Here is a 72089-nt window from a genome sequence, read left to right as displayed (position 1 = left end):
AAAATAAACAGAAGAATAGTATGGTGAATTGTACTGATTGTAGGATTAATGCTCTGCCTTATTACTGGATTCATGCTGGGTGCAGGTAGCATTAAAAGAGGCTTGCAAAACCACAAGGGACTCTGTAGGGATTTTTCCCTCTTTAAGAGAAAACAGCCTGCCTCTCCTGTCAGTCATATGCAACTGCCAGAGCCAGATGAGAAGCAATGACATGACAAATAAATGCCTGGGGCACATGACAGGACCAGCCTGTGGCTAAAAGATGGTGTCCAGGCTGTTTCTACAGGGAGAGCAACCAAGCCACCCTTTTTACTATGGATTCTTCCAGAACACTCCATTTAATCCACTAGGCAAAGTGAGCATCACTTCCCTGGCAATACAGCCTAGAAAATAAAGAAGGAAAAGCTGCTGCACCATTTTTCAGAAAGCATGGAGCCTCTGAGGCCTGTGGCAGCTGCTGATGAAGAGGAGAGTATTTTCTTGACTGAGCAGAGCGTGAGAAGCAGAGTGTGTACACAAAGTCACTTGCTGGAAACCTACCAGCGAGCTTTTTGTGCAATAAACCCAGCATTGATTGCCAATTTTGCAGATGTATATACAGACAAAGAATAGAAACTTTCAGCCCTTGCACCATGAGGGAGCACAGTGCCCATCTGCTGCTGTCTGCCCCATTCATTCACACTCCCTTTGAAGAGCAAGGGATGAGGGTTAGAGCAGTCCTGGTGGAACACAGGGCACTGGCAGGATCCTGCATTTTGTGGGGCAGGGGTCAAGGTGCCCCAGCTGCTCCATTCCATGTGACTGACCACAGCCTACCCTGCTCTCCTGCTCCTCTGCTTGGCCAGGGAGCCCTCAGGCAAGCAGGCACTGAGCCACTGATTGTAAATAACTCAAACCAAAACAAGCAGAAATAAGCCAGGAGCATGAGCTGGAGGAGGAAATGGGCAGGGCTCAGTGTGAGACCCAGAGTGAGAAATGGCAGGCAGAAAGATGCTCCTGTGGTCAGTGTGAGGCAGGTGTCCTCCAACAACCCATGTGCAGGGAATCCTGGAGGACAACCATGATGTCCAGTCCAAGTAAAAAATCACCAAATGCTTACAATGCAAGCAAAGGATTCCCAGCAGCCACAGGTTACTGCTGGACCATGGCTCTTGCTAACAGGGAGAATTCCACTACAAAACTATAATAGAGGAAACAAGGTTTTTTCTCATTTTCCCTTCCCATTCCTGAATACTCTCTCCTTTCCTTTACTTGTAGGGTGAAAACAAAATGCTGCTCTTCCTTCTCAGGGCCAGACACATGGATATGTACTGGCACTTCCTAGCTGCAGCATAGCATTAATCTGATGTTTCTCTATAGGTCTCCCTTGCTCTCAGCTCCCTGACTTTTGGTGTCAGTGCAGCAGGTCCCAGTGCCCTCACCAAAGCTGCTGTGGCATGACCCACACAGGATGCCTGTGAAGTGAGGCACTTCAGTCTGAGTGCTGGTAGGAGAGCACCCATCACAAACTGATATTCCTGATGAATTAATCCCTCCCGGCTCTGCTCTTGCTGCTGGGGTAGCCAAACAAAGGCACGGCACAAATCCTTTCCCTCTGTGTGGTTTAAATAAACTGCTCACTTGCTGATGTTATCTGGACATTACTGGAGGGCAATTTTGCTAGCCTAATTCTCCAGAGAGAGATATTTGTTCTCTAAGTAGGTGATAAATATGGGAGTGTTCATTCTGATTTTTCTGAACTGAGACCACAATAGCCAATCTACAGTGTTAAGTGCTTCAATCATTGATATGGGTGTGGCTTTTCTACAGACAGTTCTCAAGTACATTTAAAAAATTACTTTCCATTATTTCCTCTGAAAAACAGGATTAACCTGTAGCAAATTTCTATAGGTAGGCTTCTCTCCAAGAATGGGGTGTCTGCTCACATTGGCAACGTGACACTCTGATATGTATAATGATGCAATCTCATGAATTGCTCTCCATAAAGCTTGTCTAACCTTGTACTCTTCAAATTGATCCTGGAAGTGACAAATTCCATCTGAGGAAGGCAGCACTTTGAAATATTAAAGTGTGATTTATGGATTCATTTACTGGGGTTCCAGAATTGGTTTCCTTAAATGTTATGGAGCATACCTGATGCAAGTCCCTGTGATTTGGAACAATATAGTAAAATATCAATTCATAGTTCCCTTTGTAATCATTTAATGAAGGCAGAATGTCCTTTGTTAAATGGGCCCTTTCATTCTCTAGGTGAATTAGGTGCAACTATAATTAAACTTTCATTTAGGACTGGAACTAAATTAAAATCATATAAATAACAGAATCTCCAGGATTGCTATTTCTAATTAATAAGGTATCCACTCTTGCTGGAATAGATTTTTGATGATGCATTAATAACTTCCAATTAATATCACATATTTATCTAAGACAATAGTTATATTTCAAATGTTTAACAGAAGACTCCCTTAAGGAATGCTCTAATAAAGTACTCTAATAGATATTGAGTGGTTTTAACTGTACTGCAGATTCAGCTCCTGAAAGCTGCTGCAGTAAAAATCCACATTGCAATGTGGTGCAACATTTTATCTGCAATGGTGTTCTTGGAGTGCCTTGAAGGAAGTGGGTTCTTGAAGTGCCATGCAGAGTGCTAGCACAGTGCCTTGTGTGGCATGCATGCACACACCCCCCAGTAGCACCATTTCATTTTTCCTTCCCTTCAAGGCTGGTTTGATATGTACTTGAGAGGCTTTGCATGTCATTCTGCAAAGCAGCCGATGCCTTGGGCTTAGGGTTTGGACTGTGCTTCAGAGCAATAAAAGGATTACTCTTGTGTCTTATATTGAACTGTTTGTGAGCATTTATCTGTTGAATCAGACTCCTCTACAGATATCATGCTCAGCATGTGCTTGTTTTCAATGTGAAAAGAAAGTGCTTCATGTGAAGCTTTAAATGAGTAACATCCAATTAGTTATTCCTCATCTCTGCAGTTCTGCCACCAGCACTGAAGCCATGGTGCTCACTGCCCCAGGGTGGCATACAGCAAGGGAGCTTGGACAGGCTCCACTTGCACCCCTCCAAGCCCATCATTTCCCTTCAGCTTCCATGAGTCCTTCCAGACACAGCTGGGTCACCTGGTTGCACTCCAAGTGACTTTGGCTTCTCTAATGCAAATGTAAGATGTAAACCAGCAGAAGTCATGATCATCAGGACATAGCAGTAGGCAGTTGAATATAATCCTCACTTAGGAGAGCATAAGAAAAGGGAAAACAAGGAAGATGTTAACCACTTTTTAAAGATACTGTGATGGTAAGGCTAGTACAAAAAAATCATATGGAATATAATTCTCTAATAGCAAAAAGCAATTTGGGAGACCTCTCTATCATTGTGATATCTAGTTGCTCACTCATTGCTATCAAATGCAAAATGCAGCACAATTATTTCCATGACTTGTACAGTCTATGTAACTATACTTTTGCAACCTGCCTTTACATTTTTGCATAAGAAGTGCTTTAAAATATTAGACAGCCAGCACCAATGAAACAATAGCCCTGATTTACTTAAATGCATAGAAATATAAAATTTTTATGCCAGAATATATCTGAAAAAGTTGTTTTTCACCAAACTGAGGCCTTTTTATAGGCAGATACACTGTAGACCAGTACAACACAAACCCAATGTCAGTAGCAATGAGACAATTGCACATAGCATTTTTTGTTTTTTATATTCCTTAATTGCAGAAAAAAAGAAAATTCTCTCACCCTTTGAGCACTGCAATCATTTAAGCAACTCAGCTGGATCTTTTGAGGGTGGTAGGAGCAATAAAACACTGTTGTGATTTGCTCTTAACAGCTCAGATCAAGGTCCCAGTCAGCCTTTTGGCACACATCTATGGGAATGGATTTTGTCATCTAGGGGCTGTTCATTCTGTGTTTTGTAATTAAGGCATTTAGTAACTGTAATTCCATGAGTCCTGTATATAATTTTATGCATTGTTATAATACTTGCCATGCTGCTTTGGCATTACTTGTGGTGCATCTTGCAGGCTCTGATTTGCCCTGCATTATACAGGGGAAAACCTGTCTGCGTAGATTCTGACAGCAGCCATGTCAGAATCCATGTAAAAGTGCCAAAATTCACTCTGACAGAGTTTTTCAGCTTTCCAGGTGAAAATAGCTTTCTAGGACCTTCTTGTCATGTAACTGCATTTGGGCTGGATAAGTGCTCTGTCATGCTGTGACTCTCAAGAGATGCTGTCCTGTAGGAAAGTCCTGATATCCCCAAGCTGTCTACTTTAGGCCAGGCAATTTTATCATGAGTCTTCAAGAAGTTCTAGAAGAATAACTATTGTCAGCCACTCCTCACATGGGGCACTAATTGATGGTGGACTCACAAACATCATTCCCTTATTATCTTAATGACTTTACCTCTGTAAACATCCCATGGGCTGCTCCATGCAACTCTGACTCTTTCTCTTTTCCTTCTGCAGGACTGGCCAACTCCTTGCTGTGCCTTGCACAACTGCCTGATCATCCTCCTCACAGCATGACCAGCAGACTCCAACTAACCTCAACCAGCTAACCCACTCCTTTATAACACCCATCCTCAATGGATATAGCTGTGACCTGCTAAGGGGCAAGGCTGTTCCCACTCTTTGGGAATTAGTACAGCTGCAATTTATCAGGGGAGCAACTGTCTTCAGCACTGTCTCTATTCTCTTACAATCCATCCTCCCACAAATAACAATAATTTATGTTGGATGGACCTTGGGAGATTGTCTGTGCCAATCCCTTGCTCAACTTAGATCACATTGCTCATTTGTTTTGTTGGGTTTTGAACATCTTCAAGGATTGAGGCACTACAGCCCCTCTGGATACCCAGTCTAGTGTTTGTTCATACTGTGGTGATTTTTTCCCCCCTAATGTCTAGTTAAAATTTCTTTTGTTGCAACTCATGTCCACTGTTTGGACAAATGTGCTGGATGTAAGACTTTCATGCAATGTGACACCAGGCTCCATCTGCTGTGTCTGTACTGGTGGAGTTGGAAGTTCTTTAACTGTAGGGCTACTAGGACTATTTGAAAATCAGCTGTTGGTCTCAGTCCAGTAATGTCACCTGTGTCACAGGGCTGCCAAGGTCATTTGAACTGCTTGTCAGCTTGTCTAGCAGACTGAATGAAGAAGATAAGGGCTGAAAGGACAGATAAAGCCATCCCCTTTGTGCCCAGTGAGCTCTTTCCAGAAAGGCTTAAAGGAGCTACTGGTGCTTTGTTGATGTCTGCCCCAAGTTTTGTGTCTCTCTGAGGAGAGGGGTGCCTTGTGCCAGGGCAGTCATTGCAGCACTTCCAGAGAGCACCAGAGGATATCTCTCTGCACTCCTCACCATGACTGCTGCCAACCTGGGGCTCTGTGCCATGGCTCACTCTCCCAGCCCATCTGTCTCCTGCAGCAGGGCCAGTGCTAGCCCAAAGCTGGCACAACACTGGCCATGCACTCCCTGTCCCACCACACACCTCTGTGCAGGAAGGGAACTCCACAGTGCAGTCCCAGGGTGAAACCCCTCTACCCACCAGCCCACCTTCTGCAAATAATGGGTATTCTCATCTGCTCTTGTGAGGAGTGTCAGGAAAAACATTCTGTCAGATCTTGGCCCATTTTAACTGCACACACTTCATCTTGCAGGTTGTTTTAGTGTGGATCTGCCTTCTTGGTGCAGACTTTATTTCAGTGTTTTCACCTCAATCAGCTGGATGCATAGGATCCCTATAGATTCCCCTGTAACAGCTACAAGTGCAGAGCCTGCAGTGCAGCTCTAGACTGTGTCCAGCTCTAGACACAATTTATTTTTATTTTGCTGTGACAGAGCTGGTTTGCATTTCTTTGGCCTTTAACTTCCTTGCTCTTTGTCTCGATGATAAGAGGTACAAAACAGGAAACATCCCCATTATGGTAGCATAGCATTATAAAGTAAATTAAAAAAAAGTGTATAAATATTCAAGGGATATGGGAAGGCAGTGTGCCAAGAGCCACTGCAGTGCACAGTGCACAGAGGGACATCATAGCTGAGTAAATGTTCAGTGCCTAAACAGAAACGAGTGTATCTATAATAACCTTCTTAACCTGGACAAACTGAGAGTCAGCAGAAGGGTTTTCATCTGCTCATCTCTACAGCTCTCACCCATAAGGCCTGATCCTGGACAGCTGCTTGGGCAAGCTCTGACACCACAGGATTTTGTGTACTGAAGGCACAGGATGTCTCTCTGCTGTTGGGCCTTCTGCTAACCAAAGCATGTCCCTTCTTTCCCAAAACTTCTCTGAAAGATGGTCTTTTCAGGTTGTCTGGAGATACTTTCCCACCTCTGAACCCTTTTAAAAACCTCTCTGGGCCAACACTGTTTGAGTCTAATCCCATTTGATTCGTGTTCATTGCTGAGGACTGAGACAGAGACAGAAGTTGTCCTTGATTTCAGACATTCCTGTCTCATAGACCTGTCTTTAAAGATCTGAGAAAGACTGCTGCTTCCTTGTAAACCTTCAATCCTCAAAAATGATCAGAGTAAGTTTTTTTTTAAAAAGTAAGAAATACCTTTTTAGGGGTAGGGAATTTTTTCCTCTTACTCCTTGTAATGTTTTCTGGCAAAAGAGAGAACATATAATTGGAGACAGGCTTTCTCAAGCCTGATTTTGTAGATTTTTTTTAAAATCCCTTCTCTGACAGAGAAATATATGGCAAATCCAGCTTGGTAGCTGCCAGAGTTTTCTTCTAATTTTTTACTTTAGCTAATACTTTCCTATCTCTCCCCTTTCCCACCCTCTGTGCCTAAAGTCCCAGGGCTGAGTCTGAAACATGACCAAGTCTGAAACAGAGACCAAGCCCTGCATGTGATTCACCAGCAGAGATGGACAGTTCTCAGGGCAACAAGGGCACAAGAAAGTCTGAGACTGTTTTCACTAAAATCTTCCATGTATTAGGGGAGGCAAGAAAAACACCATGGTTGCCCATGTTTTGGCTGGGATTTTTAGCTAAGGCTTCCTGCATACCTCTGAAACACTGAAGAGCATTCTGGACATCTTGGCCATGCTGCCAGACCTTGGCTCCTACATAACTCCCCTGACTTCCAGCATACTTGGAACACACACTAACTTCAAGGGTATTGGTGGGTTGAAAATCCAGCTGCACTTCTGAAGCTCAAACACAGGCTCAGGAATCCAACTTCAGCTTTGATTTTTTTGGAAAAGTATGCCTTCAGTCAACAGAGTGATACAGGGCTTGGCCTGGCTTTCTATCAGAAGCCAGGAGTGCATTATACAACACAAGCAGTCTCTGCTCTGGTGTGCCCCTGCCTGCAGAAGCCTGTGGCTTTCTCAGATAAATGCAGCCTTATCTAATTAGTTATTTGTATATCAACAGTCCCCACAGAGTGCTGAACACTGAAAAATCCTATCAGAGGTGCAAAGAGGAAATTAAGTCTCATGCTTTGAAATGGAAGAAGGCAATAACAATTCTGGCAATAACTTCTCACAATGTCCCTTCACATAGGCTGTCTTTGTGATCTTTCTTGGCCCCTAGGCTGAGCTGGAAACCAAGTGCAGTAGCCCCAGCTCTGCATTTTCCAGAGGCTGATACCTTCCAGCTTCTCCCTGAATCCGCTCAGCCCCTGCAGCAGAAGTGCAGCCCAGCTAAGCCAAACAGCCTCCTCTCAGCTTGGAGCAGTCCATCCCCAGGAAGGAGCAGGGACAGAGGGATTGCAACCCTCTCACAGCCCCCATAGCAGCCTGCCTGATGCAGGCCACACAGCTGTCTGCTGCAGATTTGATTGAGCTCACCAAAGACCTCCACAAGTTACTCATTTTCCATGGCAGTCCAAAGGGCAAAGGCTCTCTGTCCTTTTTGCAATCCAGTCTGCCACTTAAGCATTTCTCCCTTTATAGGTCAAAATTAAATGGACATTTTCTTACCACTTTACAGACAAATTTTGTAACTGCTCAGCAGCTACTGGGAGGAATACAGAATGTGGTGAATATCCTTATAGACAAATTAGCTTTTTAAAATAGAGGATTTAGTTTGTTATATGGAAGAGGAAGTGAAATTTTGATTGTTAGATTTAGCTGGGATGGGTCTCTTCAAGTTATTACCTTCTGTGCTGAGTACTGACATTAGACAGTCAAGCTGCATAACACATGGAGATGATTCATATTCAGTAAATAAATATGCTTGCAGTTCTCCAGCCCTGGAGTGAAACTGTTCCCTCTGGCTGAAGGAGGCTCCAGCTGCTGCACTGACAGAATGAGCCAGAGGTGAGGTCAAGGTATCACTTAGGGCCAGCCTGCTCCCCACAACAACAAAGACTTCTCCAGGGACAAAAGCCTTTTTTCCAGAAAATATTCCTTTAAAAGTATTCAGAAAAAAAAAAAAATCACAGTCTCTGCTCTCAAATGATGTTCCCCCTGTATTTCCATGGAGATCTGCACCTTACTGGATAGTAGCAAGGAAAGCATGAAGCTGCATTTATTTGTTAGAGCTACCCAGCAATGTTGCAGGAAAACTAAAAGGTTTTGCATACATGTGTCAGCAAACCTTTACCAAAACACAGCCAGAAAGCTGGCAGCCTTTCTGCCAGGCTGCCTCAGATCTCCTAGGATCTTGCATTTTGAAAGGAAGGGGAAACCAAATTGAATTTTTAAAAACCATGAATGAAACAGCTCATTGTGTACACTAACTGGGTAGTGCTGACACAAACCCACCTGGGACGTGCTGGTACCAGGTGTCCATAAAGCTTGCTCAAACTGATGGCATGGGCATCCTCTCATGCTGCTTCCACAGCAGATCCTCAGATGAAAGCTTTTGCCTTTCCTCTCCCTTCTTACCTTTTGGAAGGTGATAGAGACAAGTTCAACACTCAGAGCACACCTTCCCTGGTTTTATCACTTGCTGTGTATTGTGGGTCACTTCAGTCAGCCTCCACACTAAACCATATTTATTGCATTCTGCCATATTACTGTTGACTGTACCCTGCCATTCCTCATCTCTGTAACAACAATGGAGCCTTAAAATTAAAGCAATTTCCTTTTGGTTAGAAAAATGTAATAAGCTCTTATTGAGTGAGGTCTTGAGTGAGCCTCTGAAAGGTCACAGTTGTTCTAAATAAATATTAAAATTGATGTGCTATATTGGTGAATTCTGATGAGAAATCTTTATTAAAAACTGGTCTTAATTTTTAATAGAGCATCTGCAAGCCTAAACATTGAGGGTCTTTTTGTGTATGTACAGAAGCATACACACATAATGGGCATATGGCATGTGCTCATAATTGTTGTGATTCCAAATTCTGAAGATTTTCACAAACTCTAGTGAAAGAAAATATACATTCTTAATATAATTTATATCCAGGTAGTGAGGTGGTTGTAAAAGGCAAGGAGAGTTTTTTCATAAATCTCATTATTAGAAATGCACTGCTTCTAATGTTTTCATTCAATGGCACTTAGTTAAGCCAGTCATGGCAGAGGTCCCGTGCAGTGTTACGTGTAGAAAGTCATGGTCTTGATCTTCAAGGGCTTGTGATGTGCAAAACAAAAGGAAACAGGAAGAGGGGCAGTGTGAATCCTCTTTTCCTCTTGTGGGAGTGGAAGCACCATCTTGCTGCATGACCATCCTTCCTCAGATTGTTTATTCTGGATAGTTTGTGGGGAAAGCACACTTTGAGGCAGGGGAATGAAAGCAGCTTTCAATGATGAAAGAGATGGTAAGGGGAGAAGTAGAGAGGGCAAACATGGTTTCATGGGAGAAGTGGAGATTCAGGTGACTGAGGATGCTCCTAGTGATGGAGTGATATTAACCTTTAAATATGATGACAAGACAGGAATTGTATCCCAAGGGGGTTTGAGAGGTAGGACAAAAAGTTTGCTATGGTAGGAGATGAAATGAAGCTAAAGTTCAGTGTAATGGGCCCCAAACTATTGAAACACTGTATTGTTTAAGAATATAACAAGACCTCAAAACTTTTCTTTCTAAGTCGCATTTATTTATTTTTGCATACCTTTAAACTTCCACAGTGCAGCTACCATCCTTCTCTGCCAGGTTGCAGGCAATGAATTTCTGCTTCTTACAGCAGATCCCATGCACTTCATGCAGGTCCCTCTGCTAGGGGTGCTGGGCATGCTGGTGGCACTCCAGGAATGAGCTGGCTGTTCACTGTGGCTGGACAAGCTTCAAAAATGTTGTGCCTTCTTGCCCCTGTTTGATTCATTGTACCAGAAATGTCTTATGCTCAGGTTTTTGTTTATTATTTCATTGTCCGCTTCTATTCAGCAACCTCAGATATTTCCCATTAAAACTGCTTCTTGTCTTTCACATTTCTTCACTCAGAACAGTGTTTAAAGGACAGCTTTGGTTATCTTCCTTTTGTGATACCCTTTCTGCTCCTGCCATAGTTTAACTTGTGACACAGTTTACACAATGTAATGAGGGTTATCATTTGGGTGATTAAATCACCATGTTTAAATACCCTGTTTGAGCTTGTTGCCATTGGAACAGACTGTGTGGTTGCTGACATTTTCACAGTGGATCCTGCAAGTTTGACTACTCCTCTTGCTTTTCTCATCTTCTCAGCCTGTGGACTGTGGACTATATGTTCAGAACTTGGATCTTGTTGCAGGCAAAATAAGGACATTATTTTGTCTCTTACAGCCTTTTAGAAATGAGAAACGTTGTTGGAAAAGCTTTGCCTTGCAGGAGTTTATGGCATGGAATGATCAGCACGCAAGCTATGGCACATGTTGTGAAGTACATGCCATTACCTGTTCCATGTCTTAAACTAGAGAGTGGAAATCAGTCTTGTAATCAGCCCCTGATTATGCTATTTGCTGCTGTTATGTGCTGAAGGAGGAGAGCATCTGCTGCTTCTTTTTAAATACTTGTTAATCAAGCAAGTCTTCCTGCCAAGAATATAAGTGAAGGACTGCTTGTGTCACAGCAAAAGAAAAGTGGACTGGGAGATGTATCTAAGGTTTGTGAGAGGTGTGAAATCCTCCTGGAGAAGGGTGGGGGATTGTAGCTCTATGGCCAGCCAGGAAGGGACTGTCCTCCACCCTCTCCCCATTCAGAGGAGCCTTCATCTGCCTTGCAACCCTTCTTCTGCAGAGGGTTGTTGCTGAAGGGGTGCACAGTGAGCCCATCAGCACCTTTCTTCTGCAGCCTTTGTCTACCTTGCTGCCTGTCCTCACTAAGGAACCTTTGCATTTTCATTTTCCTGCTCTACTTCTGTCTCCCAGGAGAGCCCTTTGACTTATAGTAGTAATTTACTGGGACTCAGGGGCTTACTTGGTTAAAACAGCAAAGCTGAATGTTCCTTCTTTGTACTTTCAGTGGTAGCCCAGGAATCTGGCAAGGAGGAATGAGCCATCCAGCTTCAATCTACATGTTTTCTCTGGGTAAGAGCATTGTGAGCTATTCTCTTCAGAATGTGACAGTCTCACTGTTTGCAACCAAGCCTCTCCTTGGAGAGCATTAAAAATTTTTTGGGATTTCACTTTAAAAAATAATGGAATAATGGTAAGCTAGTACATCCAAATGACTTCCAAATTAGTGCAATTCGTGCCAAGTATATCAGCACTAAGCCAAAAATCAAAAATCTTGGACAACAGATCATTCAGTTAGTTGATGTATACTCATTAATTGTTGTGGGAGTAGGGAGGGAACAATGAACAAATGGATGGGAACTCTTATTTTCCGTTTATGTATACAAATATAAAAATGGGACTGGTTTTGTTTAATTGTTAAATTCCAGAGTTGTTTTGGTTTGCTTTTTTTCTCCAAAATCATACTCTTACTCAGGGCTAGCAGTTGGAGAAACAATAGCTAATTTAATTTATCATCTTCTGCATGCACAGCTGTGGATGGGAAGGAAGGCTCTGTTTAGGCATTTTCATGATTCAGCCTTGCTAGCTTTAAGCCATTTTAAGAATCATGCTTGGTTACTAATCTTTGTGTGAGAAAATCCAAAGCTCCTCGAAAGCTGGAAATGTTGAGTTCACAGCTCAAAGTCTGTTCCAACCTGGGGCTGGTTCCCTGTGTGTTGTCCTCTCTGTTGCTTAGCACTGCCTGTCTTTCACAACATTTAATCACAGGCTTGCAGGACCATACAGAGAGTGGGCTAAAATAGCAACTTGCAGGGGAGGAGTCTCAAGGGCTTTCCCCTCCTCTATGACAGCTGTCCCTGAACGGTGACACAAACTTTTGGTTTAGCAGCTGTTCATCTCCTGGGAGCTGTAAAATAAATCCACCCAATTAAATGCCTTTCTGAGTGTTTTACTACTAATCTTGAGTTAAGGGATAAAGGGACAAAAAATGAATACTGTGTGATTTGTTTTTATTAAAAGGGTGACTGGTGTCTCATCTTGCATTTATACTCTTAACTTGAAGTTTGCCATAAATCATTGAAGGCACATGAACTCGGTGAAGTGCAGATACCAGCACACAGGATAGCCAGAAAACAAGATATACAGTGCAGGCACAGAAGTGCTCGTGGCTTGTTCTCTATTGTTTCATGATGGTTCTGTGAGGAAAGTGTGAGAGGAGGAAATGGGAGTGATTCCTATTTCTGCAGCCCTTCTTTTTGGGATGTTGCAGGAGGATACCCCTCCATGGGTTTCCATGACTGGAAACTGGAACTAAGTCATCTTCAAGGAGACTTCCAATCCAAGCCATTCTATAAGTCAATGATTCTAGGAAAGGTCATGAGTTTAAACATCTCCCAGTCCTGTCCGTTGTGAGTACAACACCTTCAGAGAGGCATCAGAGAGAACAAAGGGAAAGGAAAAATGGGTTTGTGAAAGGGGCATCACCATTTCTGATACAGGATTGCCAGAGGCTGTGAGACAAGAGAAGGAAAGGAAGGACATATGTGGGCCATTATGAGAAATCCTCAAATGCACTAGCCTGCAACACAGTAGAAATAGTGGTAAAAAATAATTAGTTTGGTGCTGAGGATCGATGATGAGAGAAACACAAGCATGAATTTCCTGCTGATTTTTTTTGCTGCTTTGAATATTGCAGAAATGACTTACTTGCTGCCACAAAAAGAGATGTTCAGTTTCCAGGGAGCAAAAACTACCAATTGTACTCAGGCTTTTACAACTGCATGCTTTGGAAAGCAGGCACTACACAAGCTAAAAACTGCACCTTGCTAGAGCTGAGTGAAATAAATGCTGAAGTGAATACTTAAGCCTGAAAATCCATGTCAAGGTTGGGATTGCTGAAGACATGATTGTGATGTCTGCAGGAGCTTGGTCTGAGCTTGCTTCACTTCAGAGCCTACCTTTGCTAGCCAAAATTACTGAACATGAACAACAAAAATAGTGGTGTTGTATGTGAGAAAGCTGACAAGAATTGAAAGGTTGAGGGGGGGAATTGCAGATTTTCATTCAAACCATTTTCATTGTAAGGGGAGCCCTTTGGAAAAACAAAACAAAGCAAAATAAAAACTACCAAACACTTGCCATTTTGGGCTATTCTTTTTTTGGCATCCTAGAAAGTATTTCTGCTATAAAGATTCCCAGACCTGTGTCCAAATGTCCTTTCAGCTATATTAACCCAGGCTGTATAGAGGAACAGATCAGTTCTTTCTTGTTTTATAATTGTGATTTTGTTTTAAATTGTTTTAAATCTAGGGACTTAGCAATGCCTATCAGTATCTTAAATGCTGTTTATGAAATCTGGAAGAGCATTTTACTTACAGAAGAATCCTTTTTATACATGTGGGTCCATATCCTCCTTTCCCAAAGACTTGTGTGACCCCCTGGCTTGAGGAGCCTGGGGTCCACATGAAGTCTGGGACTGAGTGGTTGGTGGGGACCCATCAGATGTCCTGGCCCAAGTTCTGACACGTGTTCCAGCTGGTTGTGTGACATTCTCAAGGATATTTGAATGCTGTCATCCTTCACTGGCTATTCCTGGTTTTATGCTATCACATATCCACAGTTATCACAGTTAACCATCTGTTCAATCACTCATTGCATTCTCACCTTCACATCACCTTGGCCTGGCTAGGATATAGTTAAAACCTTCTAGACCAATACTCTCCTTTTTCTACTCCTGTTTGATCCTGGACTCTGGTTTATGTTTAACTAAGTTTTAATTTAAGTTTGACCTTTTGCCATCTAGAAGATACCTCCTGCAATGCAGTTTTTCTACTCTACCTGTCACCTCCTGACACAATCCTCATTGAATAACTAATTTATTATTTTGTTGTGTTGTTCTGGCAGCTAGTGGATATAGTAGCAGTATAAGTTGCTTTTGCCCATTTTTTTGTGTAAAAGGGACAGTCTGTGGAGAGTAATTTGAATTGATTTATATCTAACAAACTGTAGTCTGTGGATAGTTTTTATGGGTTTGTGAAAAGCACACAAGGATGTACATTTAAAAGGGAACCAAATAAAGTTAAAACTTCTGGTTTAAGAAACAATTTACCTTTGCTGCTTAAAGAAACAATTTACCCTGGCTGCCATGTACTTACACTAATTCATCTATTAAAACACATGTTAAAAATAATGTCCTTAGAGCCTTAGTTGTCTTGAGATTTTTACTTATGGTTAGAGGTAATTATTATTGCATCTGATAAATATGTCTGTATCTTGGTATTGAAGAGCTCTGTATTCATACAAGTTCTTTTTAGGGGGAAGAATAAAATAAGCAATAATCCCAAATTGCTTTATTTTTCATTCAGTTTCATCACTGGCGTTTATACCAATGCCTTAAGCTTATCTCAAAGCCACTTTTATTAAAGTCACTTTCAAGCTCACCCTAATAAATGTCAGCTGTATTATTTATTCTCCTGAAGCAAAAGTTAGTTTGTGATGGTCATGAAAATTGCATAGGTCTGGGAGCATAAGCCAAAAATTTATATATTTATCATTTTTATATATCAACAGCTATGATTTACTAATCATAACTGCTGATATATTAAAAAAACCTAAGGTTTACTCTTGAAGGGGACTTTAAAAAGTTTGAAAATTAAATTTCATATAGAAAAGCTTGTAATAGAAAGATCTTTAGAAAGATCTTTCCAGGCACTGCTTTTTTCCTCTTCCAACTCTGTTTTCTCTCTGGTGCACATTTCCCGCTGCAGTGCAGCAATCTGTGCACGGCTGGAGGGTTTGTGCAGTCGGAGTCCCCAGGGAGCACGTTTCCAGGATTTTCCTTTGCTCTCCCAGCAGGGAGTGGAGTCACCGGGTCACAGGCGCAGGTGGCAGCTGAGCCCGGCCCAGGCTGTCCCTGCCCTCTGTCCCAGCCAGCCCTCCCATGTGAGGGAGCTGCCCTCCAGGCTGTGCATGTGCTTGGTACACGGCCTGAGGAGCAGCCCTGAGCTCTTCAGAGGAAACCAGAGCTCCCAGTGCTGGGCTCCTTTCCAGCCTCCCAGCCAGGACGAGCATCCCCTGCCAGGGCCAGCCCAGGTGGGCTTCCCTGGAGGAGTCCTTTGATATCTTGGTTGTAAAAACCATATTAAACCTGCTGATCAGGAGGAACTGTTTACTATGGGTCTGAGGCAAACTCCTTAAGTCTTTAAGTTCATGTCTAACATACCAAGGTGACAGGTTTTCACTGGGATTGGATTTAAGTAATGTATGTATGCAAATCCAAACTTTTGCAGCAGGCTCCTGTTATAATTTTTGATGTCAAAGGTGACTGGCTTGATTATAACTTTAAATCACCTTTTCTATCTTCAAACAAACAGTAAGTAGTTCCCTGAGTCTCAGCTCCTTATACAAACAACCCACATCATATCAGCCGTACATAACAGCTGCTACCTGTGCTTCTCTAACCACAGGAATGCAGAAAGGAGTTTGTCTAGCAAAAGGCACACTGTTCTTCACTCCTTTTAGTAAAAAAGCAGGGTCCATTTGAAGACAGTGTGCTTCAAAATCCGTGAGAGAGACAAACCTGATCTGCTGCTTTTTGTCACAAAGTAATAAGTCACTCCAGTGTGGAAGGTGCCTTGTCCAGCCAGCTGCTGTGATAGGCTTTGAAAGGATGGCACTGAGGGTGTGGGGGAAGGGCACCTGCCCCAGCTCAGTAGTGAATGTCTTACAGCTTGGGCTGGAGTCCAGAGGGTGAAAGTCTGAGCGGGTCAGGTTGTTGCTTCCTGGTCTGCATGGCTGGTTTTTCTATTACAAAAATGAAGCCTGTTGGCAGGTGTGGGAAAGAAAATGTGCACTGCTTGGTGCCATGCTTTCCCTACCCTGGATCAACGTGTGGATGTCCCTGAGTCCTCTCATAAAAATGTCATAGGGCTGAAAAATGAGCACATGCATAAAAAATAGCCTGATGATTGCAGAGTTTCACTAGTGATAGTAAAAGAGGGCAAGGTTTCATTTTGTCACTATCTATGAAGAGAGACCAGAATGGACCTGCTTAGGCTGCCATTTCTGTTTAGCTAAGTGTAAATTGACAGACTTCAACCTCTGAAAGGTTTGCAAGTTGTAAAGAGAGTGAAGATACAGCACTGACCAGGGACATGCACTCCCAGGCCAGTTCCTCATACGTGCACATTATATACAACTCCCTGAACAATTCCATTCATGGCCCTGGAGCCTGAAATTGGAGGAGCTGGATATAAGGTTTTGTGCTTGTCAGCCTGGCCTCTCCCAGCTGAGCCTTGAAGTAAATCCATTGGATTTCTGTACATTTGTGAATTCCAGAAGCGAGACTGCCAGCTGCCAGCTGTGAGTGTAGGAAACTACTTATCCCTAAGATGGTAACAAGACAAACTGGCACCTTTTCTTTCTTGCAGGATTATCTATCCTCATCAGTCACATCTCATACTTGAAAATTAAATTAATGGTTTTCCATGTCAGCTGAGTTTTCGTTGCCCAAATGCAGCGCTGATCACGGAGAACCAATGGAAATGTTTGCACACATAAACACCAGGCACCTTGGAAACAAAACAAAGGAACCTGATCTGCTTGTGCAGGATGTGAAACCAGATACTACAGGGAGGGCAGAGACATGGTGGAGCAACTGAAGTCACTAGAACACACATATTCAAGCGTAGGTATTATAATCAAAGTGACATTAGTGGCTGTCAATGAACTTCAGGGATCTGAGAGTAGAAGGGGCAAGAGACATTGTAGTCAATAGAAAGCTCATTTTGGCCCAAACAGTTTTGGGGAAGAAAGTAAAATCTGTGTTGGAATAGTGCTGAAAACTGGTTAAAGCACTTCCTTTCCTCTCTCAGCCATCACATAACTAAACCTGCAGCCTTAAAGGTTTCTTAGCCACCTTAGCCACCATGCTATCTCCTTTCTCTTTTCTTGCTGCATTATGAATCTTCACCTGAACTCATCTTTTCAGGACTCTAACTGGATTTCTCCATGCCTTTCACTGGCCAGACTGAGCAACCTCTCATTACAGTCTGCAGATTATAAATAATGCATTGATAAGCTTCACTCTTTGTTTGCACAATGTTTGAGCCATCTGGCAGCATGTGCATTTCCTTTCGTTGGTGTAATTGTCCTCTTTGTTCAAAAATATGCCTAACCTTTATATTTCAGGCAGGCTAATCTTGGGAGGCAGCTCTAGACAGAGCAAGATGTCATCTCTGTCTAGTATGAAACATCTTCCTTGTGAGAGCAGCAAAGCCTGGCTGTTAGTGGAGGACCTTAGTGCCACCTCCCCAGTGACCCTCCAAGCACCCATCCCTCTCCACTGCAGTGCCAGCACTGGTGTGGGGTCTCACTGTGCATGCCCAGGTGTGCCTTGTGCCCTGAGAGGGGGTGTCCTGCCAGGGTGCCACAGAAGGAGCTTGGCATCCCCTTGGGCAAGTTCCACAGCCTTGCTTTTGCTCCATGATCCTCCAGACAGCACAGAGCTGAGATGATGAGGATCACAGTATCCTGCCTCATGGATAAACTGAGGAATTTTATCCTGGTATTGATATGCTTTTCTACAATTGTATGAAGTCTTGGGTAATAAGAAGGGGTAGAAGAAACATTTTTTAAAAAATTGAAAATCTCCCAGACTCAGAATAACTAAGGCATCCTAAACATATATCTCTGGGAGATTATACAGGCTGCTAATGGACAAATCCTTCTTGTCTGGAGCCACAGGTGACTTTATATCCAATGTGGCTCATTTGCCCTTACACTCTCTGTAAGTCTCTGATATATGAAAGTTAGTTGCCAAGCTCCACAGCTGTTGGCAGGACTGTTCCTTACATCCAAGACTGACCAAGGCATGCTTTCTGTGTCATTGTAAGAAAGACCATACAAATATTTTTTTAAATTGATATTATATTGTTGTAATTTAAAGTTCATGATTTAAAAGAGAAATGGACCCAATACACTATTCACCTAATATTAGAGAACATATAATTTCTAGTAGGGAAGCCAGGAGGCCAGTAAGAACCAAGGAGTTTTAAAGAATAATAATGAGATTTCAAGTGTCTGTATGATGCAGGGCAAATGAGTGGGTTTAAAATGTCTTTGTGTAGATTGAATTGAGATGAATCACTGTAATTCTCAAGGACAGCATGTCTCTGGTGTGGAGAAAGCCAGCCAGTACATTCAAATGCATGAATGTAGGAGTTTGTGTATTCAATTCTTCTCTCCACCAGGAACTCCTCTGCAGGATGCCTTTTATGTCTCAGATGTAGAGATGTAATGGAATTAAAAGGTCAAAGTATTAATCAGTTTCACTAACAACAGCCCATTGCTCATCTTTCTTGCAATGGCCTCATGGAGAGCTTCCCAACCCAGCCTTGATGTAGCAGGCTGAAGAGCTTGGGAAGGTGGGTAAAACACCAGGTGCTCAGGCTGTGCCAAGCTGTGTGCTTCCCTGCCTGCCCTGGGGCTGAAATCTGCTTTATGTTGGATATGGAGGTGTGGGGGAAGCTGGGGGCTGTGGGTGAGTGCATTAGGGAGAAGGAGATAACAGTGAACACCTTGGTCTGCTGTGGAGGAGAGCTGCAGATGTCTACAGAAGTGTGCTTGAGCAGCCCCCATCTTGACCTCTACTTAAAATGCCTTGATCAGTCTCTGATTGCTCTCTTGCCTCAGCACAAGGCTTCCTGCTCCAGAGAGGCTGTGAAACCAGAGCACTGCTCAGGGCTCAGCTGCTGCTTCTGTACTCCCCCAATCCCATGAAGGACTTAGAGGTGTTACTGCTCTCTGAGCAGGTCTTCTGGCTGCCAGTGACAGATTAAGTCAAAGTGGCATTGCTAACTTTGCTTCATCTGCCAACAACTTTGAATGAAGCAGAGAGTTACAATTCCTCTACTGACAGGATCTGGCAGGAGTTGATCATTAGCTCAGTTTTTCCCTTGTCAGTAAACTTAGAGGTGTGTCCCAGCTGCTGCTGAGTGCTCACATGGCAGCTGTGCTTTGGCTGCTGTGCCATCAGTAGGCTGGTGACATTCTGCTCTGTGACTTTTTAAAGCAGATCCAGATGGTACCATTTCCCTTTTTTCCCTGAACCTGGCCAAGACAGATGTCTGGATGAGAATCAGCTGGGAGCCAACCTGGCAAGAGGAGGTGTGAGGTGCAAGGTGTGAGGAGATGGGCAAGATGAGCAACCCAAGATGCAGATGCAAATTGTGACTGTACTGTCACAGCCCAACTGTGATCACCTTTGCCAAAGAGTTTGACCATTTTTTGGTATTTACCAGAATCTGCTGGCTTTTGGATTCCCAGCTAATGAACATTTCAGGCAGTATTTTCCTACACAGCACCTCAAGCAACAGGAGGGACCCTGATTTTTCTTGGTCTCATTTTCAGGTTAGAGTATTGCAAGATGCTGCCCTGGTGAGACTTTAGGAGAGAATCTAGGGCTGCCTGGCCATGATGAGGGCATCCCCAACACCTCATTTGTTTCTGGCTGCTCCTGGAATCCATTCTACTGAGTCTACCTCATCAACTTTGTTATGGCATTTGGGCAGCTCCCAGTTACAATTTGAAGTGCTTACCAACCTAAGTCTGGGACATGGAAACAATCATAGCAGATTTTTACTTTTCTGCAGAAAGCTTGGATTTGGCACCACCACCTTATTTCCTCATTTTTGTTTGTTTAGGTTTGAGTATTTTTTTGCCCTGCTCGCTCTCCCTCCCTGTTTTCTTTCTTTGCCTTTTTTTTTTTTTTTTTGTCTTTTTTTCCCAATATAACTGCCTAACTTTTGTTCTGTGGAAAAAAGAATGAAAAGAAATACTTGGAAACTCAGAGTTTCTGCTTAAACACTCTGAAACAGGATGAATGAATTTTTGTGTTTGTGGAGATCTTATCAGAGGAAGACAATAATTAAAAAAAAATTTTTGAGATGACATTATGTATTATATGTACAGTTTTGACAGATATACAGAATGATAGTATTCCCAGTAAATAGGCATTTGAATCAAAAGATTAATGATGTACAGCTCAAGTCAGCTGAGATGATGATTAACAAACACCTCCAGTGTGAGGGGATGTTCATACTCTTGAGCTCTGAATTGCCTAAATGCATACCTAAAGTATATTGAAGAAGAGATGCTTATCTTCCCTCAATGAGCATTTTCAAGAGCCACTGGTAGAGTATTTCACTTCAGAGGAATACCTCCAATCTGTACCTTTTTTTCTGGTGGCCCACCACTGTTTGCCTTATGAAGGTATTTGATTTATTGTTGATGAACACTAGCTGGTAGGTTAGATCAATGTATAAAGAGGAGTTTGCTGCATTGGGGCTTAACAAGGTGGTGTAGGACAATCTATTTATTCAATTTATAGTGCTAGAAACACACAGTAGCTACTGGCTTGTTCTGACTATAAATAATATGTAGTTGTCACTTCCAGTACTGAGGGAACCTGAACAACAGGAGCCTCAATTTATTTGCAGTTTTAGCTTCCTTCATGCATCACTGAAAGTGGAAATGAAACACAGAAAAAAAAAAAAGATGGAAACTCTCCTATAAGCTTCAGTGGAGCTTTAACATATTGCAAGAAGTTCCTGCAGGGATTTTCCATCTGCCTTTACCTACCAAGGTTACAGGAGCTTATCCACCCACAGCAGCCACAAAGAAATGTTTTCAAAATGTGAAAGCTTCCCTGAGCATTAGGCCCTGCTAGAGATGACCTTTATACTAAGATTTTATAGCTTGAGATGTTTGGTCTTGTACCATGCAATCTTAATATTTTTTTTTTCTTATTTTCTGTGCATTGTTTCCTCTCGCTCCCACGAGTAAAAAGCAAGGAGTGGTTTTCACAACCGTCTAAGAATGGATGCAATGTGCTATAAATTATACACTTCTGAATAGTACATTTTGTGTCAAAGATATTTTTCCTTCTTCTCTTCTGCACTTTTGCACTGGTTACACTGGGTACACTTTGCTACTGCATTAAAGTTTTCTTCACTGTGCCTTTTCCATAATGAATTCTGTTTCATTTGGCCTTTGTGCAACACTGATTTATAATGTATATTTCCTTATAGACCTCCAAAGAGCTGGAGGTGTCTAAATGAACACTTCTGCTGCATGCCCAGAGGGTGCTTTTATGGTTTGGAAAACCTCAGCCTGCAGCTCAAAGTCCCAAGTGATGTATTCTCAAAGCATCCTGGTGTTTACAGAATGATGGTGAAAAGAGCAGAGATGTTTAATAAGATAGAGATGCTTGTGACTTTGGAGCAAAAATAGTCATTGTGATGTTGAGGGGCAGAAAAAGGCCTGTGCCATATTTGTAGCTTCTTTTCATGCAAACCTGCTGACATTCTGCAGGGAGGCAAGTTTCTTCTGTGTAGCTCTGCTGGCTGATTTTCAGGGAACTCATACAATCGTGCAGGAAAGGAATTTAAATTAGTAAAACAAGCATTGGCAAATAGTTGCAGATGGAATCAAGTATTGCTCTCTGTAACAATCTCTGGGGCTCTATCCCCATGGTCTGCACAGCACAATACCCTGCAGAGATGTACATGCCAGCACTGCATACAAGATTTGTCTTGCTCATTGCACTAGGGTGGCGAGCGTGACTAAACGACCCCTGTGCTGCTTGACATGCCCATTTATGAGCCTAAAACATATTCACAACCAGCACTGTGCATGCTGTCCCTTCCTGCCCCAGCCAGATGTTTCTGTAAGCTGCCTGAGTGCTGTGAGAGCTGGGGCCAGGTGGGACTCTCCGTGCTGGTGTCACCATGCCCTGTGGTGAGATGTCAGTCACTGGCAGCTGATCTGCAGCCAAGACACCAAAGGGGTGTTAAGTCACAGCTCCTCTGTGCCTGCTGCTGCTCGGTTTCCCATGGCATGGGGAGGGGTCATCCTGTGGTCCCAGTTTACCCTCTTGAGTCCTTCCTGAGCATTCCCTTGGCTGCAGTGCTCAACCATATTAGGAATGTATGGAGCAAAGCCCAGGAGCCTGGATCTGGAGCTCTCCTGTCAATCTGAAGAGCTGCTGCTATATTTAGTCACAGGCACATGGGAATAGCAGCTTCAATGTGGGAGGGGGCTGCTGGAATGCCGAAATGTGTTTGAATCCACTTGACTCTTGATGGAAACTCTCAGACTGTGCTATCTTTAGAGGGTCTTGTACAGAAATAAATTGCATTTCCCTATTTATTTTTCAATAAAAAGAAAGGCAATTTAGCTGCCGTGTGCCTCCACCACAATAGTTCTGATGAACACCAATTACAGCAGAGCAAAATAAAGCCCTTGTTAAATGTTTATTTACCCTCTTGTTTCAGTCATATGCAAACTAATCAGCAAAAGTGTATTATTGCATTTAAATGCAATTATGGCAGCCATTATAATGAGAACAACTTCATTGTGGTGGTTATTTTTTCTTTCTCCTTATTTTCATGTAATCATCAAGATAAGCAAAAAATGCACCTTGTGTTTGAAATACCCAAATAGGAAAGCAAGATAGCACTGTCAGGAGCAGGAAGATTTTAATTTGTAATTAGCACACTTTCCTCACTGTAAACAAATGATCCTGCTTACATCTAGTGACCACAGAACAAGAGAGACCCTCCTAAATTATTAAATTCATGAAGGATTTGGTGGCAGTAGTCTGGTGCACCTGATGAACCACACTTTAACAGCAATGTACAGATATTCTCCACTCAGAACAGCAGGTTTCTGGGTTTTCAGCAAAGAACAGTGTTTTGTGGTTTTCTTTCCATTGTTTACCTAGTCTGAGTGCTGTCTTGTGAAGATCAAGTGACTCCTCTACAGTCTGATACTGAGTCAATAGCTAAACATGGAACCAGGATTCCCCTGCTTCCCACTCATCTACGAGTCACTCATCTATTTATTCTCTAGGAAAAGCTTGTGGGGTCAAATCACCATCAGGAAGGCTGAGGGAGGAAATTCAGTTAAATCCCCTTGCAGAAATTTATTTCTTCACTGCATCCAGGGAAAGGTGGAAGTTTGGCACTAAATGACCCATGGAGGGGTTGATTTTTTTTTTAATTTTTTTTTTTTAATTTTTAATATTTTTTTTCTGAACTAGGAAAAAGCAGAGTGTCGGAGCTCTGTGATCCTGCTGTGGGTTTTGAATGCCTGAACCCATTGCCCTGGCTCTCTGCAGCCCTGCAGTGTTACACCCATTCTGCCACAGCCTCACACTCCAGCCCTGCAGGCACAGAGAATGGCAGAGCCTGGAAAATCTGATGCAGCTCAAGGCAGATATTATTCCTTGTTTCTCTTCTGGGGCTGGTCAGCTTCTCTCTATACAAGAATGTGACTGGACATATTTTGGACTCTTTCTCCAAAAAACCCCTTTGTTTAGCATTTGTCTAGTGCTGTCTAGCTATTCCAGGTATGCAAGATACTTAGTGGATACATAGAGATTTATATATTTTTGTATTTTGAAACACACATCCACATATGTACTTGCTTTAGAGCCACCCACTGGTGGGTGGCACCTTATCTTTGATAAGATTTGCCTATTTTTGTGTTTTCTTCATTCTCTAATAAAAACCCCAACCTCTTAATGAGCAAATGATTTGATAACAGTATTGTCTGAGCAGTATTTCCAATGTGACATTGTGGCCCAAGCCTGTGATGCCAAGAAGCACTCTTGCTCAGCCTCCTGCAGGCAGAAATGTACAGCCCAGGTTAGGTAGGCAATGCATGAAAACCTGCCTCCTCCTGAGGCATACAGAATTACAGTAATTTGGAAATGACTGGAAATCATGGTACTTTCCATCCACTCTTGGCAGTGCAATGAATAATTCCTGGGTCCAGAACCATGAGAGGAGAAGTTCCTGCTTTTTTATTGGACTCTCTTTGTCCCTCTACTTATAACAGATGCTCCAGCTTTATGATGTAAAACTGATTTTTTCCTAGTGTAAATTCCTTTCTGTGGTTTCCTCCACAACTTGACCACATTTCATGTGCATACTGCTATATCAGCATGGAGTTTTTCTAAAAACCAGAAGGTAAATACAGCAAAACTATGAGGAGACACCACAGCTTCAAAGGGAGTTACCTCAATTGCTGGCCTTTACCTTGGCATAAGTCAGTATCTAAGGAGTTTCATTAATGTTTCATTTTCCTTGAGAAGTCATCCACTTTCTTTCTGTCTGAGATGCTGCTGAGGAATACAGCAAAGAAAATTATGCTTTTTTCCATTAATTAGGGTTTTTTTTTCCCCAAATCACACAGCACTCTGTGAATAAGTGGATACATATTGTGTGTATAGATAAATAATCATTAGTACAGTTTGTAAATAAGCAATATATACCCCTGAAATTTTTCATACTGCTGCCAAATGAATACGAGCAGCATCAACTGGCACAGGGAATCTGGGGATTCTGGATCTCCCTGCCTTGAAATAGAGGCTGTGATGCACTCAGTAAACACTGCCCTCTCCAACCTGTGCTTCATGGCAGGCAAGCAGGTGTTTGCCTTTGGCTCATGGTAATTTAGCAAGTATCAAAGGCAGCAGTTCCCAGCCAGCCCTCTAGAATGAGTGCACAGCAGAGGTAGGAAGTGGGTGGATGCAGAGGGTTAGTCAGCCACCAGCTTACATCCTGGGCCTTTGAGGTCTGGCAATAATTAATAGCTCTCTCCCATGGGTGTGTGCACACTCTGTGGCAGGGTCACTGCTGCTCAAGAGCACCTCCCCACAATGGGGCTCACCCTTTGGAGGCAACAGGTCTGGGAGATGGATGGACCCTGAGAATGCTGCCTCTGGCAGAACCCAGTGCCACTCAGAGGGTTAGTGCAGCCATTTCCAGTGCAGGGAAAGGCAGACATACAGGTGCAGCCCCTTCTCTTCACCTCCTCTGTACTGCAGGTGATTTTAAAACACTGAGTGCAGCTGTTATGCACTATAAGAACAAATGTTTAAAATAAACTAAATGCAAGGAACAAATTACTTGCTAGAGGAAATCACTATGGATAAGAATCTTTCTGTTTTGCTGTGACTGGGTCATTCTGTTTATCTTCTTGGTGTCTCATATTTGTTGATTGCCTGTAGCTGGAAACACAAACAGATGGAATGATGAACACTTCTAGCAGTCTAGAAAGTCTAACCACCATGTTAAGCTGACTTTCAAAATAACTGTGTTGATCCACCTGACTGAACAGAACAATCTACCTGACATAACAGAGGCGTAACAATTTCCTGAGCAGGAAAACCCTTAAGTTGGCACAGGGTGATTTACTAGTTGGGAGGCTTGATCAGTGGGATATGAAAGTTAGGGAGGGATGTTTCAGTGGTGTTAGAAATGTTTCCTTCCTTTGTCACTGCTCAGCTGTCCTTTTCATCAGAGTATTGACTCAAAAGATCAGAAATTGCTCTGTTCAGAGGCATTTGTTTGTGTCAGATATCCAGCTGTGCTTCTGATCTCCATCTGTATCTGCCTGGGTTCCTGTATCACTGCCACTGATATTGTCCATACTTGTAAATAAACAAATGCAATCACTTTCTGTCCCAAGGAAATAAAATCTAAAATTTCTCCTTTTGTCTGATAACTGCCACTAGAAGAACTGTCAGAAAACTGAACAATGTTCACTTCTCCTTCAGGTAGGAATGCTTCTTAGCTCTGAGAGAATTGTGCATCACAGATTGTTCTCCTCTGTGACTTTTCTCAATTGATGTTAGTTTTTGCTCAAAATGGCTCAGGATCCTTTAAACCAGTCTTCATTTAGTACATTTTATTGTATTTGTGACTAGGAAGATAGATCGTGGAAATACTTGCTGAGAAAATAGGAGCCTTTGAGATACTATTCTGGGTCATTTATTTCAGAAAAACTGTAACATCAAAGCAAAGTTATTATTTCCAGTGGGCTTCAGATATAGCTGTAAGTTTCATATTGGAGAACATGGGAGTTGTCCCCTCTATATCCAGAACTGATCTGAGCTGAAAGGTACAATAAACACACCTTGATCAGCAGCTAAGAAGGCACTCAAGGTTTATCATCCCTAGTTTCACTGATGACTGATGCCTCTGGCAATCAGTCCCAGGGAGCATGAAGAGCAAAGCAAATATACCCAGCTGCTCTAGAAGGCACAAGAAGTCTTTAGGTCTAGATAAAACACTAAAAACACTTGTTTCTTTTTTCCCTATTCTGCATTCCTGAACAATCACCCTTCTCTAGGGTGGCAGGGAGGGATGTCCCCACCTTATTCCCCCTATATCACTCTTCCTCATGCCTGGATGGATATTGCACTTGTGCAGTCATTGCTGCCTGCATTTAACCATGCCTTGGCACCCTGACAGGGTCTGTTTTGCTTGCAGTCCTGTTCCAGCTGTTCCAGGGTTTCTAGGCCAGGTCTGAAGCTTGCAGCCCACAGACATCTCCTTAGGCAGCCTGGGACTCCATTGTTTCCCCTACTACATTTAAATTTAGCCTGCTCACAACTTTTGCCTGTGAAAGTATGAGAAACACTCAATAGCCCTTCTGTGTTTGTCTTCTGTCAAGTTAAATAATCTCTTTGAGAGGCTCCCATGGGCTTTCCTTGAGAGCAGTGATCCCCCTTGCTGAGCAGGGGTGTGCAGAGTGGCACAGGCACCTGCTCACAAAACCACCACAGCAAAAGTTTTCTCCTGCTGCCAAAAATGCCTCACCCAGAACTTGGTCTGGCTCCAGGCTGGATTTTCATTTGTTCAGCCAAGGGCTGCTTCTCTTGCTTTGAGCAGCAAAATGTTGAAAATTCAAATTGGTGTGGAAAATTCAAACTGGGGAGTATTAAGGTGGGATCTGGATTCCCAACCAAAATTAAGGGCTTTGAGAAACTGGTGATCTGTAAAAACATGGAGGTTGAGGACAAGAGAGAGAGGAAGCAGGACTTGTCAGAGAAAAAAAGGTGATTTTGTGTCGCACACTTAAGTGGATGTGAACTGTTCAGTCTCAGAAATGACAAATGAGGCAAAAATTTTCTTGTTTCCTGTGGAGCTTGCATACATTTTCACCGGGAGTCTTCAACATCCTGCATGTTGAGATGGGAATTTTTAGGATTGAAAATTGCCCAGGGGGAAAGGTCTTTTTTTTTTTTTTGAGATGCATGATTGATAGCTGGAAGCTTGGGAACCACAGTCATCTGTTTGCAGAAAGCTTTCCCTCAGCACAGTTAGATTTTTGCCTTCATAAATATTGTCCTTTCAGGACATATTTGCTAAATCATGTCCAGTTCACTATCACTTGCCAGCCTCATTTAACTTCATTAGTGCTGTGGCCCGTTCATATTGTTTAAAATGCATAGTGTTTCTTGGGAATGGCACACATGAAATTGTGCAAACTGTTCAGAATAGCATCACCTCAAGCATTAAGCATGGGTAAGTTAAAAGGAATTTGAGAGAACTGCGTTGTACTGACATGTTACATTAGGGTCAGTAATTAAATATGTGTGTGCACTAACACATATAAGACAGGAAGAGAAATGGATGGCAGCAAGCACCCTGGCTCCCAGGGCTGTGTGGCCATGTAGGGCCAAATTCCTCCCTGCAGTGCTGCCTGCTTTGGCAGAGTTAGAGCAGAGCTGCCCTTTTGTGTTTCCTGTAGTGATGGCAGACATATATGTTTATATTGAGCACAGTGCCATACTGCAGCTTTGCACAGCTGTCTACAGCTTGAGTGAAATCAGCAGAGCTGAGTCTGTTGAGCTGAGATTTGATCTGGCCAGATGTTCAATAGATGTTTCAGATGAACAATAGTGTGTGTGTATATACTTATTTTTTAGTTTTTCCACACTGTAACTCTACCCTGACGTTGCCCTCTCCCTACCAGCATCAGAATGGTACTGATAAAGTATATCCATTTTACCAATGCAAACTAAACAAAATTTATGGAAAGAAGTGTATGCAAAAAAAGTGTATGCCAGCCAATGATTTTGATGGACTGTGGGCACTGCCCTTTGCTGCACACAGAAGTCTGGCTGTTCCAGGCTGTCCTTGTGCACAGTCAGGGCTGGAGGAGATCTCAGGCCATGTGAGAGGCATTAGCTGGCTCTTATCCCACTTCTGGGTGCAGGGCATGAGCATTGTGGTGGGCTGTTCCCTTCCTCACAGTTTCAAATACAGCAGGGGATTGTGCTTGGCTTTAGAACCCTGCAAGTGCTTCTTTGTGCCTCCTGATCTGCAGATCACACCATCACTTCTGTGAGGTGAAATCCTTCTGAGTCAGAGGCTTCTACTGAACCTGCTAATTGTTAAATATCTGCAACTACCTTCTAACCTCTCTCTCCCTCTTTTCCCCCCCTTTCTTTAGTACATTCTTTGCTACTGTCCAGCTAATCCAGGCACCTACCCACATGGGAGTCACTCAGTTTGCTCCTGGATTGAGCATTTCCCATTGCATTAAGTGGTTCAGAAGGGTCAGGCTTACAGCAGCAGTCTGTATTCTTCCAGAAAGGGTGTGGTTTAGGTCAAAGGATAAACATGTTATTGTAAAGACTGTTGAATAGTGATTTAAACCATCAGGAAATTAATTGTTTATTCAATGAAGTGGAAGGCTGTGCTGGATTCCCTGGCAACAGGCTGAGGCACTGTGTTGTGATGCAATTGCTCTCTTTCCCTAAAGCCTAAGCACCAGCCAGGTGTGAGATGGTCCCAGGCTCCCACAGCCAGGGCAGGATGGGCTGCCTTCACTGAATGGTGGACTGCCACAGAGGGTGGAAGTGCCACAACATCTCCAGGCTGTTTGCTGTTCTGAGAGATTTTGTGCCTAGGAAACCCCTGGCTGGAACAGTGTGATTCCCACTGTAAAGCTGCACAAGCTGACATTCAGAGTAGGGGACTTCCCTTTCCCAAAATTCAGCTTAGTCTTAAACAATGTCATATTCCATGAACTTTCCATACCTTCCCTCCTTATTATTTAAATGCTCTGATTCTGTGAATTTCAGCTGGAGAGGTGCTGGTGAGTGGGTTAAATTTTGGAGCTTACTGCTTTTCTCATCCCATTGTGTTTAGTAAGATGCTGACAGTACTGGTGAAAAGGTTTCACTTAAATTTCAGTCATTTGCCAGCACATAAAGCATTTTGTATGCCTTCTGTTGGTGATTTACCAAGGAATAAATGAAATAAAACTAAAGAGGGAACCATCACAAATGCCCATTTCATGTCTCCTTCTCTCTGTCTGTCTCTCATACCTATAATTGGTATAATTATAGCTCATCTCCCCATGTTCCCTTAGCAACAGAGGAGGAGGAGGATGGCTGCCTGTCCTCAGCACTGCCTGGCTCAGAGGACATGGCAAGTGGTGCTGCTCTGCCTTCTGCCCCAAGGTGGGATGCTGCCAGGGGGCAGCTTCTGCAGGATGGCCCACAGCCACAAGTACTCAGGCATGCTGCTTGAAGTACCAGAGAGGTTTCTCAGATGATCTCTTGGGGATTTTATTTGAGTTTTATAAGAAACAAGCTGGGCTGGAACTTCTTGTCTCTTCTGCATGCCTACCTGGCAGACCTTCTGCCTCCTGTCTCCCAGGAGCCACAGAGATGAAATTGTCTCACTGTCTTTGTAGAATAACAGTTTTCTACATCTTGTTATGTAGGAGTGGGTTAGAAATCTCAATGGCAGCACCCACCTGCATTTCTTAAAGTCCCATCTTCAGATGTGTGCTTCCCCAGAAGTCCTGGCAGAGCATGACATGGGTCAGTTCTTTGGTACTGATAGCCAGGAAAAGGGTAGCAGGGTAGGCAGACACCAGCCCTTTTATCACCTTCCTGAGCCCCTTGCCCGCATGCCTCTGTCCATCTGCTGTCAGATTTAGAGGAGGAGCTTGGTGACCACAGCAGTGCTGTCATAGCTGCATCCACTCTTGAGGGTCAGGGAGAAAGTTGTTAGGCTCAGGAGCAGAGAGCAGATGGGAACCATGATGCCCTATAGCCTTTTACCCTGTACAATGCACAGATGTCATGGTGTGAACCAAAGAGACACAAAATCAGAACTGTTCCTGCCCTAGGGGAAGAGCTTCCTACAGGGGACTGCCCTTAGAACATCTTACATGGAATGAATCACCCAGTGCCTGGGGCAAAGGCATCTGCCTGTGCCTGAGTGCTGCAGAGAGCAGGAGAGGAGGTCACTGAGAGTGTGTGCCCCCAGTGTGGCCATGCTCTGCAGTGCCTCGGGCCCATGGAGGCCAAGGGGAGAGGAACAGACCTGTGTCCTGCAGGCCCATCATCTCCCACAGCCCTGGATTCTCCTGGCTGGAGCTGAAATCTGGTTTTTCTGCAGCTCCACAAGGCTGGGCTGAGGCTTGACCATCCCCACCTGGTATTCCCTTGGCTAGAGCTCCTGTATTTATTTGCAGAACAAAACTTCTTGTTTGGCAAGGAAGCACGATAGAAATGAAGGCCCAGATGTTCTCAGAAAACCTTAGTTCAGGCATTGTCAGTCTCATTCTGTTAAGTTTAGAAAGATAAAGCCACTGGTATTGAAAAGAGCCTTGTCAAATTAAATCAAACCTATTCCTCTCTGGAAATGAATCACCCCAGTTTAGACTGGAACAATTGTGTATGCTGCCTGAGACTTATTTCATGTTCCCATCTCAGATTTTAAGGCACTCATACAGCCAAAGCAAGCTGCAGCTGTCTGCTGTGTAATGCAGCTTGTGCAAAGCAAGCTGCAGCCTTGGGCTCCATCCCTGCCTCTGCAAGGGCTTGTTAAAGGTGCAAGAGTTCAAAATGTGCAGAGCTGAAAGACAAAAGCAGACTTCAAATAGACAGATCTCCAACTGAAGAAGCCCAGAAAGGTGCTTTATCTTTTACAGAAATATCAGAGTAGTTCTTGTTTTGGTATGATTGAGCATCAACCCTGCTTTTCCACAGTGTGGCAGCTTGTGGGCTGTACTGGGGAATGCCTTTCCTATTTGGTGTGTGCCCAAAACAGGAAAGTCTCTTGTTCTTGAGAAGGTAACACAGTTAGATGATTGTGTGAGGCTGGAGAAAGGTTTTCCAAACTTCTCCCATGGACAAAGTGACATTGCTACAAAATTTTATCATTTTATAATGCAGGGTGTGCTGCAGTGCTACTCCATCCACATCTCCTCTGAGACTGCTCAGTGTTATTACTGGCAGCTAAAGCCAGCATAAAATCACAGGGAGGGAGTAACCTTCACCTGATGACCAGGGGGGAAAGGAAGGGGAAAGTTCAGTCAAGTCTTGTTTCTGTTTTCATTGAAGGTGAAATTTGTAACTCTTGAATTTTGCTGAACCCTGGGGAACCTCCAGATGATTGTTTTCAGGGAAGAGCAGTGCACACAGAAGATAATTCTGTTTGACTAGTTGCTCCATTTCCTGGTTGGTTTGGAAACATGTTTCTCCTGACTTCAAATACATGTGGGCAGAACTGAGCTCCCTGTTTGTGTCCACCAGTCAGACTAGGGGAAAATATAGACCCAAAATAGACCAGCTCTGGCAGCCTGACTGTGAGCAGAAACCACCAGCTGTTGACAGTACTATTCAAAAAATCTCTCTCTGGTGCCTGGTGCAAGCTGGCTGCTTCCATCCACCATGAGTGACAGCTGGAGAAGCAGAGCATGCCTTTCCCATTTCCAGAAACAGAATCTGCCTTGGCTGACCCTGCCTGAGGGCTGCATTGGTTTATAAGCCAAATGCTCAGAGGGATGGCATAAAAAGATACAAGATGTGGGTCCAAGTCTCTTTCTAGCTCAGCTGTCAAGAGAAATGTCAAGTGTGTCCATTCATCTTCCTGCCTTCTCACCACCAGCTCTTCTAGACTCAACACCAATGTCACTAGTGCTGAGTAGATCCCACAGCCAACACAAACTCCGTGGAACTTTCTTCCTGTAGAATGACACAAACACCATCGAGCTTTCTTCCTTTGGAACAGTATCTCTGTTCCTCAGAGCCTCACACTCCACTTTTTGTGCTCCACAGGCACAAAAAGACTATCCTCATCCCTTTCTAGGCTGCATCAGTGCTGATAAAAACTGTCTACATTTTGGGAGATAAAAGATTTCTTAGGGTCAGCCACAATTCTTCCCACCTTCAGGTCTTCTGAGAGACTGGGACCACAGAATTAGGAAATGTTTGAACATGTCTTTTTAACTGATCTAAGTGGTAACAAAATTTACTTCAGGGGCATAATTTGGGAGTAGTGTAAAATCCTATTGTGGCCTCCACCCTAAGTTAAGTAAGTAAATTGTAGTGAAATGTAGGTATTTCCATGCCTGCAGAATTAACAGAATTAACAGATCTCAGACATCTCAAATACAGTGACATGCTGCAAACTTTGGTTCTGCAATTTCAAGTCTCATATTGGCTCAAGAAGTGACTGACTGCTTAGGCTGAAAGATATTTTAGGAAAGGATCACCTTGGCCAGGCTGGTTTCTAAACTCTTTTCTAGATATCCACAAACAACAAGCCCTGGATATAACCTCTGGGTTTTGATGCACTTTGATCCTTTCTACTGTTACCTTCCTTATGCATGTTTAGCCAAAGTCACTCACCTGGCTCATGCTGAATAATCTGTCTCATTGGGATTCTGTGCAGCATCAGGCAGACCTAATTTGACTAAATAAAGCTCATGCTGCCCCACAGTTATCTCTGTCAACAGTGCCTGAAGCAACTCCTATTTTCAATATGGTAACTAGAAGTACCATGGCTTATCTTGTATTACAGATACAAATTACAGACCACAGAAGGAGGCAGGAGAAAACCTCCCAGTGTGACATTCTTCAGCATGAGGAAGCCTGAATAAATCTGGAGAGCTGTAACTGAACCTCTTCCTGCAAAATACATCCCATTACAAGGCAAGTGGATCTGTAATAGTCTCCTTTGATCTCTGCCAATACATATATTTATTTAGGCATTGTGCAGGCAACAAAAGAAATACATGTTTTTTTCTAGCCCCCAACTGAACATCTCAATGTCTCTGCACCTCCTAAGATCCACTTTCATTGTGTGTGGGGTCCCAGCCTACTTCTGTGTGTGATAATTAGAAAGTGAGCATTCCAGACTGCCTTCTCCCATTCATTGTTATTTGATCATATGAAGAAATACCAGGAAAGAATCATCTGGATTGGTTTTTAAAATGGTTTTAAAGTGCCTCTTTGTTACTATGACTGGACCTGGGACAATGGTAGATGTGTCTCAAAGGTCTGCTAAAAATGAAAATGTGTATTGCATGTGTCATAGGCTGTGATTGTGGATAGCTGGCCTTCAGATGAAAGGGCCAGCTCTCTAGGCATCTCAAGTCTCTGGGATGGCTAAAAATAATTGGTCAAAAATATTATTAGTCAATGCCAAATAAAAGCTCTAATTTCCATCTCTGTAAATTGCTTGTACCAGAGGATCTACATGTTTATACTAAGGGTATAAACGTGGTTGCTCGTACCCAGAGACCACTTGTTTGTGCAGTGCATGCTTGGACAAAGCTAAACAGAGGCAGATTTATTTTTCCTTGGCTGACTGTTGCCTCATTTTATTTCGATATTTTCATTTCTGTGATAGGCTGAAATCATACTTCTGTAAAAAAAATCTTAGTGGTAACTGTGAAAAGCCCCTAAGATTTAAAATTACATATGATTAAATCTGGGGAGGAAGTGTCACCTTGCTAAGTTTCACAGTCTTCCACTTTAAAAAAGCCATCCTAATCTTTTTTCTTCCCCTTTGAAATAAGCAAAGGTCCATATTTTAACCACTCCTCTCAAAAGAGCCACACTGTTCTCAGTAGATGTTATAAAACAGGAGGCTGTGTAGTTTGACACAAACCTACATGGAAAACTTCAGCTAAAAACCCAGGTGAGGCTCATAAAACAGCACATGGTCCAATGACAGAGTATTGAGTTTTCAAGAATCTGAGGAAATAGTTAAGATTTCAGAAGACCAATTGCTGGACACTTGTTGGCATTAGGAGAATTAGTGTGGAGTAGATTCCACAGCCAATTCCAGTCTTTTGTGAATCAAGGATTCCTCCTTTTTTCTTGAAATGATGGTACAATTAATATTTGACTGATAGGCTGTATCTCTCCACAATCAAGCCTAAATTATCTGCAGAGCTGTGCACTGCACATATCAGTTTGTGTTGGTGTATTAACTGTACTTCTGTGTATACTCCTGTGTGTTATACCTTCTTACTAGCAATGGTATGCTGTAATTAGCCTCCCTGGAGTCTTAATTTCGGGAGCAAAGTTAGTAATTTCAGCTCATCTCTTTTCCAGTGTATGCACACATGTGCAAACACACATACACAAACAAAATGTTCAGCTGCCAGAACTGAGTGCCTGAGTTGACAACTGTTTTAAGAGCAGAACACAATAACTATTAAGCCCAGGAAAAAGATCAGCAGGTATTTCTGAGCTGCTCTTTAACCTCTCACTCTGTAATTTATCCAGTAATTTTTAAAATGACCATAGTGTGTGTCTGTCTCACTAAGGTTATATGGAATTTCTCATGCTTTCCAGGGTATGAGCAGCTCTTTGTCCCATCAATGTGAATTTCTTCAGAGCAGCCACAGAACCCCCATGTGCTCAGCACGAGCTGATGCACTGTGGATAATGGATTTCTCCCTACCAAATTGGGAGCTTTTAAATTCAGGCTGCCTGTAATGAAAGTCATGCCACGTCCTGTCTTTAAGCTTAATTCCCTCTTCAACCTCACTCTCAGTCTATACTTGTGAGAGATCAATTTTCCAACTGTCTTCTGGAAGATTGGAACTCTGTGATTATTATGTAAATTATTTTTGGTCTTTTTATTAGCTTTGTGTGAATTATGTTTAACCTATTGGTTCTCCATATTTTCAAACATGTCATACTCATCTATTTCAAGGATATAGGGTATTTGCTGACAGAATAATCAAATCCATAGCTAGTGTAATTAGAGTAAGTGAAGGGAAGAATGTGATTATATGACCAGGGTGAGTTATCATGGTTGCAGTCTCACAGAAGAGTTCCCCTAGATTTGGCAGTGCAGTGCAAGGTTCTCCTTTGCATTTCCCAAGGAGCCCTTGGGAAGCAATCCACAGTTGTCATTGCAGCTGTTTCAGGGATAGTTCCAGTTGTCAAGGTAGCCTAGGGAGACAAACATGACAAATCTGAATTTCTGGGGAAAAACATCAGGTAGACACCACCAGCTTGTTTCTCCTTCACTCCCCACCTTCCCACCTCTCATTTTAGCTAGTCCTCTCCATCCAAACCATTTTTCTGGTTAGCAGAGCATGGATCAAGTAAAAGATGCTGTGTCTCTGTCATGAGTCCATGCTTGAGCTCCCTGCCCAGAAGCCACCCAAAAGACAAGAATGTCCCTTCTGCATCAGACCAAAGGGCACCCAACCCAAGACTGGGGATTTTCACAGCAGCAGATGCCAACAGAGAGAAATAAATTCATCTAGTGCAGGCATTTCCATCAGAGTTTGTCATTTAGGTTCCCTCTGGAAAAAACCTGCCACCCATGTGAATGTTTGATTCACCTACCCTAAAGCAAATGCTTAAAATAGGGCTAAAGAATCCTCCTTAAAATGTGCCTTTTTCTGTCACTGGAGCATGAAGGAGCTGGGTTGAGAAAGTCAGCTGTTCACATCTTGATTGTCAGGGTCTGAAAGTCAAGCAACATAAGTCCCACTCACACAATGTTTTAAGACAAAACCTTAGGTTTTCTCAGGGCTCAGTCATAAGGGAGGGAATAAAGGGAGGAAAAACATACTATAATTTGAGTAAAAATAGTAAATGCATAAAAATTTATGAAGTTAGCATCATTACCAATTACTGTTGACTGCTCTGGTTATTCTACTTACACTGCCTGAAATACCTTTGTGTCTATGCATTGACAACCAAGAGTGGTTCATTTCTATTTGTCTTGTGTTAGGGCTTATTTTATTCCAGCAAGCTACTTTATAGAGAGGGTTATTATCTGATAAACAAGCATAGCCTGAAAGAAAAAGACTTTCCAGTTATGATTATCTACTCAAGGTATTTTTTGGCATTCTGGTCTATGCATAGAGAATATATAATGGCCCATCTCTGTTTTAGACACTTGATTTTCATGATGAAAGGCAGAAGGGATAATTCAAGCCTGATGTCTGGTATTAATTGAATTTAAAATAATGAGCTAAAATGCTGTTTTCTACCAGCTCTCCCTGAAGAATCAGCCAACATATGCATAACTGTCTAAGTACTGAAGTTCAAAAAATATACACAATAAAAACGGAAAAAAAATTAATTTGAACTTTTTTTTATCCAAGCTGTTTTGGCTTTTTAGCAAACTTTCATGTGATTATACACAGGATGATATAATCAGGGATTTTAGTTTTAGCGGGGGAATTCTGAATTACCACTTTTATATTACTAGCCTAAGCAGAAGGGGATAAGGTGCTTCTGTTGCAATAAGTAGTAGGTGGTGCAGAATTTATGTGGGAAAGCTTCTTCTAATTCTGGTTCTGGCACTGAAGGAAGTCTTTCATCAAAATGATGGACAAAAACTTTGAAGGATAATTTTTGATCGTTCCTTGTTAATCTCTTTTTTATATAAACAGAAGGACAAGACAAACTGAAAACCACAGGTCACTGTGAGAGCCACTGCAACACTTAAACCACCATGTGATTGTGACCAGTATGAAAAACAGGAATTTAATGAATTAATTTCATTGTACTTCCATATGAGCCTGCAGTGTGCCCTAGCCACCAGTCAAGGGAGGGGATGTCCTGCTCTGCTCTGCACTGGTGTGGCTCATCCTGAGTCCTGGGGCAGTTCTGGGAGCCACAATATAAAAAAGATATGAAGCTATTGGAGAGTGTCCAAGGCAGTGCAATGAGGATGGTGAAGGGTCTGGAGGAGAAGCTGTTGAGGAGCAGCTGAGGTCACTTGGTCTGTTCATCCTGGAGAAGAGGAGACTGAGGGGAGACCTCATTGTGTCTTCAACATCCTCACAAGGTGAAACAGAGGCACAGGTACTGATCTCTTCACTCTTGTAACCATGGACAGAATTCAAAGAAACAGTATGAAGCTGAGTCAGGGGAGGTTGAGGCTGGATATCAGGAAAAGGTTCTCCACCCAGAGGATGGTTGGGCACTGGCACAGGCTCCCAGGGAAGTGGTCACAGCCCCAAGCCTGACAGAGTTCAAGAAGTGTTTGAACAATTCTCTGAGGGACCTGGTGTGATTCTTGGGGTTCCATGTGTAGGGACAGGGGCTGGACTCAATGACCCTGATGGGTCTCTTCTAATTCAGCATGTTCTATGATTCTATGACTTTCATTTCCTGTCACTTTTTTATTCCTAGAGTAATCTTGGATTATGAAAGGCAAGTGTGACTTGGAAGACATGGTCTGCCTGGCTCTCCTGCAGAAGTGCTTTGCAGCAGCCCCCACTGTGTGTGATGTGGTGTGCAAGAAACAGCAGCTTTGTCATCATTCCACCAGGTAAACATAGGGAAAGCTCTTTGTCCACAACATGTCACAGGCCAGCCAGTAAAGAAAGAAAGTCAGTTCTTGTAAGACAGTCCTATGGCCGAGGAGTTTTATATTAACTTGCTCCAAGACAGCAAAGCCAAGTATTTTCTCTTATGTCTGGTCTCCTGAATTAATGATCACCAGGGGCTTTTGAAGGAGCATGAGTCAGAGGTTTCACTTGAGGGCACCAAATATACTCAAAGTAGAAATGAAGGCAAACGCTTTTAATATGCTTTAGGGATAAATACAAACTAAAAGGGAAAATCATGCTCATCCAGCCATCAGCTTTAAAATGAAGTATAAACAAGAAATGTCAGCCTTTACACTGTTCAACTTTATTCTGAATCTCTAATATTAGCCTGTTCTTTACACTTGCAAAAATGCAAGCACACATAAATCACAAGGATATAAAAATGTACTTCTTGTATATTTGTGTACACATGTGTGTGAAAATTGGAAGTTGCAAACTGCATTGGGTACTTTTGACATGCTTATTTATAAATAATCCTCACTGAGTGTACCAAGATTCCACCTAAAGCATTCATCATGTTTCCTTTGAACCAGCATAAAATCTAAAAAAAGTAAATGACCACTTGTCAGTGAAAGACAACTCTGCTGTGATCTATGACAACAGGATGAAATTAATGTAAGACCTAAGCACCATTAATTCAGATGGAATTATTTTTAAAAAGCTTCATGGAGATTGCAAGCTGCTTAATCAGGGTGTTGCTCCTGGAATCTGTCTGCACTTTTATGAAATAATCCTATTAGCATAGCACATCTGGAATACATCTTCCAGGACCTTAAACTAATGCAATCAGAGGTAGAAATGGTATTTCATCCAGCTCTAATCTCTAAATCTGCTTGTTGTCTAGAAAGGCCTGGATGCCACATAATATTTATAGTCCATGCCACACTAGTAACAGGAGTTAGTTAGATCTTATTATTGCTGAGTGGTGAACCTTTTCATTGTGACAAAATATTGAGCAAGCCATTAAAAAGGAAATAATGGCTTATAGAAATATTATGTGCTGCAATGCTTTGCCATGGCTGTAAAGTTATCCACCTTCCATTTATCAGTGAGTCTGGTGATTATTTATCAATAGCAATTGAGCTGCAAAGCTCTTCCTGGGGATGAATAAAAACCTGCAGAGACCCAGGGATGCACACAGCCCATTTATTGTGGTCAGCCAATGGATTTTCAGACTCAGGGCTCACTAGCTAGCACTGGTTACAAGAAGGGAAAAGGGAGAAAGAGAGGTGCAGGAATTTGTTGCACATAGACAAGAGTTTTTAAGCTCCTGGCAATATTGACTCAATGCTATTTAGGCCTCCATTTGGCAAGGACTTTAACATGTGCTTAAGGTCAAGCAAATGAATAGCTTCAGCACAACACATGATGCTACTGGAAAGCCCCATAAACATCTGAGAATTAAGGGTGATCTTGGCAGAATTCCTTTGCATTTTCTATATTTTCTTAATTTATACTTTCTGTACATAGTCTTCATCTCTTAAATATTGGCAAGAGTTTTGTGAAATCAAGATCTCATGGATGTCTCCATGCACTAATTATTGCCAATTTGTCAGACTATTGAATTATTTTGCTGACACTCAACAAACACTTGTTTCAAGCTGTTCCAGCTTTTAGGAGAATAGGGGTAGCCTTTTTCTTCCTTTCATTGTAACATACTTTCTCTTTCTATATAAGCATACATAGATTCATATGCTCTTCTCTTCAATTATTTGGTAGAAATTTTTATACTTCAAAATTTCAGATGGGAAAGCCTGAGGGAAATTGCCCAGCAAAATGAGTATATTTTTGACCCATTTGTTTTTGAAGATGATGGTCTTCTGTTGACAGTAGTTCCTGGGCATCATTATGAGTCACACTTTCAAGTCACTGATGATTTCCTAAATTAATCTGATACAAATTAATTCCCTATTATTTTTAGTATATCTCTTTTCCCCATGACTAGGTCTGAAAAGGGAAAAAATGCCCGTTGTGAAGTCACCACCATAAAAAATGTCCATGTATGAGAACTGCCATTTCTTTCTATTCTTGTGATTACTCCTGTGTGATACTACTTCTAGTCATTCCTCATTTTGGAATAACAAGCTCTGATGAAACACAAGAGTCAGGATGGCTGATACAAATATTTTTTGCCATCCCCTTTACACTTCCCTGTGTATCTGAGGACAGAAGCTCTTCTGAAAAGGGCCAAAGCAGGAAATGAAAAAGCAGAGAGGAAAGCAGAGACCTGGGAACTAGGCAGGGCTGTGGAGGTCTCACTGTAACTCAAGACAGTGTGGGCATCTTCTCTTTCCAGCACAGATGGATTGTGAGTGTGTGTTGCTGGCACTGGCTCCATGCAGGTAGCTTGATTTTCTAGAGCTCTGCAGTTCCCCCTGTTCTTCAGAAAAGATGTGTGTTGGTTGCCTTGGTGCTTTCCTAAATAAAGCCAAGGCTTGCAGGTTAGAGGGCAGAGATTGCAGCCCTGCCCTCCATGAGCAGCCCAGGAGCCCAGGATGGGGAAAGAGGGGACAAGGGCAAGTAAGCCACAGACACAGTCCAGGGAAGGTCAGAAATCACAAACAGGTAGTGAGCTGGGAAGTTTTTCATTATAATCACATACCCTTGATTTACACAGATAACACCTTCCCAGGGTTCTGGCTGCCACAATGCTCACAAATTGGATTCATTGAAGTTAAATAAAAACTCTAAATGGAAAAGGTAAATTTTTAAAAATTGTTTATTTGTTTTTTTTTAATTGCATTCATATGATTACATTTGATAACATTCATTAAAAGTGACTAAGCAAAGTATATATAACCGTTTTTTTTTTTTGCAAATACCCAACATATTCTCTCTTGCATATAAAATGACACTCCATATTTTTTTGCAGAGGACTGGGAAAAAATTTCTTTTGTTTGTTTGCTACAGCAAAAGACTTCCTCTTTTCTCTCCATCTTTCTGTTGAAGGCAGAATCTCATTCCCCAGAGGAGGTAAAGCAAAGATACCATAATGAATATGTTATAAATTCAACCTCAGGACATGTTCTACTTCTAGAAAAGGAGTTAAAATTAGAAGTGTTTCTTCCAATAAAAGTGTGTGTCACTTCATTTTAGAGGTCCTCAGAGTTTTTAACAGCTGTATGAACTGGGGAAGTGCTGAAGCATAAAGCATCCTAAACTCCTCTGCCATGTGAGCTTGTGTGAGAACCTGGGTGACTCCTGAGTGAACCCTGCTTGGGTCCCTGCCTGGGGGTGTAAAAACTGAGTGCAGTGCCTGAATAAGTGCCTGCTATTGAAAGTGGCAGCTTGGATTCCATTAATGATAACAGTTTCATTGGTAAAAGTTGTTCTACAGCTATTACTTAGGATCTGTCTCCCCTGACAGAGATTCCTGGAGGGACAATAAAAGTAGAGTGCATACACACCTACATGGTCCTTTATGTGTTCTGATAATTTCCCCCACCAGAATCCATGTCCCTCTCTTCACACCAGGAAGGAGCCCTGAAAAGGCCACATGCACAATTGTTGGCAGAGCTAAGATAAAAAGCAGTTTAGAGGAGCTTTAGTAATGTGTCTCTTTTCCCCACTGAAGATAGAGAGATGGGTTTGGAACACAGCTTTGAGATGAGCAAAATCTATCTTTTAATTTTGGCAGCAAATTTATACCTTGACATGAGGGTTTCACAGGCAGAGATCCAGTGCTGAACTCTAGCAAAAGAAAAGGCACTTATTGGTGCTTAAAAATGTCCTGCTATGTACAAAAAAATGACAAGAAAGAGCCCCAGACTCAGGGGATGTACAGAATAAATAGATGAGAAGTGTGATTCTGGCAGGGAAGCCAGAGCAGGCAGGGAAGGATTTGCTCAATATCACAAATATGGCAGGTCCTTTGCAGGACAAGTGGCCCAACTCTAGGGCCATGATCAGTAAAAATGTGCTTCCCTGTTTGTCTAGTTTTATGACAAAAAAAATCAGGTTTACCAGCATTTCTTCTTCATTTCTATCTTATCTTCATCTGACTTATTTTTAAATAAACTAAAAAAAAAAAAAAAAAAAAAAAAAAGAAAAAAAAAGAAAAAAAAGTGGTTGGGAGAATATGCATATTTTCTTTTATATTTATTTTAAAGTAGTCCTGGACAATGAAGGCTGGAACCACTACAAGTCATGGACTGTAGTACAGCATTTCAGGCACCAAAATGGAAAATGGAAATCCTCAAAAGTGTCTGACTAAGAGCAAAAAGTTATCCAGGCTTGTCTCCCTGTCTTGCTGTGGGTAGTATAGAATATAATTCCTGTTTCTTAAAAGGATAATGATAATCCTTTATCATTATAATAATAAAAGCATTCATGGACCAGGCTTCCATTTATAATGAATGTGTTTTAATGGCAAAGCAGTTCACTGCTTTGGAGTGGATTCACTTGAAAGTACAATGGGACAGCTTCTGGGATGGCTTTCTCAAAGAGCACAGTTGAGAACATGAATCATTCATGATTTATCATCTGCAGTTGATGTCTGATTTACTCCCTCCTTTTAATTTAATTTACTTGTATATATGGGAGATTAAATCATGCTTCTCCTGCTTAGGCAAAACATAATGTGAATGAAAACCTAATCAGAGAGATAGCAGCAGCCTAAAACTGTTGTGCTGGGTGAAACACAAACAGGCAAGGTGCAAAAATGAAGAGGCGTGGTAGAAACCGTAACACCCGTAGAAAATGGGCGGTAAGATTATTTTAGGTAACAGTAGTTCACACCTCAGTTGGGCTGGGTGCTGAGCTGCCTTGATAAAAAGTTACTTAAGAAGTACTCAGATTAAATCAAAGTCTTGATATCACTATCTTTAAGGATATCCAGAACTTAAGAACTTGCTTAATGCTCTGCTTCTTGCTGTCTGGGTTAAGTGGCAGAAGACAAAATGTTTAGTTTCTCCATGGTGTCTGCAGCTCTCATTCTGCAGGAGGCTCCATGAGGATGGTTCTCACTAAATACTCCATGGGTTTTGGTACTTTCAGTTCTAACACTTTGTTGTCCTTTCATGGGCACACATATCCTGCTCCAAGCCCCCTAAGCTCCTCCAATGTCCATTCTGCAATTAAATAATCACTTCTTTTTTTGGCCTTGGCAAACTCAGCAATCCATGACAGGAGAAGAGCTCCTTGCTATCTCTCAGCCAGCTCCAGCTACTCCCACACTCCTGCGTTGGTCCCCTACTCCAACCCACCTTAAAAGACCTTGCACTTGAGCTGTGCCCAGGACTTTCCCCTTCTTACCCTAACACAAATGCCAGAATTCCTGGGAATTGGGTGCAGGGAGAGAAGGGAAGATGGGGAGGGGACAATCCAAGACCAGCTGGCTGCTAGCTCCTGTCTTTCCCCACATAGGTGTTACCTGTGTCCAGAAAGAGATTTACTACTACAAAGGGATCCAGATCTGCAAAAAATATGGCTTCTGATACATAGCTGAAGGACAGACTTGTTTGCACTTATTTGGAATAGAAGTAATTTTTTCCTGGTATTTATAACTAGGTAGGGTGTAGCTGCACCTGATTTTTCTTGTCTAGCTCCTGCTTTCCTGTGGGCTTGTGTTATACTAAAAATGATCCAGACATGTTTTCTGAATGTCAGCCTGTTCGTTTGAGTTTTAATTTCCCGACCAAGATAAGAAGCTTGAAAACTGATATCCCAGAGGGAAATTGGCTGAAATGCTGTAAACTACAGACTGTGCTAAAAGAAAGCCTCCTACAGAGAAATATATCAGCACTGAACATATGTTTAAAATTGACTTTTAAAATAGATGTAACTGGGGATTAACTACTATCACTGTACTGGCAACTCAGTGCCAGTGTGTGCAAAGAGAGCGTGGGGATTTTAATCAACTCATTCATTCATGTCAAATCTTTGTGGCTTATGTAAAAAACAAACCTCAACTCTTCTTTATGTCCCTATGTGCCCTGACAGCTGACTATGATTTGATCAAAACACCTCTTTTTGTGAGTGCAGCTTCCTCTTCCTTTAAAAATGAACAGTTTTATAGCATCAGACCTCTATCTTACTTCCATTGTCTTTTTAAAAGAGAAGCTTAACTTAAATATTAATGCTCTGGCTGAAGATGATTTATCTTCAGTGCTTTATTAGTTATTAGACTCTCCATTGGCAAGGAAAAAATTTATTACAAGCAGAACCTACTCAATCAGCCATTCAGGACTTATGACATTCAGTGGAAAACACCCACAGAATCACTGATTAGTCCTTTTGCATGAGCACTGGCTATTCAGAGGGAGACAACTGGGTGAGGCTGCCTGGCAGAATAACATTCATGGTAAGCAAGGTTTGCAAAGGAGCACAAAGGAGTCTTCTTTGGTGTCTGGCAAATTCTGCTCACAGAGAAAGAAAAAAAAAAGTATATTTGGAGGAAATGCTGTTTGTAGTTTTGTGGATTTAACCCCCCCAGTCATCAAGACATCTAATGAACCCAGGGCTTGCAGGTTGTAGGAGTTTTGACAGTTCAGCTGTGCATGGCTGGAGTCACATTGAACACAAGTGAGAGCCTGGCAGAAGCCTCATATATCCCTCCAGAGACCACCAATCCAGTTAATCCATAGACTAAAACACTGCTGTAGCAAAAGACTCATATTTAGTTGTGTAATACATTTTAGGGAGGTAAGTTCCTTGAATGGCTTTCTGTTATAACAATGAAACCACCACAGTTTGCTCACTGTAGAGGAGAGAGGTAGATACCTCTGATCATATAGAATCTGCAAAATGCATGTGTATGGCTTTATTATCCTCATCTGGAGGCAAGTGGAAAAATCCATGTGATTGTCTTACTTGTAATACTAAATGTTGGCCCAAAAATGCACAACCAAGTGACACCCATGAGATACAGCACTTAGCAGTGAAGTGATCAAATTGCCAGGACACCAGTCTGCAGAGGCACATAACATCTCAATCCCAGTGATTAGTGTCCTCTTCTGCAATATTTGGTGCCTAATACATTCCTCTGCTTTTGTTATGCTTGCCAATGTTGACAGTGACTCAGAAAACAAAGGTAACTCTTGACATGCTTCAGGAACACCCACTCATCAATTAGAGACCATACAGCTTGGATGTTTCCATGTGGCAATCGGGGAGTTTGAAAGCTGGCTTGTGTGGCTAATGCTTATCCTCCAGCACATAATCGGCTCAGTGCTAATGACTTAGAAGGGCTTGGACATGGCCAATCAAGTTCAGGCAACGGCTTATTCCAGAAAGCTTCTATTTTTGGAGCAGCTGAGCCATATAAAGACTTAACAGGTTATTCCAGATGAGTGTTGTTACTGAATTTCCCACATGCCATGGATGGTGGTTGTGCAGGAGGACAGAGCGAGCAGCCTGGTCTAGTGGAAGGTGTGTCTGTCCATGGCAGGGGGGCTGAAAGCAGCGTATCTTTAAAGTCCCTTCCAGCTCAAACCATTCTATGATGCTCTCAGACCATGTCAAAGTTGGCCACAATGATTTGGGAAACCTGCCTGTCTTCAACACTCTCGCATGGAGGCTGAAGTAGTGGAGCAGCATTGCCATGCTCTGTCTCAGTGTGGGCTGAATTGTCTGTACACTGTCAGGATGGCACAGATGTCACTCTGAGCAGGGCTAAAGGAGGGCTCAAGCCATGCTGAGTGTCCTTCCAAAGGAGATCTGGGCACAGCAAGTCAGGAAGAGAACAGGTGACAAATGTTTTCCTCGTGTCCTCTGCAATGTAAGGAAGTGTAAAGAGTGAGAAGAACGGGCTCAGGAGGATAAGAAGGGTCTTTAACTTGCAAGATACAAGTTAAGAGATGAAGTGGAGGTCAGGGGAACAGGGTAAGAGTACATGTGTTTGCAGCTGAATGAAGAGCCTGGTTCAACTGTTGAACAATAATGGGTTCAGGACAGCATCTGTAAATGAGACAGAGAGATCCTTTGCCTCTAAAAGGAAACCTAATGCTGCTGCTGCAGAGGTGGCAGTGTCCCAAGACCCCATATCCAGCAAACCTGGATATGCGTGAGACCACTGACAGCACATCTCAGCACTGATCCAGCCACCCTGGTGGTGACTTCTGGTGTGGACATGGGCTGGCAGAGCTGCCTGGCATTGCCTGGCACATTCTGAGCCAGATCCTGCGTGGTCACAGGATGGTTCTGCTCTGCAGAGCTGGGAGCAGGCAGAGGGAGGTTTCTGCAGCTGTGGCATGGGTGCAGAGCATGCATGCATTCTAGGGCTTAGCAGACACACTGTGGCACAAGCCATGCCAGCAGAGGAGCTGGGGCTAAGGTCAGCTTGTGTCTGAGTGTGTGAGGTCCCAGATGAGGAGCATGCCTCCTTGGCTTACAGACACTTACCATTGTGCTCTCCTATCTGCTGGCTGTGACTGAGATGAAACACGAGTTTATGCAGGAAACCATTGCCAAAATTCAGCTGCATCACTGCCAGGCATTTGGGAGGTGCCTTTACCCCACCTGTAGGACTCTGCACAGCCCATAACTCTGTCTTGCTTATGGCCCCTGATAGTCAGTGCCATCATAAAGCCATAAAGGAGTCTGCATTTCTGTGCCCACCCTCTGGGAGCTTCCCATGCCTCCTGCCTTTCCCTGGAGGCTGAGTGGAGAGGGCTGTGGCACCACTGCTGTGGAGGGTGAGCTGGCAGGGCACAGATCTCCTAAATCCCACTCCCTGTGCATGCCTCTGGAAAGGCATTGATCCCTCCACTGCATGCAAGATGGAACATGGCTGTTTTCCAGGACACCTCCTAAAGGCTAACACCTGGCTGGCAGGGCTGTGGCACAGCACATGCCACCTGGCAAATGGAGCTGCTGGCTGAAGGAAAAGCAGCTGAGAGCCTGGCACAGCCTTCAGGCCTCGGGAGCACACACAGGGCTGTGCCTGCTGGGGTGAAGCTGCTGCCCATGCTCACAGGAGGGAAATCTCATGGGCTGCTTCCACAGAGGAGCTGAACACAGTGGCACAGCTCCTGGCACATCAGTGTAACCAGGGGGCACCAGTGTAGCTCCTGTGGGGACATGGTCCTGATCCCTGCCTCCAGCCTCCAGCTCTGCCCCTTGGACAGCTGTCTCCACAGCAGCATCCCATCTTCCCACCCTCTCCTCCCTCGTTCCTTGCTGCACAGCAGCCTCTGCCAGGCAGCTGGAGCATGGCACAACGAGGCACAGGGTCAGCCCAGGAAAATATGGAGCAGGCTCCATAAACCAGCCCCTTGCTGCTTTGTGCTGACAATATTTCTGTTGTGTCTCTGAATACCCCCTGAAATATCCCTTGGTGATGTACTGGTGCTCAAGACACCCTCCACTGCAGGATCTACAAGCATTACATGAGCAAGAAGAAAGCCTCCACTACTTTACAATGCCTCTCACTCAAAATGAAGGAAGATGCTGCCATCTAAAATGCTTCTGGCTCCATCAGGAGATTTCTCTTTTCATGCTGACCTCCATTTGCAGAGTTGTTTCAATAAAAATTGAGCCACTGGCAATGTTTTTCACAGAAAGCAGAATGTAAAGCCAACAATAGTGAAGCTGCTGAGGTTCTGCAGGCTAACATTTCATTTACACTTTTTATCCTGCTATCTTTTTTTCTTTTTTAATTGAATGAAGGAATCACTAATTTCATTATAAGTGCAGAAAGAAAATCTTCCAGCCTGTCTTTTGTGCTAGATGCAGAAGAGTTTTGGCTTTTCTCTGGTCAAAAGCTATTGTGTAGCATCATCCTGTATTTTCATCTTCCCATGTCTTTTCCTGGTAGAGTTAGGCCCTTCACTCTTCTCCCTGGCTTTCATAGATGCTCTTCCCAGCTTTGCAGCTCCTCCCCAGGCAGCTGCCAGCTGCCTCTTTTGCTGCTTTTGCTCTTCCTTATCCTACTTGTCCAAAAATCCCTGAGTAGCTAAATTTCTAAGAAGATATTTTAAAAGCTAGTCTTAATAGTACATTTTTATTTCACATACCCTTCACTCAGCAGTGGATAAATCCAAAGTATAAAGATGTGCTTTACAGAACAGCTACAAGTAATTGGTGCTGTACAGATATTTTTGAATGAGCCCATGCAAAAGTCATCTGGTTTCAAATTACAGAATGAAATTTTTAAACTTCTGTTGAAACTCTGTTCAGTCATGAATTAGAAATTTGTGTTATGCTTGTTATGTTTTGGGGATTTTTTGCTTTTTTTTTTTTTTTTTTTTGGTTGGTTGGTTTTTTGGGTTTTTATGGGGGTTTTTTTGGAGGGGCCTGATAAAGTTCAGCACTTTCACATGGTTTTGACATGAGATCAGGTAATCCTTTGAAGCCAATAGGTGCAGAGCAGTTGCAGTTTGAGGTTTTGGAGCTGTGAAAACAGTCTATACCAACTGGCAAGCAGATTTCTGGAGGTGTGAGGTGTGTAAACTGGAACAAGGAAGGTTTCAGTGCACCCAGGTGCTGACAGCAGGCTGCTATCAGGGCCTGGCTGCTTCCAGCTGGGAGGGGAGAGGTGTCTGCTCTGGCACAGGGTGGAGCGCTGGCAGGAGGGCAGGTGTCACCAAGGGCTGCGCCAGTGAACTGCTGCTCTGACATCCCAGGTGCCATGCTAGGGGTTAAACAACCTGAGCACCACCAGCATCTCGTTCCTGGAGCTCTTTTGGGGGCTGTACAGGGCAGGGTGAAGCCCCAGGACAGCTGGGCTCTGCAGCCCCCTCCAGTGCTCCCATTTGGCTGCATGTGCCCTGGAGCAAAGTGGGTCTGAGCTTCTGTTGCTCCTCTTCATCTCCTTTTCCTTGTGCTGACACATCCCAGTGTACCTGTGTACTTTGCTCTTGCTGGAGGGCTAGGCATTGGGAACAGAGTTACAGGAAAAAGAGGTTTTTCTAGCTCTGAACACCAGCTTGGTGCTGAACCTTTTGCTCACTGCTACCACCAAGTCTCTGGAAACCAGAGTGCTGTGCAGTGAGTAGTTATCTGTGGCTCTACAGTTCCCTCCCCAGGGCATGGGAGAAAGAGGTTTTAGTTGTGAGAGGTCTGCTCTTCTCTTTTCCCTTAGTTTGCTACTGCTCATATTCAGCAAGACCTGGGCAAGGTGGGAAAGTGACTTTGTGTGAGTGTATATGGGAAGATCAGCTGTGTTTAATTTTGGGTGTAATTTTGTTTGCCCCTGTCATTTCATTAGTCTATCAGAATATATTGTAGGCAAAATGAGCAACAAGAATAAATAAAGGTAGATTAATTGAACATGACAACTAGAAACACCTTGAAGCACATGCCAAAAGGTGCTCCCATGTTGACCCTACTTCAGCATAGCTTCAGCTGTGTGCTGTGACCTCAGCAGTACCAGCAGCTGCTGCTGGGTCTCTTCCTCACCAACACCTTCCTCAAGCAAAGCAGAGGGAAGCTGAAACCCTCAGGAACAAGCAGCAGCTCCTGCCTACCCTTCAAGCAGTATCAAGACCAGGAGGAATCCATGGTAACTTGTGTTTAAGGAATGAAATTTAACCTGAAAATGTATCAGAAAGGGACTGCTGCCAAAGGAAGGGTGAGGAGAAACACATGGAAAAGGAAAAAAAGGGAATGAAAATGTAAAGCAGGAATAAGTAGATAAATTAAAAAGCAAGCAAGAACAAAAGATTACTTGCCATACAAGCAGAATTCTTTTCTTTATTTCACCTGTGCTCACTTCAGTCCAAGTGTAAGGGCTCTCAGAAGGTGATCTCTTTAACTGGGCTGCAAATTTTAGCAGTAGGAAAAAAGCAGAACAACATCTCTTGTTTTCAAGGAGAGATGTGGGAGATCAGCCCTGCAGCTGCAGTACCCCTCCAAGTGGTGGCAGGTCCAAGCTGAGATGTGTCTGCAGGTGGAATGGGTGAAGGGGCTGGAGCTTTCTGTGCTTGAAATCTGAGTAAATGCACTCTCCCTTTTCCAGTTTGAGAGGTTTTAAGGCCCCCCTGATGTAGTGCCTCTGCTGTGCAGCATCAGGAAGATGTTTATCTATTATGGTTTCAGGACATGAGCAAATGATGCATTCAGCTCCAAGTTTCAAGCCTGAGCAGGACTGGGAGCAGTATGTGGTCCTGATCTGCTCACTGTGGGGCACAGAAGCCTGAGCTTCACTAGATAGCAGCCTGAGAGGAAGCTGGGTTGGGCTGTATTCCTCAAAGATGAATGACTTTCATGTTGTACATAATGCACATTTTCAACAGAAATGCCCTTGGGGTTGGACCAGTGCCACCTTCCATGAAAAGCCCCTGGAAAACTCACTGTGGCTCAACAGGGAAAGACCAAATCCTCCTAATGAGGAGGAAAGAGGAGAACTCTTGGCAAAGTTTGTTTCAGGTAAGGAACTTGGTAAACAAGGCTCTGAATAATTGCACCTCTGAAAAGGGATGTGAGATGAAAATACAAGGAGCTTCATCAAAAAAGGAACAAACTTTGTTTGCATGTGTAGAAATGCATCCAGCTTTGCCTAGACTAAGGTCTGGGCTGCCCAGCAGATTGTTTGAAGCTCTCTCAGAAGAGATTACTTGTTTCATATAGTAATCATAACTAGCATCCTAATGGATTAAAAATACCTCTTTCACCTCCACAATGGAAATTTCTTTTTTGATTAACCTGACTTGCCCTGGGATATTTCAACCCAGAGCCCTTGTGCTGCTCTATCAGACATGCAACACACCCTTTAAGGGGCAAAACCTGCCTCTGCCTCCTACCTCCAAGAATGATTAAAGAAAAATAACACAGTTTTTAAGAGGGAGGACTGAATCAAAGGAGCCCTTTGAAATATCTGCCAAGTCAGAAGTCATCTCTCCAAAGAAATTACTCTAAATGAGTGAGTGTGAGTAGGCAGTGTGATAGCTGGGGCAATTTCCAAGAGTGATGCTTATCAGGCATATAATGCTGTTGAAAGTAAAGTTGACAGGGTACTCACATACCTGGAGACCAAGGTTAAGGAGATTCAACCCCTCCCAAAAGTCCTGTCATGCTTCTCCTCAGAGTCAGGATTTGTTTTCTAATGGATGTGTCTGATGTTGTATTAATTTTGTAGACTTAGTGAAGTGAAAAATAAATGAAAACTTGAAATGGAAATTAGAGCCAGGCATAAGCTAATAATTCAATGTGATCCAGACATTGTTATTAGTAGTAATGTATTGCACTTCTTATCGTGTGACATAGAGCAAAATCCTTCCTTTTTTTTCCCCCCACTGAGTTTGTATAAGACTTGCAGAGCTGCACTGCTTTTGAAAGGCATTTCTTGTCACCAGAAAACAGCTATTGAGACCCTGGGGTCACAGCCCTTCTTGGTCATCTGAGAGCACAGCAGCAACAGCTGTGCCACAGCCAAAGGGCCTGTGGGTATCAGTGCACTGCTGTGGAGTTATCTGAAATCAGCTGCTTTCACACTGGGCATCAAGATGAGCTTTGGTACTGGCACAACCTGCTCAGGGTCACTGGCTCAGCATCACTGCTGGACAGCACAGAATGACCACATGTTATTTCACATGTAACCCAGACACCCAGCACTCCTCTCTCCTGTGCTCCACAGTCACACTGATTCCTCTAATGGAGGCAGAAAGGTAATTAATGTCTGCACAAGTAAAATGAATAAACACAAATTTCTAAATTGCATTTTTTGGTATTTATTCATATTTCTGTATCCATCTCTCCCTCATGTTCTTTCAGTGAAATTTTGGTGAAGTTTACTGTCCTCTTGCTCCAGCTTTCCAAACACATTCAATCAATTTTATAGCTCTGCAGAGGGGTATCTAGTGTATCTGCTTGCCAGGATAGAGCAGCAGCTTATAATCGGTTTATTTTCAGCAAGCTGTGCTCTTTGGTGTCTGGCCAGAGGGTTTTACATCAGCTGCACACAGATTTTTGGAAGGCACCTGGTGTGATTTTCTGCTGGAGAGCACCTGGGAAAGCAGAATTCAACTCAGGAGAGAAATCACACTCATCAGGTTCAGTGTCCCCAGGCCAATTGTCTGACTAGGAATCGCTTCATTTCTCAGCTGCTGACATCTGCAACGATTTTGATTTCAGTCTTAAGAATACATTTAAGGTTTCTCCCTCTAAGAAGAAAAGGCTATGTAACAAATAAGATTTTGAGTGATAAGACAATGAGATTCTTCTGTTGTCACTTCCTCGGTCTGGTTGGGCTTTGTCTCATATTAAACAAGGGTAGAAAAAAAGCCCAGAAGTTCAAAGCCTGATTTCAAGTCAGCAGAGAGACTTTGAGGTGCTCTGGCACAGGTTTTAAGTACTAGTTTTGTCCTCTGAATGAGTTTATGCTGTGGGTATGCAAAACACTTCATGCCTGTAAGTTTCAAAATGTTTGAGGTGGTACAATAATTCCATGAGTTTAGAGCTGACAGTCTGCAAATACAGATGAGCTCCATGGATTAATTGCTCAGCATTCTGAGGGCACAAGAGGAACTGATTTTCTTGACATGTAGCACTCTTTAGGCCAGAAAATGGGTTTGAGCTGCACAGTTTAGTTCTGCAATTGCAGATTGGGTCATTTGTATGGTTTTACTGTTCGACTCGTGTGTACAACTCGAGCAGCAGCCCAGCACAAGCCTGTGTGAAATGTGTCCCTGGCAGTCAACTGGGCATTTCTAATCAAGCCTGACTCTGGAGCTGCTTTCACACTCCAAAGGAATTGTACTATCACAAATCACTGGGTACCATTTCCAAATGGTGTAATTGCTGAATGACAGCTGGAGGAAGTGCTGCCTGCTTCCTGATTTATAGGAAAAGTAATTTGTTTAAATGAGAATTAGCTCTTTATCATCTGGAAAAACCAAGAATTATATGGCAATGTAAATATGTCTACTTTTATGTCAGAAAAGTAGTGTGCCAGCCTGAAGCAAGGCAGAAAATGCTAGAAATCTGAGGAGCCTTGTGTGCCTTTTCAGCTCTGTGCAGATTGTCCTGTGGGCCCTAGAACAAAACTGGTCCCTCTGGTTTGCCATCTATAAAAAGCCTATGATTTTATAATTATCTCCTTCTGAGGTCTATTGGAAAGATTTATCCTTTAGTGTTTGCAAAATATTTCGAGATTCCCAACAGAATATGTTCCATCAATGTAAAATATGCATTACTCATCCCCTGTTAAAAATTGAGTTCTGACTTAAGGAGCAAGAGATTATCTTGCAAGCAAAATGCAGCTAAAATGAACAAACTAGTATTTGTGCTTTTGATAATACCAAATACCTTAGGGAATTTTATCTCTTGCTGGGTTTTTGGCTCTCTAAGGTCCAGTTAATTCAGATTTCTCAGAAATCAGACTACAATCTACTATGGCTGAGCTAGCTACACTGGATATAGATCCAGCAGTGTGGTTATTTGCCTGATCAGTTTGGTATTTGACTGATGTGGAAGCATGTTATCCCAGATTTATCCGTTCAGCTGACTTGAAGCAACTCTTTGCAGCACCAGTGGACCCAGAAAAAAGTGAGCAAAACTGTCACATCACAGGCAGCTTTATAATAATATATAAATAAGTGGCCAGGAAATTCATCATGCCACAGGTCTCACTTAACTTGGCACCATTACAGGTTTTCACACACAGTTCTCCCAGCTGCCAACCTTTGCTAGATACTTGGGTGCTCTTCTGGACAGGACTGAAGGAAGAGACAGCTCCTTCCTCTCCTTAACATGCTTCCCTCCAAGTACCAAATCCTATTTTCATCTACAAGGCAGCCCACTCTTCCTACTAATAATGCTTTTAGCTCTAATTACAGGTAGGGTTGCAAACTTGGAGATAGGTTCACTGGTAGATTTGGACTCCTTTGCAGTCCTCCAGCAGGTCAGCAGAGGGGTACACCAAGTTCATTTATCCAGGGGTGCCAGGACAACACTCTGACCCTAATCTGTTGAATTATTATGTAGAGAATATTGTTCACTACTTTTCCTGGGTTCCAGCTTCCCTGAGGATATTTGGCAGGGTAGTTGCACAGAAAGGAGAAACTCAGTCAAGTGAAGAAGGATTAAGACAAGGAAGAACAACAAACATCAAGTCTCAAAATTCAGCTCACAAGAGAAATAGAAGTTAATAACAGAACAGTCTGTAAGCAGTTTGGTGGCAAGAGGGCAGTTAGGAGAAAATTGAGTTAATCACCCAACAAGCAGATAGTCTGCAGCAGAATGAAGCAAATCATTACAATATCCAGCTATCTTCACTAATCATTATTTGAGGACAAATATAACCACCAGACAAAAGAGGAAGCACTTGGATTTGAAAAGATTAATGTAATTAGCTTCTTTGAGGTTGTGTTTTCCTGACAATGTTCACCTCCAGGCCCCCACAGTGCTTGGAGGCTGCATTTCCACAGCACCTCATGGCTTTGAAGATGCCCAGTGGCATCATCTCTTGCATACTCATCCTCAGCTCTGCTCCCTGTACAGCCTTCCCTTAGGTATGATCTACAAACTGGACTGGTGATGTACCTTGGGTTGAAATAATCCTTCAAAGATGAAAAGGGAGAGCGTTATTTTCTAACTGACAAGATTACAGTACAATTTTACTTACACAGATGGGGACTGGGGCCAAGTGGTGGTTTCAGGAATAGTAAAAATGATGAAGGATGGAGAGAGATAAGAAAGGCATTAGGTGCAGTGGTGATAGGAGGCAGGAATTTCTCACACCTGTTTCTGTCAAACCTGACACAGTAAAACACAGGGTGGTTTCAGAGGAATAAATGTCATCGTTGAAAAGTTGTGGTGGACAGAATTGGTTGCTGAAACTGGAAAACAGAAAAATTATGCTATACACTTAAAGAGAAAAGCAAATCTGCACAAACTGTTTATTTACCTTCTGGAGCAAAAGGAGAATTCAGTGCACACTTGGTACACACACTGTCTGCACCACCCAAACTCTGCTAACTTGTGCTGCAAGTGGCAACAACCACAGAAAGACCCATAAAATTGTCATATAGGAGTAAGGCATGTCCACTTAAAAATAAGGGGGTGCAGCTGGCAGCCTGTTGTCCAGGCTTGCTGGTTCAGCCACTCCCTGGTGCTGTGCACAGGGCTCTGGGACACTGAGTCCCTCTTGGGCACTGAACTCTCTTGCAGACAGTTTCTGATACCCTGCATTTTCCTAGCTTAGTTCTAGCTTGTAGAATTAAATGCCATGTTACAAATTACATTGTCAAAGCAGACTGAGAAGAAATGAATCTTTCCAGCCTCATTCAGCTTGTACAGAATAAATAATGTGATATTTCTCAGTCCATTGCACAGGGAACAGACAAAGCCAACTGATTTCTTCTCCCTAATTGAGAAGAAATGGACAGCTAATGCAGCTGGGAGGGAAATGGAGAGGTCTGGCATTTCCAGTGTTGCAGATGAAAGTCTCTGAAAATTCTTTTGCTTGGCAAAGTGTCAGAAAGCATCCTTCCTGTTTTGATTGTAAAAAAAAGAAATTATTTCTAAGCAAACCTTAAAAATGTTACGTGTTATGCTGGATGACTGCAGAAAGAAAAGCAGCCTATGTGTCAAAGCAAACCAGTTAATCACTGGGGTTAATTAGTCCCCTGCAGTCATGAATGGCCACAGGTTGCACATTATTCTTCTCATTCCAATGAGAATTGAGCACATCACTTGCAGAGGAATATTTGTGTTTTGTACTTTCCTTCACCACTGACTGCAATAGGGAAGAAAATTACAGCCTAGCTACAAATGTCCACGAGACTGGGAGTGTTGGCTGCCTTGAGCAGAACTGCTGATATTCTGCATGTTCCTCTCCTGATTGCTATTGGCTATCAGTGCTTTCAAAATAGTTTGATTTCTTAGGGTCCAGTTATAGTAGCTCTGTCTGCTGCCCCCTTCTCCCAGTGATGTTGGGAGGTAGGAGCCAGGGAGCAAGGAGAGCTGCAGATGCTGCTGCCCTGTCCCTTGCTGCTGGGTCAGCACCTCTGGGAGAGATGTCTGGGAGGATGTCCAGGAGGAGAGCTGTCCAAACAGCATCTCACATAGGCCTGAGAACAGGCCTTCCACTTGTGATGGACAGCCATTGCCCAGCTCATCGAGGTGAGGGCCATATAGCACATCTTCTCTGATGCTACTTTTATACCATGGATATACCATTACTGCAGAGTAAATGAATGGCAATCCAAGATTAAATGTCTGTCTTGCTGGGCATGTGCTTTTGTAAGAGACATGACATTGCCAGGCTGTTATTTCACAGTTCTTCAGAATTAGAAGAAGTTCTAGATAGAAATGAGACCTACAGTCTTCACTTTATCAGTGCCAAGTTAGATATATAACAAGTCCAGAATATTAGCTCTGTGGTTCTGTAATTTCAAGAAATAAGAGATAAGGACAATGTACTTTTCTTTTTCAGTGAACTGAATTTAATGAAATCTAATAGTTTTAGAATGGCAGAAGTTAGGGAGAGCTTTTAGCTACTGATAAGCACAAGTGTCTGTGGAAAGGAGCATTAACAATGCACAGTGTGGGTGTATTGGAGACAGAAATGTGAAATAAATCCTGTGCTGACATTGTGCTGCTCAGCAGAGTTTTCTAACGCAGTGTGCTCAGTGCCTGTGTTCTCACAGCTAGCAAAAGCACTTTAAAAGCCTTCATACTGGGAAGGAATGTGCATCTGTAGGTATCAGTCACTGGTCCACTGTCAGTCATGTTCCTGGGGCTTGTCTTTGCTGAGCTGCAGCTCACACAAGGCCAAAGATGGGAGGAGGAGGCTCCCAGTCCACCTCTCATTGCCAGAACTCAGACTGATCTGATCCTTGTATTAAAAATAACCTGTGGCTATCTCCAGCTTGTGCCTGCCATCTCTAGGGTCTGTTTTGGAAGGAGTGAGTGAGCCAGCAGGGCTGGAGCCAAAGCACACTGTCAGTGTTTGCCATGGGAGCTGTCTAAAGCCTGGCAGATGTTAGGGCTTCAACAAGAGGAGCACAAGCACAGCCACAGCAGCAACATCCCTACAGCTAAGGGATCTTATAAACTGACCTCCTGGGCTCTGGCTGCTGCACTCCTTGCACTTTTTCTAGAGGTGGGCACTGAAGGATGAGTGTTAAATTGGGCCTGTGGTTCCTGACTCCATGGTGGTCACCTCCCTGGCCAGTACCAGCCCACAGCTGGGCACTGTGGTGTGTGCTGCAGTGTCAGCACCAGGCACTCAGCACAGCTGGAAATAAACTCCTTGGCTGTATTGCACACACTGGTAAATGACTCAGTTTTGCCTGCCTCTGGCAGAGGGGATGACTGACCCATGACAGCTTTTAATATCCCTATATTATGTGTTACTTTTATTGTAGTTGAAACACACAAATATCTGCTCACCCTTCCACTTCTCCCCCCAGATTTATGATATTCTGACGGTTCTGGACTGTCCACCCACTGCCTGTTCCACCTTTAGAGAAGCAGGTCCTGCCTCAGGGGCATTTCTGTGCACTGTGGGTATGTATGGGCTGCAATGCAGTGTGATGAGAAATGGCACTGCTGCTTGGCAGCTTCCACTGGCCAGGACACAGCTGAGCCTGCTGGTGCTCCAGCCCTCCTGGGCACCTCAGGAAACCTGACTGACTGCTTCTGCCAATATCACTGCTCTCTGGGAAAAAGCCCTTTTGGCAAAAACATCGTTTACTGTTCTATTCACAAAATCATACCAATTCTTGAAAGATATTCCATGAAAGCATTTGGTTTTTAAATGAAAAAATATATTTAAAGGAAAAAAAAAAGAAATTTAAGTTTAAACTATTTTGTTGTGGCTTCTCATATTCCAGCCAAATATAAGACTTTGTATTGCCATATTCTATATTATTTATTGATATCAGAATTGCTAATTCATAATTCAATATTCTATTACAATGTAATAACTAAGTCTAAATATCTGAATAATTTACTGCTGACTTCAGTTGTTTAAAATTATTATAATCAGCGGCTGTTTTACATGGAATAAAACAACCTGCTTTACATAGCATAGTGTTTTATAATACATACAGACAACATGAAAATTCTATGAAAATTTGACTAACAAAATAAGAATGGCTTATTTGCATTTTTTCTTTAAAATGTTGTTCAGCTACAATATGCATGAAACATTTAATGTAGAAAAAAAAATTATTCCACTCAGAACTAACCAGGAATTATCCATAATTATTTTTTTAAGTCTTGCACATTAGTAAACCTTCTCCAAGCTATTAAACATATAAAAATTTCATTAGAAGGTGTGTCTGTTTTCAGAAGGAATATTTCAATTTGATATAATTTCAAGTTTTTCTGAGAGAGTTTTTATATTGAGCAGACAATTTTTAAGACTTTCTGCTCCAGGGGAACTTTGCAAATGATCCACAGTTACTCCAAGGTGAGTAAACTCAGAGGTAACGTCCCAGGGCTCCCTCTGATGCCAAGTTTTGGGGTTCTCCCACTTGTGCACTGGGAGATTTCCAGTGTGTGTTTGCCCCATGGGTCTTTTCCAATGCCAAATAGGAGCAGTGCCCAGAATTTATTTACCTGCATTTCAAGCTGAGCACCACTATAAATAGCTAAATTTGGGAGTGAGGAGGGCTCTGCAGGTACACCCAAGGGATGGGGATTTAAAGAACTTTGGGAAGACTCTAAGATGTATTTTGATAATGAGCATAAAATGCAGATAAAAGCAAAATAGAATGTTGGACACTTGCACTTGGCAGGAAAAACAGACCCAGCAAAAACACAAATGCAGGTCACACCCATCTTTGGAGTCTGTTCTCTTTAAAAACCTACAGGTTATAAAAATTTTATTGAGTCAGTTCTAGAAGGCAAAGTTTGAAATGTGATCCCTCTTCTTCAAAATTAAGCTGTTTAATATTTGATTAGGAAAAAACCTACAGTGACCAGCTTTGAGAAGTGTGCTTCACTTACAGCCATAATTAAAGATGATATTATTTTGGCTCTGTATTTTGGCACTGTGTTTTGTGCACCAAACCCTGTGAAAATGTAAATATAAACAGCATTGGTCAGACCTAAGTAATATAAAAAATGGAAAATAATTAAAAAAAAGTCAGTCATGAAGTTGAGTTCAGAATACTCCACAGAACAGGTCACTTCAGGAAAGTTTGAAGCAGAGCTGGGCCAAAGTTCATGCTCTTCAACTCATCTGGGAAGGAGGCTCCAGGAAACAGGCATGAAAGCCAAAGATAAAGTACATAGCAATCCTTTTTGCTATATGGAAGAAAAGAGAAAAATATCAGCAAGCTCACATTATTTGCAATATATTCAATGTTTTAAGCACAATATGAACCCAGAAAAATGAAAGATGAAGCTATCTTTTATCAAAACATGTTTTCAGTTTCTGTGAAGCAACTAATCAATTAGTGATTTTGTGTGCTGATGGAGAAATATTCATAGTTTTGATATAAAGTTATAAGCTGAGTTCTCATGACCAGATAATTTAAAAAACTGTATTGAGTACACCCCAGATTTAATCATAAGGCTTTTAATTCAGGTGTGTTTTCTTCATCTAATTTCTTCTGTCATACAATTCTCACTCCTCCTTGGTAGTTATGAGAAATCTAGTGAAAAGTTGTATTGTGAAAAACCTCAAAAATCTGCAGGGGAGTCAGAGCCATTTGTGTGTGGTCCTGGGATGACAGCTTGTTCATCCTGCCTGGTGTCTGCAAGCACCAGTGCTGCCTATGCAGAAACACAGAGCTTTCTTGGGAGCATTTGCTTCTCATCACTCCAGTTTTTCTCCTTCCCTTCTTTCTGCTCTGCCTTCACACCAAGTAAAGCCCATGGGAAAAGCATGTCAGCACAAAAGGAAGCTCCCCACAAGTGCCATGCTGACTCCAGTAGTGACCAGCTAGAGCTGTGTAAGGATGCCAGCAATGGGAGATGAGTACAGCCTCCCTGTCATCACCTCTGTCTCCAGTAGCTCCAGCCAGTCTTGTCGAGTTTATTGTGACCTTGATGAACTTCTTTCTTCGACTTCATCTAAGAACTTTTAACATTGACATCCTGTGGCAATTGCTCTCTGCTCAAAATTAAACTCATCAAGGAGATTTGTTACTCACATTTTTTCTTGGGGGAACAAGAAGTGCTTGAATATTTTCCAGCTTCAAAAATAAATTAACAAAATCCCAAACTATAGGATGTTTATCTCCCAAGCAATTTTGCCAGGTGGAGAGGCAATTTGGAAGTAAAGTTTTCATGACAAGTTGTAGTCATCTCAACCATAACAATACCATTGTGAGTGTCCACTCTGCCACAGTCAGATGGATTTTTCTGAGTTTAAGCTCACTATTAGATGACACAGGAGATGTTGTGTGCTCTGCCTCTTATCAAGAAGTTCTTAATACACAGGAGCACAGTAAAGGGAAGTGCAGATCTTAACAGCCCTTAATTAACCTGCTGACCACTGTGAACTCATTTGTATATTACTCATTATTATAAATCACACTGCAACTGAAAGCAGAAAAGTCAAATGAGTAACATGTGAAAGCTTTGCAGAGATATGAAGGGCAAAAGGGCTTATGAGATCCAATTTATTCTGAGTAGTCTATGTTGCTTTGAAAAAACTCTGAGCAAATGATTCAGCAGTTATCTGAGGAAACTGGGCACCAGAAGAAGAGGTGTCTTGTTCAGTCTTTACAATTTATCTTCTGCCTGTCTCTGGTTTTCACTATGTCCAGTCACACAAATATAAAATGGACAGATGAAGATGTTAAGACAAATGGTAACTTAGAGAGACCATGCCAGAAAGGGTTTGCCTTGATGTTTTTCCCAAAGTGAGGCATCATGGTGGAGCAGGCACTCAAAAAGCCTCCTTTTTGCAGGTTTGACATGCTAGTAGGGATGTTTCACTTTTATTTAAGCTGTAATCTCATCCTTTACATAGTGTCTAATCCAGAGAAAAAGTACCACCTATGTCAGATAAAACATACCCTTAGCCAAAGTAACCACAGTTTTTGCATTACTGCTTTTACTCTTACCATCCTTTTCTCCCATTCAGCCACAGACTTTATTGTCCCACTTCCATTTGTCCCAGGCCAGCAATGTTTCCTCTGCAGAGTGCAGAGTGGAACCTCTGGGGTGTCAGGAAATCCCTTCCAGCCCTACATGACCTGGAAACTCTACCACCTTTTACCCCAGGGAGTGAAGAGCTCTGTAACTGCAGGCAGGACCACACAAGGGAGGGGTTTTGGTCAAGCTGCATGAGAGTTTGCCAAGAAGTCTTCATAGCTTACACCTGGAACCTGAGGCCAAAGAACTTCTGCTAGATTTCATCTGTGGAATTTGGGATTTAAAGAGATATGTATGCTCTAAGGAAGAGCTAGCTCTATCAGATCATAGCAGAGGTTGAAAAGTTCAGCTGAAGCAAAGAGGTCTGCCTCTCCCATACACACTTTGACCAGGTCTTCCTTGGTAAGATATCTTTTGTGGACCATTTTAATTAAATGGCTGTCACACAGAAGCAGGCATATTTTTATGCAGGTTTCTAGTGTTAATAGAGACAAGTATGTCAGAGTGAGCAAGCCACTGGTCTAAATTCAGCTGCAAGATTGGGTGAGCTGTCTGTAGGCAAGAGGTTAATGTCAGCACAGTTCTAAGGAAAGACTGACTCTTAAAATATCATATCTGAATGTATGGTCTTCTCGAGCTACAAAAATCTGTCAGGCCTGTTGCCAAGAGGAATTGGGTTGCACATGCTGCAGCTTTGGTTCCTTGATGCTCCAGCAGGATGATCTACACACATATACATTTCCAAATCCAGGGCAGCCTTATTATTTTTAAATGGCAGTGGGTGCCAAGGAATTTTCCCCCAGCAATTGTACACCCTCTGGATGAACATGCTGTATTCCATAGGGGTCAAACATCTAGGAGGAAAATTCCTGATTCATAAAAGCCACAGCTAGCTCTCCTATCACCTCTGCACAGCAGCCTACAAAGGTGTTCCACCTAAGTGCTTGTTCTGCAAGATTCCAGATTCCCAGCACTCTGTGTGGAAGTTATTTTTATGTAATTTGAAGACCAAACTCCTGGCATCTTCAGGCAGTTGGCTGAGGTACCTGACACAGCAGCAACACCTGCCTTGGGTCCCTCTGTGACAAGGAGAGAGCCAGCCCACTCAATGCTGATTAGGATCTTATTTGCAAATATCATGCCACTTACACAAGAAAAAGTGTGTGAATGTGTGTTTCTGTTTTGCAGGATAATTTGATCCTGTCTGAAAATGCAGGCTAAGGTATTCAAAAGCAAAGAGAATAATCTGTGGAGAGGAATACAGTATCCTGCTAAAAATGTTATATGTCTGGTCTGGGAATACTTATGTTCTAAGGAGGCTATAAATGGATACTTAACCACTTTAGTGCTGTGATGACCCTCACATGGTCTTGGGACATGCTGCATGGTATTCTTTAGCTGAAAATAATGGGAGCGTGCATAACAGAGCCAGCCTGGAGCAAAGAATTGCCTCCAGGAACCACCAGACTGTCCTGCCTGATATAATGTGCTGATGATTTCAAAACCGTGTAATTCTGCTATCCTAGATGCAATAAATGCTATTTATAAATTCCAAATCAAAAGCACATGTAGACTGAGCCCCACATTTTAATACCTGGAATAGTACTGCTGTTGCTATGCAAATCATAAATCATTTTTGTAAGAAGGAGGGAAATATATATCACTTAGTACATAAATCATTTTAGGGTAGTAATATTGCATGACATAAAAAATATTACCTAATATAAATTTTTAACCAATAAAAGTGCAAAGTTTAGCTATTATAATTCATTATATTTCTTATTAGAAACTATTTGGACAATCCCTGCACATTTGCTTTGCCCTTGTGAACATTACTAATTTTAGCACCAATGCTCATTCATCTAAGAATTCATGCCTGAAATGAAATGATTCACCATTTGTTATTCTCTTCCAATAAATGTTTGTTTCCCAGGCACAGGAGTGAAAGCACAGAGTTACTATTCAGCTCCTCACACAGCACAAATAGTGAGTAGTAGCAGGAAGCATTCAGCCAGTTCTGGAGATGAACTGTATCAGTCCATGGTAATATCAGATATAAATCCCTCTTCTTTCCTTTCATGCTCCACCAGAGAAACTATCATTCCCAGCTAAGCACAAGAGCATCTCAGCTTTACTCTGAGCTTATTGGAGCTGGTGGCAGGATAAGCCTCTCCCTCCCCAGCTTGTGAGGAAGTACAGGCTGAGGGAGGCACTTCAGACTGTCCTGCCTGTGTTTCAGTGGCTCTGTACTTCCCTTGACTGGTCAGGTGCCATTGGTGGTGACTGGCATCTCACTTCCAACACCAAAGGAAAACCAGGAATTTAAAGTATAGAAAAATATGAAAACCAAATCAGAGCTTTTAATGAAGGTCCAGGTGGGAATGATCAAGACTGAGTGTGTGCCAGTACTAAAACAAAGCACCACAGCCAGTTCTTTGTGCTCCCCAGCATTGCTCCTGCTGTTTTCCATCAAAGAGTACCTGGGCTGACATCTGTCTCCCTGTTCTTTATGGTTCAGTAAATCTGACAGTGATAGTGTCCCACTACCACGAGAGAATTCAGAAACCTGGATTTATAGCATCCTGTGTGATGTATTGTATTACCCATTAGCTTCAACACTACAAGAACAAGTGCAAAGCAGAGGTCAGTCTGCAGCCATCAAATTGGAGCGGTTGGGAAAAGTGTGTTTATAAACTCATCTCAAATCACTTGAGTCCCAATTCCTAGAGCATTTGGTATGAAGGCCATTTTCTCTATCTGATATTTTGAGCTTACCCTTTTTCCCCCAGAATAAAATAATCTGTCTGGACCCTGTTAAGCAAACTGTGCAAGCATGTCTTCAACAGACCAGGGCTAGCACAGCAAAAAATAAGCCAAAGAAATATGCAAAAAAATTTCATAGGGGAAAAAAGCTCTGGATTTTAAAGCCCCTAATTTTGGAGAAAAGGAATGTTTGTGTGTTGAATGAGAAATAAAAAACAGAGAAGTGAATTATTCAGGATTTAAGTGCAGTATTGGAATCATTGTTAATTCTGATACTGCCCCAAAAAAAACCACCTGCAACTGAAAGTCAAAGAAGAGAGGCAAGATACAGCTCACACTGTGGTTGGCACTGTGGCAGCCCAACCCCCTGATCTTGGCTGGAGCCTTCCTTGTCATGTAAATAATGATACACCCAAATAAATGGCCTTTGTCACTGTGGCTCACAATAACTGGGGCTGCTTTCAGCACAGTTCTGCTCCTTTGGAGCTGTGTCTGGCATGGTTATGGCTTCTCAAGTTCCTCTGCTGCCACACAAGGATGCTGTGTAAGTGCTCCTTTGTGGTCTTACTGATGAGTATCCCTGCCCAGGAGCTCCTGGTTACTCTCCCTACTCCTGTGTTGTGCACCAGAATCATGCTTTCCCTTTCCTTCTTCTTCAACTCCATGAAGACAGGGTCTGAAAAAGCATTTCTCTTGTTTTAACGTGAATATCCCGTGATTGGTCTTTAATGCACTTTGCAGAGGGCAGAAAGCATCAAAAGAGTGTGCTAACTAAATTTCTGTAGTGTTGGGCTTTGCTTTGATTTCCTAGGCTTGTAAGCACATCTTACTCCCACATGCTGATCAGTTCTGCTCAGCCAATTTCTCTCCTTGGTGTTTTCATCAGAATTTTTTGGTTAATGGTTGACTTACACATGCTTTGAATAATTTTTGGGCTAATCATTACCCTTCCTTGCAAAAGGTGTATTTCTGATAACTATCCCCTCTCCTTTTTTTCAATAACATGCACTTCTAATTACATGTCCTGCCAAAGGTGACTTGAGTTTTTGTGCCATGCCTCAGAGAGCAGTTCAGAGGACAGTGGATTACACTGCATGGCACACACTGCACAGCATTTTCACCAGTGCTTAGTGCTGTTCATTTGCATTTGTAAATTTGACATCAGTAGGATTTTCTCTATGGTTCAGTGTCTTACATAAGTGGGCCTTAGTGGGAACCACCCCAATCTAAAATGAAGATGGCAAATAACAGGCTCAATCATTTGGAAAGCACAACTCATTAAAGAGTGCAGAGCACTCATATTACTTTTGGTCCATCTTTACTGCTTCCAGAGGGGCAGTTTGCATGGCCAGATGGTCATCTTTTCCAGCTGTTGAAATACTTCTGGGAGGACCATCATTTGAGATGAAGCTCTGTGTCACTGGGATAGATGCTGACCTCTGCAGGAAGAGGGTGGTTTGGCTCAAGGGGCCCTCCCAGCCAGAAGGTGAATTCTGTGACATGTCCCATTGAACCTCTTTACTCAATTTGATGATCCCTCTCAAGTCCAGGCATTACTGGCGTGCAGGACAGCAGAATCAGAGCCTAGCAAGGCTATTTTGAGGTATTTTTGAGGTATTTTTGAGGTGTTTTGAACCCTGACAAAAGAGTAACTAATTTATATGCTGATCATTACCATGTCATTAACATCCCCATTACCTAGCAAATTGTGATGCCCTGGCTGGCATCAAGAAGCATCTTACACCACAGAAGCATTGTCAGAAGCCCTTGAATTTGAGCTGCAATGCCAAAACCCAATCTAGCATGACAGTATTCTCATCACAGCTTGTGAATTCAGGGAAAGCCAGTTCTGGGAATTGCCTTTACTGCCTCAAAACAGGCATTCAGCACCATGTGAAATCTCACCTACCCTCACACTGCTACCCCAGGGGTGGAGAGAGGCTTCCTAGAAATCCTGTGTTACATCTGCCAGCCGCACACAGTGCTCTAGAAAGTGCCTAGAATAGCACCAGGTACTTGTGAAGGGGCAGCTGGACCTGCTTCTGGTGGGCAGCCAGTGAGCCAGGCTGACTTTGTGCTGGTGGCAGGATGTAGATGTATGAGCAGAGGTCTCTAGTTCTGCTGTATAAACCCCAATCCCCACATGGCAGAGGGCACAGATCCTGAAGATCCTCTGTCAGAGCCACTGGTCCTGTTGGGAGGTCACTGCACCCTGTGGATTCCAGATGATAACTCCTTCCTGCACCAAACCATCCATCTCTGCTAGGTGGGAAGACTGCCTGGACAGACTCCTACATCATCCACAAGCAGGTTCCTATGTTTGGAGTTGAATTCCACTCCCAGTTTACCAGAGGGGAGTTCTATTAAGCATTTCCAAACATTAATGCCTTTGGTCTGCTTCTCAGATGAGCCAAATTAACATGGGACACAAGAGGCTGTGCAAGGAGCTGTGCCTTTAGTTAGCCATCCAGTCAGCTATTTAATTAGCCACTGTTAAATATATTAGTATATAATTTAAAATTGCTACGTTAAGGGGGCAAAGTACAAAATCTCACCTGCCTGATTATGAAATCATTAACTATTTTATTGTTCTTGGTCATCTTTGTTTTTTCTCTGGAAGTAATAGGCATTTTTCATGTTAGAAGGAATCACAAACTAGATTTAGATTGAAACAGAACATTGGAAATTGATTAAAATCATAACTGATTTTTTTAACTACTCTTTCATTCCACTGTAACATGAAATTGAAGAAAAGCATCCAGCCCAACTAGATTAAGCTCCCATAATCAGCATAAAATGGTCTTAGTGGATGCTGACACCAGAAAACCTGATTTCAGCCCCTTGTGCCCTTTTTGTTCCTGCAACAGTGTCTCTTTAGCTGTCAGATGAGTTGAGTCAGGAAATTGTGATCTGAAAAGGAGTTTTGCTGTGTTTTATACCTGGTTAGTTTTCAACCAGATGTGGCTCAGCCAGGCACTCCACAGAACTCAATGCTGGCACATGGAAAACATGGGACTAAGTGAATAAAAATTAAGTCTGTTATGAAACTGCAATCTGGAAAAGTATCTAACAAATTCTGAATTTATGGTCTGGGGAAATGAATGCATCTTGCAACACTTGGACTAGGTAAAAACTATTAATAGCTTAAATGCTGGAACCTTTGTTTTCTCTGCAAAGCAGCAGTGACTGATCAGCAATCACTCTTGCGTGCTGATCTTGCAAACCTAACAGTCTTTTTCCCACTGCTGAGTGAGTCCCAGATGGTTCAGAGAGCTATTTGTCCTACATACTTATAAAGATCCATTCTCTGGATAGCTGACTCGTGCAGCAAAAGATTTTCCAACCCAGAATATTTCCTCTCAGTGCTCTGGTTTTCAGGCGTGCACGCAATATTTAAATTTATATGTTTATTATTTATTATGGAGTCATTCCTTTGAAAAAGACTCCATTGCATAAAGAAAAAAGAGCACATTTAAGGCTGCAATCAGAACATAGTAAGGATCTGAGGACTGAGATCATTCCACTGCCACAGGGCCAGAAATTTTGCAGCTGAGATTGTCATAAACCAAACACCTGCCTAGCTTATTTCTGAATTTTCCTGCCAGTGGTGCTGATCTTGTAGTTCTAAAAAGCAGGCTGCAGACATGATGAAAAAAGGCAAGACTCTGATGGTTTGTAGGGCAGGGAGAGGTTGCAGGAAAAGCTTATGCTTGGGCTGAGGAAAAAGTAGAGCTTTTATATTTTCCGAGTAGTCCAGTAGTTCATATCACTGATAGCCTTGTCGTACAGATGTTTTTCTGGGACGACCAGTGGAATGGTAGGATGAGTTTTGCTAAGGCAGGAGCAGCAGCCCTCTTTAAGAAGTACTCCTGCAAAGTCACAGGTTGCCAGTTTCACCTCCCAGCACAGTGGTGGGTAGATCCTGTAACTGCACAGCAGGATGGCAGCGAGGGCAGCATGTGTGTTACAGCAGCACAAAATGATGTAAGCAACCTCCTTACAGGATAAATAAACAAGTGACATTGCTGACATTAACCCTGGTTGCTATCTTGCCCTACTCCTTTGGAGAACTGTTTTCACCTTGGCAAAGGGGGCTCAGACATCATTTGGAAACTAATACAGTCAGTTTCCACTGCCTGAATCACAGAAACCTCCATCACCCCATGCAAACCTTGAGAAAGAGTCACCTTTAGAAAAAGATCTTTAGAAAGAGACCCCTCTTCATGTGCATAAGTCAGGGGCCCAGCCAACATGAGAACATTATAAGGAAAATGTCACTGCAGCAGATGCAGCAACTGCTTAACAATTGATTTTTCATCTCCTTTGCTGAGCACATTCCCTGTTTGCTGAACTTTACACTGGCTCTCAGAGTCAGTATATAAAACTGGCAAGTTTTCTGGCTTGTCACGCCTTGGAATTACACAGAAATCCTGAACTTCCTCAAATCCATTTAAGCTCCCTATTAGCACAGTACTTCTGCTTAGACTGATTTGGAGATTTCTAGAAAAAAAATACAAAAACACAAAAGCAGCAATAAAATGTGCTTTGTCACAGCTCCAACAGTCATTTGACACCTGCCTTCATAAATCAGCTTACAGTCCTGCCAAGATGAGCTTCTTTAAAATACCTTTTTATTACTTCACAGGGCACTAACTTTTTGCCATTGCAGACTCAAACCAACCCTATTCTTCCTGGAACAGCTTGTACTCCATCCTCTCTTCTACTTCCAAAATAGAGACTTGTTTTAAAAACACTGTGCTGGCTCACACTGAAGCTCCTGGGCAAGCATGTGGAGGAGAAAAGGTGAGAAGTAGCTGAGCAAAAATGAGGGTAGCAGAAGGATGGAATCTAGTTCCTAAGGTGGAAGGAAGTCATTATGTCCAGAATGCTCAGGCTAAGAGGAGGGAGTAGTCCTTCAGAAAATACCATAGTGACAGGGTGCACTAAACACCTTCGTGTGCACAAGATACATCTGGAGTGAGACGTGGCATGGATATCCATGCCAACAAGGCATGGATAGGGTCCCAGACCATCAGGTGCTTTCTTCAACCAGCACAAGAAGTGGATGAAGAGCAGCACCAAGCCCCTTTGTGACACACTCAGATGGCTCACTGGAACCTGGTCCTGCTGGAGGAGGTCTACAGACACTCAAATGAATCTCTTTCATCAACCTCCTCATGCAGTGCTTGGGGCATACTGCAGAAAGACAACTTCAGCACATTCAAGAAGACCAGCCCAGGTCTACTGTTCACAGAGAGTTAATTCCCCTGATTATCCTTTGATTTGACTTTTAAATACTCTGGTAGCAACCTGTCTGTGAGGCACAATGGAGTCAACAGCAACCATAGTTAACTTCAGGACATTTTTGGCCTTGCTGCTATGTAACAGGCTACTAGCAACAGCTTGGCTTGAGGTGGCCATGCCTTTTGATATATACAGATTTTGTATTTTCTCTTTCCTTGACTGAGGACCAGAAGATTAAAATATCTACATTTAGTCACCTTCATGGGAGCTGGGTACCTATGGTCCCTAATGAAGATCTTATCAGTACAGTCGGCCTGGCCATGGCATTAGGAGTCTAGTTCTTGGCAAACCAAATTATTTCCTAGAATCCCTTGACTGTATTGGGAAGTTGAATAACCTTGGACATGATGCAGTTGCTGACAGTGCTGAGTGCCAAACTGGATGCTTCAGGATGTTATTTCAGGTCTCGATGTGCTGTACTGGGAGATTCTGTGTTGCATCTGCCACCTCCTTGTAGGTGTCTCAGATTTCCTGTAGCATCTCAAGCATCATGAGGTGCCTCAGTGGAGTTGAATCACTTTGAGCCCAGTGTTGCCATCTCTGTGCAAACACTTCAGTGTAGGCACTCCAGTGCAGCTGTGGCAGGTAGCACAGCCAGTCTTCACAAGAAGGCTTTGCTGCACCTCCCCATAGTGGTGTGTGGTGGGAGAGCCATCCCTAGCACTACACTCAGCCTGCAGCTCAGCACTTCCATCCTTGCATCCTCTCTGCTCAATAGGGAAGTTCTTCCTGTTTTGCTCTGTTCAAGAATCTTGCCCATGGAGTTCTGGGCCTTTCTGCTGGCCCAGGGGAGTGGTGCTTGTTGTGGATGACCCCAGACTAGCCTTGCATACTGGGCTGATTTGGTCTTTAGTGGTGCTCATATGGATGATGCTATTAAGTGTTGTGACCTTTGGTAGGAAGTGGAAATGTTTTTCCTGTCGTTGACAGCCATCTCACTGCTGATACTGCAACTCTATGCTTTGACTGTTTTACCAAAAATGCTTGGGCCCCTACCACACTCCTCCCTTCCTCCTGCAGCTCTGCAGGAGTTGTGCTGACAGCATTTTCTGAAAATGTCTACACCCAGCGTCCCCCAAAGGGGAATTTCCCAAGACAAAGAAGAAACCACAGTAGGACAATCTGCTCCAGGCTGGTCAGAAGAAAAGTATAATTCTTGGACTCTCCTCTTCTCTCACACACTTAATCACACTGTTTCATACAATGAAATATTAGGGAAAAGGTGTTGCAGTTAGAATATTTTAGAAGAAAAAGAAAGAGATCAAGAATATAAGGAAATGGCCAATTTAGAGTAAGGAAGATGTTGAATAATCCCATTCCTGAAAGATTTCAGCTAAATGCTAGGTAAAACACCAGAACAAGGGAGTGGGTGTAAACATGAATGGGATTGGTCAGTTTGAGCCAAGTTACCATTCTTTTAATACATTCATAAAAGTAATGCATCAATGGACAACCATCAAGTCTTCAGGTTTGTGCCAACCACCATCACCATGCTGCCTCACCCTGATACCTCTTTTTTTCCTGACAATCTTATTAAAAGCCTCATGTAAACATGCTGCCTGTGCCTCCTGTTTCTCAGGCAATATTTATGGCTATGGCTTCTTGTTCAGAATGAGACCAAATATATAAAATATATAATTACTGTCATATGTAACAGGTTTTTGTAACTTGAATAAAATCAAAGACAAAATAAAATGATTGCTAGCGTTGTTTTTATCCAACTGACTGCCCAGAAGCCTGTAGTGCTTGAAAAGGATGTAAACACAAGAGCTGGATGGGGACTTTTCAATTAAATGTTTTGCACCAAAAAATACTGTTTCATTGAAAGCAAAACTATTCAAGGAAATATAACAGCAGTTTTACCAACTTTTTTTAGTAACGTCTTCAGTTTAGAGCTATATTTCTGATTAGATGGAGAAAGAGGCTGATAATCAGACTGATAATCTTAATGCACAAGACTGAGAATCACCTGAGGTTGATTCCCCTCACCAGTGAATAAATGCATTACTGCCTTAATAAACACTTTCTCTCTTTTCCCTGTTTTTTTTCTGAAAAATGTCAACAGCCTTTTGATCATCAGTGTGACTAAAACAACTGTTAACATCTCAAAATGTTTTGCAAGATAGAATTAGTATTTCCAGCTAGTCCAACTAACAGCCAAATGTATGAGCCTTTTTAGGACACCTGTTCAACTCCCATTCCATAAAGCCTATGAGAGATTAAAAGCAGGCATTGGAGAAATTGCCACAGAGTACATCAGTATAGGTCCTTGAAACAGGTCTGTGTGACTCAGAGTGGCTTAAACTGTCATCCTTTGTTTCTGGAAATGTCTAAAACTGGCCTTCTTCATGCAAAGCCAGTGGTGGCTTTGGACACTCAATCCCAGTAATCTTTTCTGGGCATTCAAGTAAGGGATAGACCAGACTTGGGAATCAGAAGGTGTCTAATGTAGCACACAAGTTGTTAGCAAGGAAACTCAAGGGGATCTTGCTGATGCTAGGAAGAAAGCTCCACTGATGGGAGGTGGGTATTCAACATCCAGCCACCAGACCCTGGCCCCCTTAGCACTCACAGTCATCCCACCACCACTATGATCATTTTAGAAGAGTTTGAGGGCACAATTGACTGCATCTTCCCTCATGAACTTTGTAGGTTGTGTTCTCTCTTCCTAAAGAAATAAAATGAGAAAGCATGCACAATAAAAGCAGGAGGTTTAAGATACCAAAAACTTGTATAATTCTTAAGCCAGTTACTTGTAGTTTCATGATCTGACAAACCTTTTTTCCCACAGTGGGAATCCTGACTTAGGAAGTGCTGTGATATGGATTGTGGATGCTATGGATTTTGATGACCTCTGGAGGGCAAGTCTGGCTCTTACACACACAGTGATATTTTCAGAGAATACAAAGCTTTATCTATTATCAAAACAAGTGAGCTATGCTGAGTTTTAGCCAAGTTTCTCAGTTTACATTTACAAGGAAGTTGTGTTTTCTTGAGAAAGTTTGAACCAACTCTCCCATATTGCCTAAGAAGAGCCAAATAGCACATCCCTGCAGAGCCCAGGTCATGGAGGATTTACTGACAGGAAATAACCATCAGTTTAATGCAAGCTGTCAGTGGAGGTGGGCAGGTAAGTAGAATATTGTGACTGATGGTCACAGTGTCTGGTGATAGACTGGGCAGACGCAACACTGACATGTGACATCCAGCCATTATCCATCTCTGACTGCTGTCTTCTGATTACTTGGGGCTGAATTA

The sequence above is a fragment of the Oenanthe melanoleuca genome, chromosome 1A (assembly GCF_029582105.1).
Source record: "Oenanthe melanoleuca isolate GR-GAL-2019-014 chromosome 1A, OMel1.0, whole genome shotgun sequence".
NCBI lineage: Eukaryota > Metazoa > Chordata > Aves > Passeriformes > Muscicapidae > Oenanthe > Oenanthe melanoleuca.
This window is presented reverse-complemented; position numbering follows the sequence as displayed.